At 45.3% G+C, this 72,089-nt stretch overlaps 1 protein-coding gene across 1 annotated transcript; it reads left to right on the forward strand.

The window, feature by feature from the left end:
* The first annotated feature begins 7,197 nt into the window (after window positions 1–7,197).
* LOC138247443 (hepcidin-like) lies at window positions 7,198–41,108 on the forward strand. The gene is made up of 4 exons (XM_069202069.1): window positions 7,198–7,413; window positions 13,370–13,438; window positions 16,837–16,899; window positions 40,717–41,108. Exons 1-4 carry the CDS (start codon window positions 7,345–7,347, stop codon window positions 40,822–40,824), a joined length of 309 nt encoding a protein of 102 aa, XP_069058170.1. The 5' UTR covers window positions 7,198–7,344; the 3' UTR covers window positions 40,825–41,108.
* The last annotated feature ends 30,981 nt before the right edge of the window (window positions 41,109–72,089 follow it).

Below are 72,089 nucleotides of genomic sequence, written 5' to 3' on the forward strand. Positions count from 1 at the left end.
CTCACTCTAGTCAGGGTAAGTCACACACAATCCAAGATTATCCTTTGCCCACCCTCTGGTAGCTTGGCACGAGCAGTCAGGCTTAACTTAGAAGGCAATGTGTAAAGTATTTGTGCAATAAATCATACAATACCACCATTTAGCACCACAAAAATACACCACACAGTGTTTAGAAAAATATATAATATTTATCTGGATAATTGTAGGTCAAAAAGAATAAAGTTTGCAATGGGAAATTGTAGGGATATCACTGAAAAGTGATATACAGTGTCTTAAGTCTTTAGAATATAAACAAAGTCTCTTTCAAGCACAAGTACCTGGTTTGGAGTGGAAAAATCTCCTCAAAGGGCCACAAAAGAAGAGGTGAGTGGAAAAAAAGGTGTGTGCGTCGATTTCTCACCAGCACACCCGGACTTGCGTCGTTATTTTCCACGCGGGGAAGTCGTGCGTCTTTTTACGGCGCGCGGACAGTCTCTTTTCGTGGATCGCGGGGATTACCAGATGTCCCGAGTCTATGCGTGGATTTTCCTGCTTGTTTTCCAGCTGCGCGTCGTTCTGCGGGGCTGCACGTCGAAATTACGATCTCACAGCAGGCGTCTCGTCGATTTCTCCTCTAGAGGTCGGGCGGCGTTGTCCTTGCGAAGCCGTGCGTCGGATTTTCGGTCGTCCCAAGAGCGTTGCGTCGATCAGCGTCGGTGTGCGGTGTTTTTCTCGCCGCGGAACAAGCTGTGCGTCGAAATTTTCGGCGCACGGAGCGTCAAAGTGAAAGAGAGAAGTCTTTTTGGTCCTGAGACTTCAGGGAACAGGAGGCAAGCTCTATCCAAGCCCTTGGAGAGCACTTTCACAGCCAGACAAGAGTTCAGCAAGGCAGCAGGCCAACAGCAAGGCAGCAGTCCTTTGTAGAAAGCAGACAGGTGAGTCCTTTGAGCAGCCAGGCAGTTCTTCTTGGCAGGATGTAGTTTCTGGTTCAGGTTTCTTCTCCAGCAAGTGTCTGATGAAGTAGGGCAGAGGCCCTGTTTTATACCCAAATGTGCCTTTGAAGTGGGGGAGACTTGAAAGAGTGGCTAAGAAGTGCACCAGGTCCCCTTTCAGTTCAATCCTGTCTGCCAGGGTCCCAGTAGGGGGTGTGGCAGTCCTTTGTGTGAGAGCAGGCCCTCCACCCTCCCATCCCAGGAAGACCCATTCAAAATGCAGATGTATGCAAGTGAGGCTGAGTACCCTGTGTTTGGGGTGTGTCTGAGTGAATGCACAAGGAGCTGTCAACAAAGCCCAGCCAGACGTGGATTGTAAGGCACAGAAGGATTTAAGTGCAAAGAAATGCTCACTTTCTAAAAGTGGCATTTCTAGAATAGTAATATTAAATCCGACTTCACCAGTCAGCAGGATTTTGTATTATCATTCTGGCCATACTAAATATGACCTTCCTGCTCCTTTCAGATCAGCAGCTGCCACTTCAACAGTGTATGAGGGCAGCCCCAATGTTAGCCTATGAAGGGAGCAGGCCTCACAGTAGTGTAAAAATGAATTTAGGAGTTTTACACTACCAGGACATATAACTACACAGGTACATGTCCTGCCTTTTACCTACACAGCACCCTGCACTAGGGGTTACCTAGGGCACACGTTAAGGGTGACTTATATGTAGAAAAAGGGGAGTTCTAGGCTTGGCAAGTACTTTTAAATGCCAAGTCGAGGTGGCAGTGAAACTGCACACACAGGCCTTGCAATGGCAGGCCTGAGACAATGAAAAGGGACTACTTAAGTGGGTGGCACAACCAGTGCTGCTGGCCCACTAGTAGCATTTAATTTACCAGCCCTATGCACATAAAGTGCACCTTACTAGGGACTTATAAGTAAATTAATAGTCCAATCAGGTATGATTCAAGGTTACCATGTTTTAAGGGAGAGAGCATATGCACTTTAGCACTGGTTAGCAGTGGTAAAGTGCGCAGAGTCTAAAAACCAGCAAAAACAGTGTCTACAAAGTAGAGGGAGGCAGGCAAAAAGTTAGGGGTGACTACCCTAAGGCTGTCCGGTCTAACACACAATATATGCAAATAATATTTTTCAACACTATTCCATGAACAGAGGAGATCACCAGAATCCTATAAGACATATGAGACAAGCATGCAGGAAATGGGCTTAGATATTTATGTACAATAATGTTTTACTTTGTACAATGTACGATTCTTTGGAGTGTTACATTGCGTATGTAAAGCATTTTATTTGTCATGTAATATTTAGAAAGCATTGTCATAATTATTTTGACAGATGAAAACTCAAGGGATGTGTCACTCATTTATTGATTATACTAAGAAAAAGGGAAATATGTACTGCTTTGGAAACAAATTAATGGAAAGGGGGAAGAAGAAAACTGTGCTACAGAGGATTTCATTCAATTGAGGCTCCAAGGCTTCCCAGACACCACACTGGCACCCCATAGGGGCGTCCTACACACTGCAGCATGTCTCATCCACAGACAGAAAAAATATGATCACATCACCCCCACTCAGATGGAGCTCCATTGGCTCCATTGCTGGCCCACATCATCCTCAAAATCAGCTGCATCATTTACATCACAATCAGCATCCCCGCTTATCTTTCAGGCAACCTTACCATCTTGGTGGTTTTCGGCACACCTGCAGCCAGGATACCATCAGGCTACAAACTAGGAAGTGTAAAAAATAAAAACACAAGGCAGCAGTTCTTCATCTATGCACCCAGGTTCAGGAACAACATCCCTCTAACCATCAGGACCACCCCAACACTGGTCCTGCATAGCAAAGATTTGAAGACTCACCTCGTCAAAGGACACTACCTCACAATGTAGTTACAACTCTGTAACCAGCAATCTCTCCTGTCGTTACCTTTGTACTTGTCTTTGACTCTGTACAGCGGTCTGCTGCCTTTTGGTGATGTTAGGGCTATTAAGACCTTTTTATTTGTCTAAGCTTATCTGTTGTGTTTTGTCTTCTTTTGCCCGCTTTTAGTGCTGTGTTGTGTTTACCTTCTCAAAGCGCCGGGACGCCCCTTTGCTGGGGCAGCTGTGCGCGGTACAAATAAAAATAACATAACATAACATAACATATAAACACATCAAATATACACAATTTTAGTCGATATGCACTTATCAAAAAACTTTTACATTTAGTAAATCTTCTTTATAAAAGCACATCATGATGCCATTTAAACCTACCAATGTAAATCAGCATTTTCACTTTATTGTGCACACAAATCAGTTCTAACATTGAATGATTGTCTACTCTGAAAAAAGTAAATGATATTGACATTTACTTTTATCACTAGTGGGGCAAACGAGGGTGATGTGTGACAAATGAGGAGAAGGTATGTGGAATGAGAACTAATCTATGAGGGTTGAGGGAAGAAAAGTCCTAAAATGGACATACTAGCATGTGATGGGAAAATGAAGATTTGTACATTTCGGAGGAGAGCTGATTAGTGAAGGAAGAGAAGTGAGGAATGAGGAGTGAGGAATGAGAATTGAGGATTGAGGATTGTGGAAAACAAATTGATTGATGAGGAGTGAAGCATGAGGAGAGAGGACTGAGACCTGAAGATTGAGGAATGATGAATAAGAAGTGGGAAACAGCCATATGAATTAATGAGGAGTGAGTATTGGGAGACGAGTATTGAAAGATTAGAAGCAAGGATCCCATTTCTCTAAGAAAGCACTGAGTCAGTTGTCCAAAAATAAAGGAAAGGCAGCTGCCTGGTTGTGTCTTGAATTCTGATCAGAAAAACTAAAGGAAAGATAAAGTTTTGTGTAGCAGTTCAAAAACACTCTTTTACAGCTCTGCTATTCTAATTTGGTGTCATCCCAAACAGCACTTCTCTCTGGTTTGTTCCTTCTCTGTGACATGTGGTCTCTGATGCCCTTTGCTAGCTCATCTTACCAGGAAATGCTGGCTGGCATAAGAGAACTGGCTGTGTTTCAATCATTGTAGAGTATGTACCATGCCATTGTCAGGCTGGGGAGTGTTTCTGAGTAAATATAGACCTATCTGAGACGATGTGGAGCTGGTCCCAGGAGTCAGGTTGTTGGGACATACCAACCTTGGAATAATATGGAAGTGATATCACACTCACTGTAGAGGGTTAACCATGAGGCTCCTAGGGCGGTAAGTTTAGTGGATAGACACAGGTTTAACCTAAAATAAACTAGAGTCTAGTTAAAGATGACTTGCCACCCAAGACATCCTTCCTTCTGAGGTCAGTAGTACTGTTAAACTGAGTACATGTGACATCAGTTACAGAAACACTCAGAACCGTGACACACTCACTATGGAGTATGGATTAGTTACAGACCTATCCCTATGTATGCATACCATTACCAGACATCATAGAGGGTATAACTTTCAACACTGGGTAGTAGACAGAAGGTGAAAAAATACATCGACATCAGGCTCATCTAAGGGAGCGTCACACCGGCAATGAAGAGGGTTATTTTGTGATGAAATTCTCTTTGTTGACAAATGTATGTATAAGGTTTGACTTACTGACACCATCAAACCCTAAACTCTGTATTTGCTTGCTTCTGATTGCTTCAATGACATTGAGCAGACATATATTTTTGTTCTGCAACTAGTCTGCTATTTATTCTATATATTAATTTTAAACTATATTAATGTATATTGTTAGAAATGGGGTCTTTGGTTGACAGTCAGGTTACCCCCTGTTCAAGCAAGGACCCTCACTCTAGTCAGGGTAAAAGAGAATCACCCTCAGCTAACCCCTGCTTACCCCCTTGGTAGCTTGGCAGAGCAGTAGGCTTAACTTCAGAGTGCTAGCTGTAAAGTATTTGTACCAACACACACAGTAACTTAATGAAAACACTACAAAATGACACAACATAGGTTTAGAAAAATAGGAAATATTTATCTAAACAAAACAAGACCAAATCGACAAAAATCCAGAATACACAAGTTATCAATTAAAAAGCAAAAAGAGTATGTAGTTTTAAACACACACTAACACTGTTAGTGTGAAAATGTACCTATGGTGCGTCAAAAATAACCCCACACGGGCGAGTGTGTATCAAAAAGGGCTTGTGATGCGTCACTTCCACTAGGCGGGACCTTGCGTTGTTTTTCCTTTCGTCTGGTTGGGCGCGTCGTTTCTTCTCTCTGCAGGAGAGCAATGCGTTGATCTGGTCAGCACTCTTGGGTCCGGGCAGGCCTTGCGTTGTTTTTACACGCCTAGCGGTACTTGCGTCAGAAATCCAGCCGCACAATGATCCAAAAACCACGCAGCTCGGGTTGTGATCTCACCAGCCTCCATCAGCGATGCTGCGCGTCATTTCTCCAGCTCCGTGCGTCGATTCTTCGGTCACTTTGCAGGCGAGTGTCGATTTTCAGCCGTGAAGCCGGTGGCGCATCGATTTTCCAGCCACAGATTGGAGTCACGTCGATCTTTTCCCCGGACGGCGTTCTGTGCGTGGATTTCTTCTTCTTAGGCTTTCAGCTTCTCTTTTCAGGGTCCCAGGAACTGGATGGGCACCAGAGGGCAGAGTAGGAGTCTCTCCAGAGACTCCAGGTGCTGGTAGAGAGAAGTCTTTGCTGTCCCTGAGACTTCAAACAACAGGAGGCAAGCTCTAAATCAAGCCCTTGGAGATCTTTACAAGATGGAAGGCACACAAAGTCCAGTCTTTGGCCTCTTACTCTGGCAGAAGAAGCAACTGCAGGATAGCTCCACAAAGCACAGGCAGGGCAGCTCTTTTTACTCAGCTCTTCAGCTCTTCTACAGGCAGAGGTTTCTCTTGGTTTCCAGAAGAGTTCTACAGTCTGTGGTTTTGGGTGCCTTTCATATTCCCATTTTCTCCTTTGAAGTAGGCCTACTTCAAAGCAAAGTCTCTCTTGAATGTGAAATCCTGCCTTGCCCAGGCCAGGCCCCAGACGCTCACCAGGGGGTTGGAGACTGCATTGTGTGAGGGCAGGCACAGCCCTTTCAGGTGTGAGTGACCACTCTTCCCCTCCCTCCTAGCACAGATGGCTCATCAGGAAATGCAGACTACACCTCAGCTCCCTTTGTGTCACTGTCTAGTGTGAGGTGCAACCAGCCCAACTGTCAAACTGACCCAGACAGGGAATCCACAAACAGGCAGAGTCACAGAAATGGTATAATCAAGAAAATGCTCACTTTCTAAAAGTGGCATTTTCAAGCACACAATCTTAAAAACAACTTAACTAAAAGATGTATTTTTAAATTGTGAGCTCAGAGACCCCCAAATCCACATGTCTATCCTCTCCCAAAGGGAATCTACCCTTTAATCATATTTAAAGGTAGCCCCCATGTTGACCTATGAGAGGGACAGGCCTTGCAACAGTGAAAAACAAATGTAACAATATTTCACTGTTAGGACATGTAAAACACATTACTATATGTCCTACCTTAACCATACACTGCACCCTGCCCTTGGGGCTACCTTGGGCCTACCTTAGGGGTGCCTTACATGTAAGAAAAGGGACGGTTTAGGCCTAGCAAATGAGTACACTTACCAAGTCGAATTTACAGTTAAAACTGCACACACAGACACTGCCGTGGCAGGTCTGAGACATGATTACAGAACTACTTATGTGGGTGGCACAACCAGTGCTGCAGGCTCACTAGTAGCATTTGATTTACAGGCCCTGGGCACCTCTAGTGCACTGTACTTGGGACTTACTAATAAATCAAATATGCCAATCATGGATAAACCAATTACATACGCATTTTGTAAAGGAGCACTTGCACTTTAGCACTGGTTAGCAGTGATAAAGTGCCCAGAGTAACAAAAACAGCAAAATCAGAGTCCAGCACACATCAACAACCTGGGAAACAGAGGCAAAAAGTTAAGGGAGGCCACGCCAAGGATGAAAAGTCTAACTCATATGTTTGGGAAGTCAGAAAAAACACCCTTAGTTCTCAAACCTTTTCTCAATTAGAAATAACGTAAAAAGGGGAACATTATTTTCGGGCAGCCCTTTGTATTTGCTGATTGAGCAGTCATGTGTCTTTCACTTCTGTACAAGCAGTTTACCAGCACTGATGCAACTGGTCAAGGGGTGCAACCCAGTACCAGCAGGTCATCTAGGTACCCAGTAGTCTAAGGCATGGGGGTGAAGAGGTAAAGGCTGCTGGATTTTCTTAAATGTAGCAAAAAGGGGATGTGGGGGAGGCGGAGAAGGAAGGGCTGTTCGGTAACTAAAGCCTGGGTAATCCCCACTCTCTCCTTTAAAAGAGAAGCTGCCCTGGGCCTGGCAGACAAGCCCTTGGAGGAAGCAGTGCCCTGTGGAGGAAGCAGTGTCCTGTGGTCTTACCTTCTCCAACTAAGTCTTCTCTCCTCCTATGGCTCTCAGGATGTACATGCTGGCCCTTCTGGCCATTGGGCTCTGCTTTGCTGAAGCTGGCCAAGAGGTAAGTGTCCAATATCATAGGCCAGTGGTCCTCAGCAGAGTGCATCTGTATCTTAGCTGGCTTAAATATTTGGGTGACAATCCCATACCAGTCCGCTAACGTCAACGTGACAATGGTAATTTACATGGAGTCTTGATGTATCAGTCAACAGGCCTTAGCATGTGGTGGGCTTGGAGTTTCATGTTTCCATTATAAGTCCCAGCATGCTTAGTGCTGCAGAGTGGTAAAGCTAAACTGGTACTGGGTGGAAGTTGCCTTCATGAAATCAGTTCAATTGATAACTCTAAAAGTCCTCCTCAAGTGGAAATATGGGTGCCCATGATGGTGCCAGATTACTCTATTTCATGCCTAGTTTTCATAAGCAAATCTGTGCATTCTGGGACTTGTAGTCTTTGGTAGACTGGGACCACTTGAACAGTCACACCCGATATCGGATCTGAAAAAGGATAGCCTTGGACATGAAACATATAGGTTGTATTTCCTGCTATTGCCAGTAGTAAACAGATCTGATGCTATTTGCTCCTGATTTTGCCTGTATTACTAATGGAGCAGACAGAGTCTATTACTGTTTATGCTCTGGACGTGTATACATTTTATTTAATAGGTCCATGCTTGAGTAGCTCGTCATCTCCAAGTATTTTCTTTAATTCTGGGACTTGTAGTCCTGATATTATCATTGACACAGGACCACTACAAATTCCAGAATGCAAATAGTGGACTGGAGACAATACTCGTGCATGGACCTGGGAAACTTGAGCGTTCTGTGCTAGTTCTGTGCCAGTGCAAGTTGAGGATGCCTTTCTCTGCCCTGTTTCCCTAGTGGTCCTTGTGCAGATGCAATGGAAAGCGTGTAGCAGCCACAATGCGGAACACATGAAGCCTAGGCTCCAATGCAAGGCTACTAAGACAATTGCTTTTTTTATTATTGTCTCACAACTATAGACCCATTGAGCTGCTGTGGCTCTAACCTGAGAAGTGAGTCTCAGGAGTTGCTGTCAGACCTTTCACGTTTTCCAGGTCAGTCAGGGTCTGCTGGGGTTTGGGCTCAGAGGCTTAGCATAGAGCACTCCCTCTTCCTGGTCTCATCCAGTTCAGGGTTTGCTTTGTATTTGGGACTTGAGGACCTGAATTCATAATGTGATGAACACGACCACATGCCCCCTCCCCAATTTATTTTTTTACAATATGATCTTGCCTTCTACCAAAACGTTTTTTTCACATGCAAAAACAAAAGCAAACTACGTTTACCTTCTTTGTGGGAGTTCACTTTTATTTGCATTATTTATTATAAACATTGGCGACAAAAAATAGTTCAGCTTTTGTAAAGTGAGACATACACACACAGGAGCAACATCACATAGAGCGCACTAGTGCAAGCTTCCCTCCCTCACAGAACAGGTGAACCTCCAGCAGCAGCATCCACAGCTTCTCACATCACAAACAAGTTATAACACTATCAGAAGCAGATCAGGCTTGTGTACACCACTGAACAGGTACAGCAGAGCGTCAGTTCAGGCTCCCTTCCCCTGAAGAGCAAGCACATGGATGCTGAAGCAGGCCCTTAAATACTGGGATGATGAGTGTATGTGGGATGAAAGAGTGATGCTGCTATTTCACTCTGGTATCATTCATTGACATCCCTAGTTTCTCGTGCAAGGTGAGACTTCAGTCATGTCCTACAAGTCCTGCTATGGTCACTCTGGGTTTTACTGCTATGATGAAATGGTAGCACAACAAAGAGACAGAGATACATGAAGAGTGACAGACAAATACTCTGACACTAGAATAGTACATAACAGGGCGTCTGCTTTTCACATTAGACAAATGGTCTTGGATTACGAAGCATGATGCAGTTCAAGCAGAGGGTTGGGATGTGAGCCCTTTAAGTGCCTCGATACTGGTGGGTTAAAGTGCAGGATGCAGCCCTCTCCCTGTGAATGCCGCAGGACTGAAATATCAGTGCATCTGCAGGTCAAGGTAGAAGTGCACAGGGTGAACTGTGGATGTCTCAGACATTGGGGAACAAGGCATGTTGCATTCTAGATCTGTGAATGGCTAAATGCGTGGCGGAAGTGACGATATAGGGTACAGAGGGAGCTGTATGTGGGTGCAGTGCATGGTGTTAGTCTGATCCACTATGGTATGACTTTGCCTCGGTTACCAGAGTTACATTTACAAGACAGTTGTGCAAAGGACCCTCAAGTCTGACATATAATTTCACCAACAGTACTGGGAACCAAATATAGGTCTGACAAATCAATGAACTCAAGCGTGACATGCTAATAGAGAAACCTCCCATCCTAGGTATTGTGAAAGGACCCGAGGGAAAGGCCAGTGTCCAGCCGGATCATCTCATTTCCCGCTTTTCTCAGCATCTACCTCTTGTTTCATCACCAGCTCACTTTCGCCCACTCTTCTTACCTTCCTCTCGAGCACTCTTCTCTCTTATTCACTCCCGTCTTCTTTCCTTCCTTTTCTCAGACTGCTCCATCTCTCACATAGTCCTCTTCTAAATTCTCTCTCTTACTTCTAGTCCCTCTCAACCTTCTAAGGCCTATTTGAGAATATTTGTCATCCTAACAGGCGCACATTTTGATGTACCATCCACCTATACTAAAGCGGTCACATTTGTTGCGTGTACGGGAAGCTCTATGAATCTGTCTGTTATTACCTGCCCCAGTAGTTACCTCTTCCCCCATCCAGCATCCTCTCTCTCACATTGTACAGTCTCCCTCATGAACTTGCATCTAACATTCATTCTTTCTCTTATTTCACACGTTCCCCAAAGGATCCCTTTTCACACTTTCATTCTCTTTCCCTCTTAAGCTCTCTGCATCACCTGAGGCCAGTCTGTCTCTCTTTCTACCTCTCATGTTTTATGTCACACACACTGCTCTCTTTTTTTCACTCACCTCTCACCATCTTCTAACACTTTCCTCTCTCACAACTTTCTACTCCACACCCCACAGCCTCACCTTCTTCTCATTCCTTTCCCTAGGATCATCTTCTCACTCCTGCACACACTTCACCAGCCGACAACCAGGCATAGTTCCACACACACCTTCTTAAACAGCGACAATCAGACACAGTCTCACACACACCTTCTTACACAGTGACAAGCAGGCACAGTCCCACACACACCTTCTTACACAGCAACAATCAGGTGCAGTCCCACACACACCTTCTTACACAGCGACAAGCAGGCACAGTCCCACACACACCTTCTTACACAGCGACAATCAGGCACAGTCCCACACACACCTTCTTACACAGCAACAATCAGGAGCAGTCCCACACACACCTTCTTACAGAGCGACAATCAGGTGCAGTCCCACACACACCTTCTTACACAGTGACAATCAGGCGCAGTCCCACACACACACCTCCTTACACAGCGACAATCAAGCACAGTCCCACACACACCTTCTTACACATCGACAACCAGGCACAGTCCCACACACACCTTCTTACAACCTCTGTTCTCACTTAAACACTTACAGGCATCCTCCCACCTCCTTTATATATCAGCAATCCCTCTATGTGCCCCCCTGACACTACCTAACCCTACTCACTGCCTGCCTTCTCTCTTTCTCCTCCCACCACATTACATTTCTCTCTGTCTTCCTTTTCTGTCTGCCAGGGTCATCTTTAGGATTTCGAGGAGCCCTGGCAAGATATCCTTTATGGGCCCCTGTTCAGAACAGCTTTGCAGTTTATTACCCAGTGCCTCCCAATTCAAGCCCTGTGAGACCAAACAATAGCAATTAATACATGAAAGGTGGAGGTGGAGAAATATACACATGTGAGATGGAAAGTTCACTTTCCCGTGGGGACCCTTTGAACAGGGAGACCCTGGGCAGTTGCCTATATTGCCCAAACCTTAAAACGCCTCTGCTGTCTGCCACTGACATAGACACCCCTAGGGTGGCTGAGCTTCCTATGCTACATTTGACTTGCACATTTTTCAGCCTTGCAGCGTTGACAACCAAGCTGAGCCCCACTATTAGAGAATGTCCACCTAGATACTGCAGATCATGCTGGAGAGGAAATCCAGTGCAGGGTGCAGGCTTAAAGCATTGGGGCTAAAACGGGAACAAGCGCAGCAATTCATGCTAAATAAGAAAAAAACTGTGATCATTCCCATAATGTGTTGACTACGTGGAGAGATCCGACAACCCAAGGTTGAGGTCCACATGATGATTGGCCCAACAAATGGGAAATATTTTCCCCACCCTGGAGTTACTGACACCGAGTGTAGTGGTAACATTATAGGTGGGGAAAACTACGAATTGGATTCTGAGGATCCACTAAGAAAAAAAGAACAACTAGGGAATGGAGGAATGGGTAATCCTGATGTATTCCTCAAGTAATTCCTCATTTGGGGCCAGATTTTCCCCGAGAATGTTCAGCTGCTTTGAGCATCCAAAACTCTATTTGAAAGTAAAAAAAAACTTGCAATTCTGGTACCACCTTTTTATATCAGCGTTGGAATTAAGAGCACACTTGTAATGAGGTCCTTATGAACTTTAATATATAGGAGCCCGGTTCACAAAGGTAAACTTAGACTTTTAGTCTAAGTTTATGACTTTTCGGTGTTCACAAAGGTAACTTATGAGTAGTATCATTACGTTCACACTCGGGGTGGAATCTCCAATCCGGGTGTGGAGAGTACACTCCGGGTGCGGCGTTTACACTCCGGGTGCGGAGTGGAATCTCCACACTCGGTGCAGAGATTCCACCCCGAGTGCGGACATAAAGATACTATTCTCAACTTACCTTTGTGAATACCAAAAAAAATCCTGATCTACATCCTGACAGCAGTGTGGCTTAGCCTTTCATGGTGGTAATCTCACAACCAAAGCAAGTTAAAAAACAATAATAAGTACATTGATAGAGTACTTACTAAGGATACCATGGCAGCCATTTTATAGTGTCTGTTTATTTATATGTAGGAATGTGTACCAAGTGTGAGGTTAATACATTGTTCAACACTTCCAAAACAAGCGAACCATCTGCTGTCTTTATGCCAGACTGTCAGTTACTGTGGGTCCAATGTGCACAAAACTGCAAAAAGATTTTCCATACAGTGTGTCTCTAAAGTTGAGTGGAATAATATGATTTTGCCTTTTAACTTTCTATCTGTACATCTGACATGTATCCTTGGACAGTGGAATTGAATGAGATAAACATGATAGGTGGTATTACAAATAATAAATATATTAATATGATATTGCTCATTTTAATGAAACACTAAGGGGCAAATTTACTATTTTTTAGTTCACACAGGGTATTACAGCAACCAAAGTTGCTGTGGTGTGTTGCATGAAAGGGGCGAGCAGGACAGGGCCATATCTGCAAAAGATGACACAGTTGCCCTCTTTCCAAAGCGCCATGCACACTGTTGCAACATTGTCCAAAGGTGTCAGCATGAGTCTAGCATGCAGACACCTTCCAGTACAAAATACTAGGTTTAGATTTACTTTGAAACTTTTCCTACTTTGCATGTTGTGCTATGCAGCACAGGACCCATGCAAAGTCAGAAAGGTTTGGAGAAAAGAAAGCTTTTCTCCTTCTTTGCACCTGGCTTCAGGAGGAATAATTAGCAGGTCAGGACTTGGCACCAGTTTGCGTAACTTTCGGTGAACTTACATTGGTGTAAACTGTTGATAAATGTAGCCCTTAATCGGAATATCAGGATAGAAGCAGGATAAAGTGGTTTGGAAGCTACGTTTCAGCTGGTGGGATATGAGTACTGATCTTGAGCACACTGTGTGATCTTCGGCTGATCTCTCATTTTCCTTGTTCCCCTGTTCCCTTATCTTCCAAAACAGAAGTGCTTGAGAATAAGCGATCTGCTAGGCGCTATATGAAATACTAGGCTTTCAGGAGCTGACAATTTTGCATAGAGTTGTCCTCTGATCCCTCATGCTGATTTTAGTTCACTATTTATTTGTAGGCGGAGCCTGAGACTGTCGTGACCATGGATGGAGAGCTGCCTGGGAAGATGGAGGTCGATGCTGTTCCTGTAAGTGTCAGCGCAGTGCTGAAAGGCTGGTTCCTTCATACCAGCAGATATGATTTCAATTCCCTTTCATTGCAGAAGCTATCAGGTGCACCACGGAGCGCTACAAGGGGCCTTCATTCTCGGCGCTGTGCTCGCTGGTGACATGCTCCAAGCTTAGCAATCTGTACGATTTCCCTTATTTACAAAATCAAATACTTTTGTCAACAGTACACAGTGATGATGTCCCCACAATTAGGTCAACCTGTCAGAAGTTTCTGTCCATAATAATAATATCGCGGCGATTCCCAAATGAACGCAAAATACGGATATTATGTGCACTGCCCTCTGTCAAGCACCTGCCCTCAAATATTCCAGCACCGTCAACACTCCTGTCATCAGAGTGGGAAAATTACAAAGAGAAACAAATGTATTAAACAATGCAATATAAACCATCTTCAACGGAAACACATTTGTAGAAATGGCTGCAGATCACAATGTGTGTCAATATTTATGTTGTATCCAAAAGAAGGGAAAAACAGAGAAGGAATATTCCTGAACACACCAACGTCCTCACAGCTCCAAGTACAGCAACTGATTCAGGAGCTGATGAAGTCATCAGAACTCCACGCACCCAGCATTCCATAAAGGTACACTGCCCACCCCAAACAACAAATTACAATTGCACATTTTAAAACACAACACATTCTCAGCCCTTTTTCTCCGCAAAGCTATTTAAAAGTGCACATTACATCTCTCCAGCTGCAAACACCCATGTGTGATGTTATAAGATGTCATGCACTGTTTAAATAAAGTGGCCTTTAAAGGATTCTCCTTACTAGGTCCTTTGAAGTATGGGCTGTGTATGGCCACTGACTCTCCATTCTTGGCTCATTGGTGCACTGACTATGTGGGTCCATCAACACTCTGAACTAATCCATTAGATGCATGCACTATGGAGAGTCAACCATGCTAGCTTTTAAGACTATTAATGCATAGGGCCACATTTACATAGCCCTAGCGCCTCCTTAGGCCACACCAGCGTCATTTATTTACGCTAATGTGGCTCAAGGAGGCAATTTTTACAGCACCACATCTACAAAGTGGAGCAATGTGTGCATTTCACCATTTTGCGACCCCTGGCACCACATTATGCCTGCATCAGGCATAAAGTATCTAAGGGGATTGGACATCCCGGCGTTAGGAGGCTCGCAAAAATGTCACATTGAAATCTACAAGAGTTCACTGCACCATTTTTTGCGTCACTTTTAACACCTGCTAAGAGCAGGCATTAAAATGATGCACCCATATTAACCTATGAGCCTCCTTGCGCTTTGCTACACTAGCGTCAAAATCATTTGACCCCAGTGGAAAAAAGAGCCCCAATAGCGTATAAAATTCTGACGCTATTGGCCTAACGTGCGCCATGGTGCGACGTATTATAAATAAGGCGCACACATGGTGTCGTTAGGTGTGGCAGGGGTGACGCACGGAAACTGGCACATCAGTACTAATGCGCTAGCTTCTTGTAAATCTGGCCCATAGTGTCTCTGGGGTTACTCATGCAAGATCCATGGCCAGTCTATGGGTGCTTTTTGTGGAGGGACAGGTGCCCATTGGGCTGGGCCCAATGAGGTGTGCACTGAGGGGTTGATTCACAAAGGGCCTCCAAAGTTGTGGTGGAGGCCCCGCAGTCGTGGCGGTGGTGGGGGGGCTGCACTTGTGACAGTGGGCCTATGTTTTTACGTGGGTCAATGCAGTACGGAGGTCCCACCATGAGTGAGGGACCCCTGTCACGACTGTGGGGTCTCCGTCATGAGTGTGGAGGCGTTTGTGAATCGGGCCTTGAGTGTGACCACTGTTACAGGGCCCATTTTGCATGACCTCTTGCATTACTGTGGGTAATTGAAGCATCATCCATTTCAGTGTTTCCAGCACATAACACACACTTAATATGGACAAAACGTATTGGTTTTGTCATTGCGTGGCTGTTGTGGTCAGAGGGAGGCTTTCCATGTTGCCTTCCATCCTTTAAGGGTTACTCTGTTCATACTCTGTGTTCAGATACTTTTACTAAAAAAGAATGTATTAGACATAACACATATTGCAACCAATTCCTCTCAATGCACAGTTGCATAAACAGAATAAGCAACTCAGGGAATAAACAAAATTACAAGTGTTATTGGGGATGTTTTAATATACACAATATAAGAGTCGTGAGGCTGATAGGAATTTTGTCTGAACCTAAATTGACATGCCCCAATAGCAGCTCATTTCAATTGTGTAGCCAAATACGTTAATATAAACTCTAATGTTTCAGATAGGTAATTTTTTTTTACTGTGGCCTTCTTCAGGACAGACTTTTAATCAATTTGAATTAAAGAAGGTGATTTCTTCCATTTGATGTTCGGAGACTTTAGATTTCTAGTGAATGGTCTACCAAATTAGTCTTTTCCACAGTATTAATGTTACACTGCACAGTAGAGCAATACATGTAAATATCAACTTACCAGATGCATGCATACTTTGTATTATCCGTGCCTCAACATACCTAGTTCAATTCATATTGTGCTCCTGGATGACAAGTGGAGCTGTAGCATCTGCAGCTTTTGTGAGGGAAGCTAACACTGTGCTTGCTGCATTTATGTTGTGTCTGGGGGATCCTGCATTGCCGTTGTCCATGCTGTACCTGCTCTGCTTGCAGCAAAAGATTGAAAGGATGCTGTCCTTGCTGTGCACTCACTCCGTCCATGCTATGTACTTGCTATGAGAGTAACTTGCACTGTATGTTTTATGCACCAGAGAAATGTACACAACACTGATGCAGACTGCACTGTACCTGAACGTGTGTGGGTGGGTCCAGGTCTTATTTCACTCTGTTAGTATGCCACTCTGGTGCCAGCAGTGCTTAATTTGTGCTTGTTGTTTCTGGTGCCGAGCACCGGCACTTAATTTTGAGGGCCGGAGCTTATTCTTCTTCCTCAAGCATTTGCTGCGAGCAAAATATACATATGGGAAAGACGGAGGAAGGGAAAAACGAAAAAGCGTCATAAAGGGAGAAAGTAGTAAGCTGCAAGAGTAAGCTGAAGGGGCAGGGGGTGGCTTTATATGGATTGAAGAGGCCCGAGATGGCTTCAGGATTTCGCCACCTCAGTATTCCATGTTCACACATTTAATTACAGCAGGCTCGGGTTTAAGAGAGCTTTGGGCACCGGCACCTTTTTATTTACAAATTAAGCGCTGGGTGGCAGTATTGTCTTTGTCCATTAGCATGATAAAGCAGCAGTTGCAGACGAGTCCCAGAGACCACAGCCAACTTTGAACTGAGACAGCAATTCATACACAGCAAAGGTAGAAACTGCTCACTTACTGATAGAAATGTATCTGTGCTGCTAAAATAAGAACTTGTTTCTATCTTGCAGGCATATGATGCTGAGCCAGATGTCAAGAGTGTGAAATTCGACCTGATGATTAACTCCTCATCTGTAAGTAGTTTGTGTTCACCCTGTTCTGCATCAGTGCTAAGAGGCCTGGGAGTGACAGCTGGGGCGTTGCTTTGCCTTAAGAGGCAGTGGAAAGAGAGAGAAATGTGGATTGCTAGGGGTAATTAAAACACAATCGTTTTCAAACTAATCATGTTTTAAGGCACAGACGAGAGAGCGCGAGAGAGAGAAGATTGTGTTTGTCAGTGTGGGCGTGTAAAAATCTAGAGTCAAATTCGACAAACAGCTCACACCACATCATACCCCACTGAAAGCACCTGTACCCAACCATTTACTACAGAATATTCTTTTCGGGGCGTAAAATCCCCCCCCCCCCCCCCCCCCCCCCCCCCCGAAGCTACACCCCAAGTGAGTGTAAAGAGTATAAGTTGCACTTAATGGATGTCTCAACAAAGAAAGACAAGGTCACATCATGGTGGGTCTTAACACTCCCATCACCTCCAGTCTTCATTCTCAACACTCCTATCTCAGGCATCATCATGCTACAAGCTCCAGAGAAAACATTCGCTCCTTTGGTTTCTGTACATCTTAGTTCATCAAAGGAGAAAAAGAAAACGAGAAAGATTTGTGCCCTGATTGTGTGATAGACAGGAATCACTGTGAACTCTAAACCCTCATCAACTACTAGAGCATGGCTACAAACTGTGTTCTCCTGAGGAAGCTCCTGAACATTAGACCAGGGTAGTTTACATGACCTCCTAGTTACCTGCATGAGTGGGCTGCCTACAACCTAGTACAATCTCTCACTGTCTCTCTGGGCTGCTAAAATGGGTGCTGTGCAATGCTGAATATGAATGTGTGCACTGAGGATGTAACAGTCAGAGCAACCACTTCGGGGGCTGGAGACCCGGGTTCGAGCTTTGGCACAATGTCCTGTGACAATCACTTCATCTTCCAGTGTCCATGGACAGGGCCTTGAGACCGTCATGGGTGATAAGTTGTGCTATATAAATCTACATTTCATTTACTGGACCTACTCAATTCCTAGTTCTTCATACTTTTCACCAAGCTACAATGTGCTCTGTTTAACATCACATGTAATGGCCCAGGGGGACCTTACTCTTTCTTTGGGACTCAAAAGCATTGGCCCAAAGCCTTCTCCACTCAACAAAATACAATGCTTGCTCCCCTCTGTTAATGTCGCTGCTGAAACAATGACCACAATTCATCCCAGTAAACCAGGGCCATAAGAAGTGTGTATGTGGTCCCTAAGGGAAACACACCTACGTTAAAAAATGTTTTGACATACATCAGCATATAACAGAAAACAGACATTCACACATTTTACATGTTTTCAGTTTTTTCTTTAAGAACATATAAAAACCAAAGTAAGACAACCTGCCTTGAACTGCTGCATTATTAGACTGGAAGAGAAGGTACATATCATATCTGAGGGTTTTCTCAGCTCTAGAAGAACTCACCCATTACTGAACACATATGAGGCTATGCAGACTCTTCACCTCAATTTGAACTGCATCAACCCCACCCTTAGTAGCTGAATAACATACTGATGTGCTTAACACACATGTATAAAGTTAGTGATCAGAAATATAGTTCTAGGTGGATACTCGTATACACAGCGCCATGTGCTTAAATGATCACATGCCCTTGGATTAATCAATCAGAACATTGATATTCATCCATCACAAATGTACAATAACTATGGAAAAGTTACAGACTCTCATGTTTGATAAAGGTGTATTTACAAATGAGAAATTATAGGATTGGAACTTTCTTTTTAGTATCATCAGAGATTATATTATGTCTACAAACTGTTGACTGATAACAGTGACAAAGCAAAATAAACAATGTATAAAAAAACTTGTATGAAAACTAGGTTCATGGTCAAATACCAGATTCGTGTTCGCTACATCTCCAGCTCGTCACATTTTCATCTTCTATTTGGTGCCCAGGTACAAATCAGAACATCACCGTATTGTCTATCAGGAGTGAATTTTGTATATTCACTTTATGTTCCATCATGCCACTTATGTTTATTCCTTGGTTCTTTAGAGACTCTAGACTTTAGAGTTGGGCAAGGCCTATACCGGGCTACAAAATCAATGTATTAATGAGGAATGAAACCAATATGAGCTGTATGTCAGTCCTACTGAATCCCACAACTTTCTCAGAATCTGTTAGAGAAGACCAGTCCATATTATCATTTATGCCAATTTCCTGCATGTTGCATCAGTATATCCAGCGCTATTGCCACTTATGCATTTCTACCTCTGAGCAGCCACAATTCCTCTCAGTGATGACCATCTACAGCCCTGTCTTGTTTTTCTTCAAAACAATGTGTCGGTACATTGGTAGGTAAAGACCACAGCTCTTGTCTTCTAGATTCCTTCTTTTGACTTTAGATGTGCTCATCCCAATATAGTTTAACTTTGTAAATACCTTTGCATTTTGTAAATACCTTTTGCCCCAGAGGGTTTGTAGTCTCACATCAAGTTCTTTACTCCAACATGTGTTATTACACACAGGGCAGTTCCCACATCAGCTTTATATTTTACTCTTGCCATAATGCGTATTAGACTGTCTGCCAGGTTCTTCTTTTCAGAACAAACAGAGGCTCTAGAATAGTGAGTTCACCACCATTCATCTGCCAATGTTTCTCAGTCCTCTTCTTCAATCTATTGGAGATTCAATGGTATGCGCTCACACATGTAATTCTATTGGTGTCATGTCTTAGGTGGCTTTCCAACATACTAGTCCGGTTCTTCATACCTGCTGATTTACAAACTCTGTGTAACACCTTGGCAGGATACCTGGCCCACTGACTCAAACTAAAGACTAAGGTAGACAGGCCATAGGAGACACCTCTTCAGAAGGAGTACCCGAGCCTGGTAGCAATGGGTTTCAAACATTTCATGCTGAAGCCCCTTCGCAGAAAATGTGATTGGGGCCCCCCAAAACAACAACATATTTCTGCATAATTATTATGAGAAGTGGAAATATTGCAACTATTAAATGCACAATATTGTAAGCAAACCAAAATATGCATGCTGGTTTGAAAAGGGGCAGCTAGATGGAAACATGAGGGAGTCAAATCACTCACACTCTGGGAGGTTAAGACATACATTGTCTAGGACATAGTGACAAATAATTGTGTTTAGTGTTAAATTGTATTAGATTACAATATTAAAAAACTATCTAACATAATAAGGATGACCAGTAATCCCAGTAATGACATTTGCCACATTTGTTAGCCAAATTCTGTTCACTTTCAGGGATACTCATGAAGGCCCCTAAATCATTCTTCTCGACACAGATTTACACACCTTCCAAAATCCCTTTTACCCGCCAGGCAGGCCTGCACCACAGTTTTAAGACCACAACTCTAATCATTGTGTCTAAATGTCCATAAGAGGTAAATGTGTCTGGGGGTTAGAAGGTAGAGTCCTAATATAACAAAGGATGCAAGGTTGTATTATGGTTGAAAGGAGGAGTAGAGAGAATAAGAGGTGTGCCCTGGAGAAGGAAGGGGCAGGAGGGAGGAAAGAGGAAAGCTAAGAGGGGAAGTAGGGAGGCAAAGAGTAGAAGTAGGGAGCAAGGAAGAGACAACAGAGAGGACAGGTGGAAGAACATGTGAGATGAAATGGGAAGCTGCAATTGAGAGGAACCACAGACAGTGGGTCAACAGAGAGAGGAAGATGTTTGTGTTTCTAGTTATAAAGGCCAAAGTCATTTAGCACTGTGCTCGTGCCAACTTCTGGCACAAACATACCTTTGTGTGTGCAAAAGGTGATCAAACTTCCCATTTCCACTGCTTTGCATCACATAATCACCAGGATTAGTCCTGCTTGCCTGCCAGTTGGATATCTAGATGCTCAATTAACACAAGATTAATTTCTACCTACCTGTGGTGACTGTAGCATCTTTTCAGTTCCCAGTCTGACTCTCTTGCCAGAACTCTTCCATAGTATATAATGGTTTATCCTGAGCTTGTCTAGCTATTATGAGATGATATCAGTTCACACAAAATGCTAACTGGGAAGCAGGCAGCAGGAACGAGCTTGTGCTCTGATCTGGAGAACAGATTTGAGATATTATTGGTGAATCTCTTCCCGAGTGCACCTTGAGAGTTTCCTTCGACAGCTATCTGTGATTCCCACCCCAATGCGGCATCCTGAAGGAGCTTCCTTAACCTGATCATTGTTCGCCTCAAAGTATTTTGCCATTCTTTTCCTGCATCCCTGAAATTCAGACAGTTGCATGCCCTCTGCACTGCCTTGCACTTTGCTTGCTCCACACACTTTTTTTCAACAGGTAATGTAATGGCATCTGGATACACTACAACCTTTATTGTACTGTGTTCTATTTTAGTGTTGTAGCGTCTATTTAGCGCTTTATCCCCGAAGGACATTTTCAGACCGCTAGCATGCAACTCCTCTGGTGGGATGCTTGGTTGGCTGGTTGTACTTGTTGTGATCCTGTGTGGGAGTATGTTGGTTTGTGCCTGACTTGACCAGAGGGGTGCTCTTATCTCATTTGGAAGACCAGCTGCTAGTGTTGAGATATGAGAGATAGACATTGAAATTGTGGTTATATTTCAGGCTAAAACATGTAAGAAAGAACATGGCATCTGCCTAGCCAAAGGAGCAGTGGGGTGCTGTGTGCGTCTACATGAAAACACACAATAGAGAATCCCTGTAATCCATATGGCAACATGTGCAATTCAGAGCTTCTGACAAATTAAAGTGATGCCAAACTGGCAAGAATGAGAGTTGGGGATGGAAGAAGTAGCCATGCATCTTTTTTAAAGGTAGGAATACTGTCTCCTACTGCATACAACACACCTCATGAGAGAGGAAAGAAATAGAGGCACAATCAAAGCTGGTAACCTGAACAGAACCAACAAAGTCTTTAAAAAGCCCAGATTCCATCTAACTGATGAGCACTAATCTTGGCTTAGGCTCGTGTCAGACTGGCACCCAGCACGTGCAAGGGTAAGAGATGAACAGCTGACTTGTGATGTTCCTAGGAGTTACCTACTAAATGCTTGGACTGTTGACAACATTGTGAGACAACTGTCATCCTAAGAATAGTCCTGACTGATTTGTTTTCACAGGGGTTTCTTTACATATGACTGTAAATATCTGTTGTGTCAACATAAGCACTTGTATCACCATTATATGTTGGAAATAGCCATGTGACAAGGCCACACTTACCTACAGTATTTTGCATCTCACCGTACCTATTAGCAAAAATAAATGTTGAGAGTATTTCTGCGGCTTAGGCTTGCTTATGATTAGGGCTAAATGAATACTGTTTACCTGAAGTACGTGAAGCAAATCATGGTGAATTTCAGATCTGCACCCACCTAGAGTCTGGCAAAAACAAAGTAAACTGCGGATAGTAATTCCACAAATCAATGTGGTTTGGGTGCATCAGCCATTTAGCTAGAAATATGCCTTTTTCTCTAGTTTACAGGCAGAGCAGATGTTAGCCAAATTCCACTCCATGGGGACACCAAAAGCAAATGCTGAGTTCACCAAATTCTCTTTTTAGATAATTGTTTTACCCAACACTATTTATGATTGGAATTATATGCTATGGAGATACAATATTACCACATCTATACGATACCCTTTTGAATAAGCGAAATGAATGATGGTAAATATTTACACATTGGGATCCCATATATGTTTTCGCATACTTACAGACAGGTTCCTCAAGTTAAATTAGATCACTTACAGCCAGATGTACTGAGTTTTTTTACAAGCCACAAACTCTCTGATTCCCTAAATCAGAGGGGTTTCAACTGGTGGAAGAGATTTTAGAAATGTGAGAGGATGATGCTACCCAGGGTTCTGGCAGATGTAGGATGGGGGGGAGTTTGGCTAGGTCCCCAGGAAACCATTCTGAGCTCAAGGAATAGGGTTGTTGATAAAAAGTAGGATCTCTGTTTTTTCACCGTTAAGATTGAGACAGTTTGGTGTTATCCATATAGCGCAGATGAAATGCAATTGTAGAATGTCCTGATGGGTTTAGAAATTAATAAAATGATCTGAGTATCATTTGTGTAGGCAAAGACCTCACAGCCAAAGGAGCATATTCATTCTGCCAGGGGAGAAACATAAACAAGAGGGAGGACCCTTTTTGGAACCCTTCATTAAGAATGGCGAGCCACTTGATGGCAGATAAGCAAACACTGAAATCCATAAGGAACCTCAGGGGAGTAAAGTGACAGATCATGTCAAAGCCCGCAGAGAGGTCTAAAAGGATCAGGCCAGCTGATCCACCTAGATTCATATAGCAGTAAAGGTTGCCAGTCTCTGCCAGTGGTGCGGTTTTGGTGCTGCGGCCGGTTCTCAAGCCAGACAGAGTAATTAAGAACATGATTCTCTTCCACATATTTGGATTGCTGAGTACTGACATGTTTCTCAAGGATTTTTGCCAGAAGAGGCAAAAAAAAGAATTAGGGTGGTAACTAGCAGGTGGTTTAGGGTCTAGACAAGGTTTTTTTCAAGAGCGCAATAACCATGGCATGCATCCGTAAAGACGATACCATGGTTTTGGAAAATGAAAGATGAACAAGAGCCACAAGTTGAGGGGAGATTATGGGGGATCTAGAGAGAAGAAGTAAGGTGGACATGGCTCCAGACAGGAGTCAGATTCGAGGGGAGAGACCAGGTGAATGACCTCATCTAGTGTAGTAGGAGAGAAATTAGAGTGGAGTTTACGGTACAATACGTTTTACTATTTAAAGTAGATTGGAGGAAGGTGAGTAAAATCCTCATATACGTTTCTGACTTCCTCGATGAAAAAAGTATGAAGTTTAGAAAGGTTCTTGGGAAGGAGTTATCTTAGTCCATGAGGCACTGGGATTAAGGCAGGAATTAACAGTTGAAAACATTTCTTTGGATGAGTTAATAGCCCTTTTCGATTTTAGTGGCCAGTATCAGGCAATTGTGGCCCAATAGAATATTGATATGTTTTTCAGGCTGCTTTATAAGCAGATTTATTGAGCAAATCATAGAATGATGCACTCTGAGGACTTGCAATGTTTCTAAAAATATTTCCAAATCATGAAATGCGTTTAGAAATTGTTACCGACTCAGTATTTGGAAGGGACATGTTTTGGGAATACTGTCTGAGTACTTAAATGCAACACTAAGGTTCAATGGTTTGTAAACCACAGAAAAAGTTACCAACTCCCAAGTTGTGACTGGTTTGCAAATGAGGAGAAGTCCCCTTTGACCCACTCCCCCTTTTTCGTTCCAGTGTAAGCATTCAACCTTGTGAATACTTTTAGTATACTTACTGTGGGCTTAAAGCAATTTCATTTGTTAGTTTAAGTGTCATTTAAAAATCCTTGTTAGGTCGAGTGTAAGCGATTGACCTTGTGGATACTTTTAGTATACTTACTGTGGGCTTAAAGCTATTTCATTTGTTAATTCAAGTGTCATTTAAAAATCCTTGCTTGCAAGTGGTCAGTTATCCCGTTCTGTCCCCCCTTCTCTGTGTGGGAACAGGGACCACCTACTGTAAAATTACACTTTGTCCTGATTATCCGGTCTGTAGGGTACTTCTTTTTTACTTTGTTTCCTGCCTGTATAAAGGGATCTGCTCTTTTCATTTGCAGAGCATTCTAGCTCTGAGTTTAGCTTAGCTGTAAACAAGGTTACAAGTCAGGCTGTTATCTTGGTCACATTTGGACTTTGTGGGCTCTCTGCGCCCTCTCTCAGCTGCCTGGCTCCCGCGTTCCTTGTCATGGATTTTCAAGCCACACTGAACGTGTACCAAGCACAAGCACTTCCCTCAAAGTGTGTTTTTGTGGTAGGATGACCGAAGTAGGCACTTTAACATTGCGCTTCAACTCATGCGTTAAGTTTTAGACAACATCAGCTGATGGTCGCTGGCTTAGCAAGACACACTGAACGTGCACCAAGCACCAAGCACTTCCCTCTAAGGCCCGTATTTATACTTTTTTTTAGCGCCGCATTTGCGTCGTTTTTTGACGCAAAAACGGCGCAAACTTGCAAAATACCATTGTATTTTGTAGGTTTGCGCCGTTAGCCGTCAAAAAGCGGCGCAAATGCGGCGCTAAAAAAAGTATAAATACGGGCCTAAGTGTATTTGTCTTTGGGACAGTGTGACTACGGTATGAGCTTTAACATTGCGCTTCACCGCATGGGTTATTAAGTTTTAAAACCGCACAGGCTGATGGTTGCTGGCTTAGCACAGAACTCTGAACGTGCACTGAGCATGCGTACTTCCCTTTAAGTGTGTTTGTTTTTGTGGGCGTATGACCACAGTAGCCGCTTTAACATCGTGCGTCGTCTCCTGGGTTGTTAAGTTTTAAACAGCACGGGCTGATGGTTGCTGGCTTAGCGCGGTATAGTTGTGAAATGTGTTCAAAGTAAAAGATGCGGACAGGCTCAAACAATGAAAATGCACACACTTTTTAAGGTACACAGAAACAAACAGGTGTGCCTTCATTGCTACTGCTGTATTCTTTGAGCCTTAGGAACCAGTCTTGGGAACCAGGAATGATGGTTCTTGTCTCCCTTGCTGATTTCACATCCTGTGTTTTTGAGTAATTTACTGTATGGCTTTGTGACAAACAAAATGCAGCTAGTAAAGGAGATGACAATGTTTACGGCCATGCTAATCTTTTGGCTCATCTGTTCCAGCTGGTTTATTTAAAAAAAAAAATCGGCAGATTCTCTACTTTTCTAGGCCATTTGTGACACCACCCTGACTGCGGTTTCAGAGAAAGAAGGGGAGAGAGACAGCGAAATTAATTAAAATTATAAAACATGCGTCCCACATCTTTAATTTCCTTAAAAGTTCAAAAGGACTACGGATTTAAAATGCATTTGCTAGAAAACTTTTTTTTTTTTTTGAAAGTAGGCAGTGTCAATCCTCTTTAGAAGTCGCAAAGAAATGTGCCCAGAAATAACTTTTAAAGTTTTGCGCATGACAACTTGCTGATATGCAGTTTTGGTAAAGTTTACGATATTTGTTAATTTGCACAATAAACAACAAAAACATATGGGCATGTGACTTTGTTGCTTGTGAAACTGAATTTGTTTCCCAGGGTTCAGTTTTGGACACAGTGGCTGCTTTAACATCCCAGGTTATATTTAGGCTTACTCTATTGTTTTAAGCATAATGCAAAAACAAGTATCGTGTTTATTTTGCACAACAACACAAATGATATTGCTTGAAAATCGACAGCAATGTGGGAAATGCACAGGCACTGGTTGGAGCACGTCCCTCAATTGCTCATGTTCTGCTTGACTTGATCAGCGGGGCACCCGCTGTACGGACGCTGCGCTTTAGCTGTCATCATTTCAACCAAGCTACAGGCTGCCTTGCAGCTGAAACCTTTAGGGGCAAATTTATAATACCCTAGCGCCACCTTGTGCCACATTAACGTATTTTTTTTTTAACGTTAATGTCCACGCGCCGTATTTATAGGTTGACGCAATGGATGCATTGCGCACTCTGTTACCCTTTGCGTTACATTATGGCCTGCGCAGGAGTAGTGACAATATTTTGGCGCTACTTCTGTAGAGTACATCAATAGCGTAGTGAGAAATGACGCTATTGTCCCCGACCCTGCATCATGGTGCACCGTATTTTAAATTGACACACACTGCACTGCATTGGGTGGTACTGTGTGCCTGCAGGTGTCTTGCTGGAAAATGACAGGGTGTTCATGGTTGTGACACGCGGAGTCATGCCTCCCTGTAAATACGGCGCCTGGACATTGCATGCATTGCGCCACCCTGTAAATACGGCGCGTGGCCGTAATTACAGGGTGGCGCAATGCATGCATTGCGCCACTCGGTTACCCTTTGCATTACATGTCCACGCGCCGTATTTACAGGGTGGTGCAGTGCATGCATTGTGCCACTCTGTTACCCTTTGCGTTACATTATGCGTGCGCAGGAGTAGTGACAATATTTTGGCGATACTGCTGTAGAGTACATCAATTGCATCATGAGAAATTACGCTATTGTCCCCGACCCTGCATGACCCTGCATCATGGGGCACCATGTTTTAAATATGACACACACATGTTAGCGGTAGGGGGGTGCTAAGGGGTGCAGGAAAAGTGGCGCTGGACTCACTTTCCATAAATCTGCCCCTTAGTTTTTAATATAACGAAAAAAAGTCAAACTCCTCTTTCCACGATGTTTCAATTCCAAGGGACTGCGGATTGAAATGCAATTACTAGAAACCGTTCTCTTTTTCTCTTCTGAGCGCCATGTTTAACATTTCTATTTTCTTAAATAAACTGCAAAAAAAATGCTACCTTTCAACAGTTTAAAAACTGAGGTACAGTCTTTAACCGCTTCTGTGCCTTGGACGAGATGATCTCGTCCAAGGCTACAGTTCCCCTGTGTCTTGGACGAGATCGTCTCGTCCATGGCACAGGGGAACTTGGGGGCGCGCTAGCGCGCCCCCGTGCACCCCCCCTCCCCCCCCAAGTCGGGGATGGAAGGGGAAGACCTTCCCCTTCCACCCCCGACCACCCCCACCCCCCCCACCTGTGACGTCAGCGCACGCGCGCGCGCTGATGTGTCACAGGGGCCTCCCTAGTCGCGCTGGAAGCTCTGCTTCCAGCGCGATTGAAAAAGAAACGCAAAAGCATTTCTTTTTCAATCACTGGGAGGCCCGGAGGGGCTTCAAAGGGAAGGAAAAGTATTTCCTTCCCTTTGAAGTCCCTCCGAGGGTTTCAAAAGCCGGATTGCTTGCAATCCGGCTTTTGAAACCCCACTAGACACCAGGGATTTTTTTTTTTTCATTGAAACTGACAAAAGGGAGCGACCCCTTGGACAAGGGTCGCTCCCAGGGGGGGCATTTTTTTGACAAGGCCTTTTTTGCCCCCCCTGGGGGCAGAACCTCTAGGCACCAGGGACCATTTTTTTTTATTTTGTTTTTTATATGTTTCATTTTTTTTTTTTTGGTGGGGAGCGACCCCTTAGGCAAGGGTCGCTCCCCTTGGGGGGAAATTATATTTTGGCCATTTCTGCCCCCCTTGGGGGCAGATTGGCCTATTTTGATGAGGCCAATCTGCCCCCAAGGGGGGTAGAAACCACTAGACACCAGGGATTTTTTTATTTTTTTATTGTTATTGGCAAAAGGGAGCGACCCCTTGGGCAAGGGTCGCTCCCAGGGGGGGCATATTTTCGGGAAGGCCTTTTTTGCCCCCCCTGGGGGCAGATCGGCCTTATTAGGCCGATCTGCCCCCAGGGGGGGCAGAAACCTCTAGGCACCAGGGACCATTTTTTCTTTTTTTTCTTTTTTTTATGTTTCCATTTTTTTTTTTTGGTGGGGAGCGACCCCTTAGGCAAGGGTCGCTCCCCTTGGGGGAAAATTATATTTTGGCCATTTCTGCCCCCCTTGGGGGCAGATTGGCCTATTTTGATGAGGCCAATCTGCCCCCAAGGGGGGTAGAAACCACTAGACACCAGGGAGTTTTTTCTTTGCGTGAATTTCACGCAAAGGGAGCGACCCCTTAGGCAAGGGTCGCTCCCTGGGGGGGAGGGCAATTTATTTTAGACCATTTCTGCCCCCCCTGGGGGCAGAAACCTCTAGGCGCCAGGGCAATTTTTTTTTTTGTGTTTTTTTTTTTTGTTGTTTCTTTTTTTTAGAGATGGGGAGCGACCCATCAGGCAAGGGTCGCTCCCCTGGGGGGCAAATTGTATTTAGACCATTTCTGCCCCCCTGGGGGCAGATTGGCCGATTTTAGGTCAATCTGCCCCCAAGGGGGCAGAAACCACTAGGCACCGGGGATTTGTTTTTTGGTGCCAATGTCACGCAGGGGGAGCGACCCCGTAGGCAAGGGTCGCTCCCGGGGGGGGGGGGGGGGGTTGGGGGGGCAAATTTATTTTAGGCCCTTTCTGCCCCCCGGGGGACAGATCGGCCTATTATTAGGCCGAACTGCCCCCAGGGGGGGGGCAGAACCCTCTAGACGCCAGGGCAATTTTTTTGTGTGTTTTTTTTTTTTTTGATGTTTCTTTTTTTAGAGATGGGGAGCGACCCATCAGGCAAGGGTCGCTCCCCTGGGGGGCAAATTGTATTTAGACCATTTCTGCCCCCAAGGGGGCAGAAACCACTAGGCACCGGGGATTTGTTTTTTGGCGCCAGTGTCACGTAGGGGAAGCGACCCCGTAGGCAAGGGTCGCTCCCGGGGGGGGGGTGGGGGTTGGGGGGGCAAATTTATTTTAGGCCATTTCTGCCCCCCTGGGGGACAGATCGGCCTATTATTAGGCCGAACTGCCCCCAGGGGGGGGCAGAACCCTCTAGGCGCCAGGGCAATTTTTTTTTTTTTTTTTTCTTTTTTTAGAGATGGGGAGCGACCCATCAGGCAAGGGTCGCTCCCCTGGGGGGGCAAATTGTATTTAGACCATTTCTGCCCCCCTGGGGGCAGATTGGCCAATTTTAGGTCATCTGCCCCCAAGGGGGCAGAAACCACTAGGCACCGGGGATTTGTTTTTTGGCGCCAATGTCACGCAGGGGGAGTGACCCCGTAGGCAAGGGTCGCTCCCGGGGGGAGGGGTGGGGGTTCGGGGGCAAATTTATTTTAGGCCATTTCTGCCCCCCTTGGGGGCAGATCGGCCTATTGTTAGGCCGATCTGCCCCCGGGGGGGGCAGAAACCTCTAGGCGCCAGGGGAAATTTTGTTTTTTTTTTGTTTTTTTTCTTTGTTTGTTTTTTTAGAGATGGGGAGCGACCCATCAGGCAAGGGTCGCTCCCCTGGGGGGCAAATTGTATTTAGGCCATTTCCGCCCCCCTTGGGGGCAGATTGGCCGATTTTAGGTCAATCTGCCCCCAAGGGGGCAGAAACCGCTAGGCACCGGGGATTTGTTTTTTGGCAACAATGTCACGCAGGGGGAGCGATCCCGTAGGCAAGGGTCGCTCCCGGGGGGGGGGTGGGGGTTGGGGGGGCAAATTTATTTTAGGCCATTTCTGCCCCCCTGGGGGACAGATCGGCCTATTATTAGGCCGAACTGCCCCCAGGGGGGGGCAGAACCCTCTAGGCGCCAGGGCAATTATTTTTTTTGTGTTTTTTTTTTTGTTGTTTCTTTTTTTAGAGATGGGGAGCGACCCATCAGGCAAGGGTTGCTCCCCTGGGGGGGCAAATTGTATTTAGACCATTTCTGCCCCCCTGGGGGCAGATTGGCCAATTTTAGGTCAATCTGCCCCCAAGGGGGCAGAAACCACTAGGCACCGGGGATTTGTTTTTTGGCGCCAATGTCACGCAGGGGGAGCGACCCCGTATAGGCAAGGGTCGCTCCGGGGGGAGGGGTGGGGGTTGGGGGGCAAATTGTATTTAGACCATTTCTGCCCCCCTGGGGGCAGATTGGCAGAGTTTAGGTCAATCTGCCCCAAGGGGGCAGAAACCACTAGGCACCGGGGATTTGTTTTTTGGCGCCAATGTCACGCAGGGGGAGCGACCCCGTATAGGCAAGGGTCGCTCCCGGGGGGAGGGGTGGGGGTTGGGGGGCAAATTGTATTTAGACCATTTCTGCCCCCCTGGGGGCAGATTGGCAGAGTTTAGGTCAATCTGCCCCAAGGGGGCAGAAACCACTAGGCACCGGGGATTTGTTTTTTGGCGCCAATGTCACGCAGGGGGAGCGACCCCGTAGGCAAGGGTCGCTCCCGGGGGGGGGGGGGTGGAGGTTGGGGGGAGAGAAATTTATTTTAGGCCATTTCTGCCCCCCCTGGGGGCAGATCGGCCTATTATTAGGGCGATCTGCCCCCGGGGGGGGGGGCAGAAACCTCTAGGCGCCAGGGCAATTTTTTTTTTGTGTTTTCTTTTTTTTGTTTGTTTGTTTTTTTAGAGATGGGGAGTGACCCATCAGGCAAGGGTCGCTCCCCAGAAGGGCAAATTGTATTTAGACCATTTCTGCCCCCCTGGGGGCAGATTGGCAGAGTTTAGGTCAATCTTCCCCAAGGGGGCAGAAACCACTAGGCACCGGGGATTTGTTTTTTGGCGCCAATGTCACGCAGGGGGAGCGACCCCGTAGGCAAGGGTCGCTCCCGGCGGGGGAGGGTGGGGGTTGGGGGGGCAAATTTATTTTAGGGCATTTCTGCCCCCCCCCTGGGGCCGGCTGAGCTACAGGCCAAACACCACAGGTAGGCACCTTGCAAAAAACACCTCTGTTTTCAGTGAAAAAATATGTTGTGTCCACGTTGTGTTTTGGGCCATTTCCTTTTGTGGGCGCTAGGCCTACCCACAGAAGTGAGGTACCATTTTTATCGAGAGACTTAGGGGAACGCTGGGTGGAAGGAAATTTGTGGCTCCTCTCAGATTCCAGAACTTTCTGTCACCGAAATGAGAGGAAAAAGTGTTTTTTGGGCCAAATTTTGATGTTTGCAAAGGATTCTGGGTAACATAACCTGGTCAGAGCCCCGCAAGTCACCCGATCTTGGATTCCACTAGGTCTCTAGTTTTCAAAAATGCACTGGTTTGCTAGGTTTCCTCAGGTGCCGGCTGAGCTACAGGCCAAAATCCACAGGTAGGCACTGCTTTTTATAAAAAAATGTGATGTGTCCACGTTGTGTTTTGGGCCCTTTCCTTTCGTGGGCGCTAGTCCTACCCACACAAGTGAGGTATCATTTTTATCGGGAGACTTGGGGAAACGCTGGGTGGAAGGAAATTTGTGGCTCCTCTCATATTCCAGAACTTTCTGCCACAGAAATGTGAGTAACGTGTTTTTTTAGCTAAATTTTGAGGTTTGCAAAGGATTCTGGGTAACAGAACCTGGTCCGAGCCCCGCAAGTCACCCCATCTTGGATTCCCCTAGGTCTCTAGTTTTCAGAAATGCACAGGTTTGGTAGGTTTCCCTAGGTGCCGGCTGAGCTAGAGGCCAAAATCTACAGGTAAGCACTTCGCAAAAAACACCTCTGTTTTCTTCCAAAAATTTGGATGTGTCCACGTTGCGCTTTGGGGCGTTTCCTGTCGCGGGCGCTAGGCCTACCCACGCAAGTGAGGTATCATTTTTATCGGGAGACTTGGGGGAACGCTGGGTGGAAGAAAATTTGTAGCTCCTCTCAGATTCCAGAACTTTTTGCCACAAAAATGAGAGGAGCATGTGTTTTTTTAGCCACATTTTGAGGTTTGCAAAGGATTCTGGGTAACAGAACCTGGTCCGAGCCCCGCAAGTCACCCCTCCTTGGATTCCCCTAGGTCTCTAGTTTTCAGAAATGCACAGGTTTGGTAGGTTTCCCTAGGTGCCGGCTGAGCTAGAGGCCAAAATCTACAGGTAGGCACTTCGCAAAAAACACCTCTGTTTTCTCCCAAAATTTTGGATGTGTCCACGTTGCGCTTTGGGGTGTTTCCTGTCGCCGGCGCTAGGCCTACCCACGCAAGTGAGGTATCATTTTTATCGGGAGACTTGGGGGAACGCTAGGTGGAAGGAAATTTATAGCTCCTCTCAGATTCCAGAACTTTCTGCCACAGAAATGTGAGGGACATGTGTTTTTGTAGCCAAATTTTGAGGTTTGCAAAGGATTCTGGGTAACAGAACCTGGTCCGAGCCCCGCAAGTCACCCCTCCTTGGATTCCCCTAGGTCTCTAGTTTTCAGAAATGCACAGGTTTGGTAGGTTTCCCTAGGTGCCGGCTGAGCTAGAGGCCAAAACCTACAGGTAGGCACTTCGCAAAAAACACCTCTGTTTTTTTCCAAAATTTAGGATGTGTCCACGTTGCGCTTTGGGGTGTTTCCTGTCGCCGGCGCTAGGCCTACCCCCGCAAGTGAGGTATCATTTTTATCGGTAGACTTGGGGGAACGCTGGGTGGAAGGAAATTTGTAGCTCCTCTCAGATTCCAGAACTTTCTGCCACAAAAATATGAGGAACATGTGTTTTTTTAGCCAAATTTTGAGGTTTGCAAAGGATTCTGGGTAACAGAACCTGGTCCGAGCCCTGCAAGTCACCCCTCCTTGGATTCCCCTAGGTCTCTAGTTTTCAGAAATGCACAGGTTTGGTAGGTTTCTCTAGGTGCCGGCTGAGTTAGAGGCCAAAATCTACAGGTAGGCACTTCGCAAAAAACACCTCTGTTTTTTTCCAAAATTTAGGATGTGTCCACGTTGCGCTTTGGGGTGTTTCCTGTCGCCGGCGCTAGGCCTACCCACGCAAGTGAGGTATCATTTTTATCGGGAGACTTGGGGGAACGCTGGGTGGAAGGAAATTTGAAGCTCCTTTCAGATTCCAGAACTTTCTGCCACAGAAATGTGAGGAACATGTGTTTTTTTAGCCAAATTTTGAGGTTTGCAAAAGATTCTGGGTAACAGAACCTGGTCCGAGCCCCGCAAGTCACCCCTCCTTGGAGTCCCCTAGGTCTCTAGTTTTCAGAAATGCACAGGTTTGGTAGGTTTCCCTAGGTGCCGGCTGAGCTAGAGGCCAAAATCTACAGGTAGGCACTTCGCAAAAAACACCTCTGTTTTTTTCCAAAATTTAGGATGTGTCCACGTTGCGCTTTGGGGTGTTTCCTGTCGCCGGCGCTAGGCCTACCCACGCAAGTGAGGTATCATTTTTATCGGGAGACTTGGGGGAACGCTGGGTGGAAGGAAATTTGTAGCTCCTCTCAGATTCCAGAACTTTCTGCCACAAAAATGTGAGGAACATGTGTTTTTTTAGCCAAATCTTGAGGTTTGCAAAGGATTCTGGGTAACAGAACCTGGTCCGAGCCCCGCAAGTCACCCCTCCTTGGATTCCCCTAGGTCTCTAGTTTTCAGAAATGCACAGGTTTGGTAGGTTTCCCTAGGTGCCGGCTGAGCTAGAGGCCAAAATCTACAAGTAGGCACTTCGCAAATAACACCTCTGTTTTTTTCCAAAATTTAGGATGTGTCCACGTTGCGCTTTGGGGTGTTTCCTGTCGCCGGCGCTAGGCCTACCCACGCAAGTGAGGTATCATTTATATGGGGAGACTTGGGGGAACGCTGGGTGGAAGGAACTTTGTAGCTCCTCTCAGATTCCAGAACTTTCTGCCACAAAAATGTGAGGAACATGTGTTTTTTTAGCCAAATCTTGAGGTTTGCAAAGGATTCTGGGTAACAGAACCTGGTCTGAGCCCCGCAAGTCACCCCTCCTTGGATTCCCCTAGGTCTCTAGTTTTCAGAAATGCACAGGTTTGGTAGGTTTCCCTAGGTGCCGGCTGAGCTAGAGGCCAAAATCTACAGGTAGGCACTTCGCAAAAAACACCTCTGTTTTTTTCCTAAATTTAGGATGTGTCCACGTTGCGCTTTGGGGTGTTTCCTGTCGCCGGCGCTAGGCCTACCCACGCAAGTGAGGTATCATTTTTATCGGGAGACTTGGGGGAACGCTGGGTGGAAGGAAATTTGTAGCTCCTCTCAGATTCCAGAACTTTCTGCCACAAAAATGTGAGGGACATGTGTTTTTTTAGCCAAATTTTGAGGTTTGCAAAGGATTCTGGGTAACAGAACCTGGTCCGAGCCCCGCAAGTCACCCCTCCTTGGATTCCCCTAGGTCTCTAGTTTTCAGAAATGCACAGGTTTGGTAGGTTTCCCTAGGTGCCGGCTGAGCTAGAGGCCAAAATCTACGGGTAGGCACTTCGCAAAAAACACCTCTGTTTTTTTCCAAAATTTAGGATGTGTCCACGTTGCGCTTTGGGGTGTTTCCTGTCGCCGGCGCTAGGCCTACCCACGCAAGTGAGGTATAATTTTTATCGGGAGACTTGGGGGAACGCTGGGTGGAAGGAAATTTGTAGCTCCTCTCAGATTCCAGAACTTTCTGCCACAGAAATGTGAGGAACATGTGTTTTTTTAGCCAAATTTTGAGGTTTGCAAAGGATTCTGGGTAACAGAACCTGGTCCGAGCCCCGCAAGTCACCCCTCCTTGGATTCCCCTAGGTCTCTAGTTTTTAGAAATGCACAGGTTTGGTAGGTTTCCCTAGGTGCCGGCTGAGCTAGAGGCCAAAATCTACAGGTAGGCACTTCGCAAAAAACACCTCTGTTTTTTTCCAAAATTTAGGATGTGTCCACGTTGCGCTTTGGGGTGTTTCCTGTCGCCGGCGCTAGGCCTACCCACGCAAGTGAGGTATCATTTTTATCGGGAGACTTGGGGAAACGCTGGGTGGAAGGAAATTTGTAGCTCCTCTCAGATTCCAGAACTTTCTGCCACAGAAATGTGAGGAACATGTGTTTTTTTAGCCAAATTTTGAGGTTTGCAAAGGATTCTGGGTAACAGAACCTGGTCCGAGCCCCGCAAGTCACCCCTCCTTGGATTCCCCTAGGTCTCTAGTTTTCGGAAATGCACAGGTTTGGTAGGTTTCCATAGGTGCCGGCTGAGCTAGAGGCCAAAATCTACAGGTAGGCACTTCGCAAAAAACACCTCTGTTTTCTTCCAAAAATTTGGATGTGTCCACGTTGCGCTTTGGGGCGTTTTCTGTCGCGGGCGCTAGGCCTACCCACACAAGTGAGGTATCTTTTTTATCGGGAGACTTGGGGGAACATAGATTAGCAAAACAAGTGTTATTGCCCCTTGTCTTTTCTCTACATTTTTTCCTTCCAAATATAGGAGAGTGTGTAAAAAAGACTTCTATTTGAGAAATGCCCTGTAATTCACATGCTAGTTTGGTCACCCCGGAATTCAGATATGTGCAAATAACCTCTGCTCCTCAACACCTTATCTTGTGCCCTTTTTGGAAATACAAAGGTTTTCTTGATAGCAATTTTTTACTCTTTATATTTCAGCAAATGAATTGCTTTATACCCGGTATAGGATGAAAATGCACGTCAGGGTGCAGCTCATTTATTGGCTCTGGGTTCCTTGGGTTCTTGATGAACCTACAAGCCCTATATATCCCCGCAACCAGAGGAGTCCAGCAGACGTAACAGTATATTGCTTTCGATAATCTGACATTGCAGGGAAAAGTTACAGAGTAAAACGTAGAGAAACATTTATGTTTTTTTTCACCTCAATTTCAATATTTTTCTTTTTCAGTTGTTATTTTCTGTAGGAAACCCTTGTAGGATCTACACAAATGACCCCTTGCTGAATTCAGAATTTTGTCTACTTTTCAGAAATGTTTAGGTTTCTGGGATCCAGCATTGGTTTCATGCCCATTTCTGTCACTGACTGGAAGGAGGCTGAAAGCACAAAAAACTGCAAAAATGGGGTATGTCCCAGTAAAATGCCAAAATTGTGTTGAAAACCTGGGTTTTCTGATTCAAGTCTGCCTGTTCCTGAAAGCTGGGAAGCTGCTGAGTTTAGCACCGCAAACCCTTTGTTGATGCCATTTTCAGGGGAAAAACCACAAGCCTTTTTCTGCAGCCACTTTTTCCAATTTTTTTTAAAAAAACGAAATTTTCACTGTATTTTGGCCAATTTCTTGGCCTCCTTCAAGGGAACCCACAAAGTCTGGGTACCTCTAGAATCCCTAGGATGTTGGAAAAAAAGGACGCAACTTTGGCTTGGTTAGCTTATGTGGACAAAAAGTTATGAGGGCCTAAGCGCGAACTGCCCCAAATAGGCAAAAAAAGGCCTGGCACAGGAGGGGGAAAAGGCCTGGCAGCGAAGGGGTTAAATAGACATACACTAACTCTATGCTGTTAATTTAAAAAGTTGCATCACTGTGCTTTTCACGCACATAAATACATTTGGGGTAAAAGCAGACAAGTGCTTTCACTTACAAACAAAACACCTGGTACGACCCTTGATGTAATGTATGCAGCCGTACCTTCTATTTTTGTGATATGGAAAAGCTATTGTGTAATGAAATCACAGGAACATCAATTAAGTCTTTTCCAAAGAAGACTTCTGGAGGCAGGACTCAGCGTGTCACAAGTTTCACAGTAACAGCACAAACCACTCCATGGACACCCTGTCATTTTCCAGCAAGACACCTGCGGGCACACAGTACCACACAATGCCTCTCAACATCATCTCACAGCATCAACACAACATGAAACCCATCAAACCATACATCAAAGGCTTCACACCATCCCACCACACAACGGGAAGCAGCCCCTCGATGATTTAATGCAGCAGTTCAGTATGTTTTCAAGCCAACTCAATACTGTGTCATCCATCATCACACTCCTGCGGCATCACACCATGCTACATCATGACAATGACTTAAAACATATCTCCCAACAGCACACCTCAACTTGCCCCAACACATCAGAATACGTAAAAAAATACCACCCATAACACTCCTTCCTCATGTCATTACACCTTATTTCCATCCACCCAAACACCACAGCAACAATGCACTCGTGGCGTCTGCTAACAGCCCCACACTGCTAATTGACTTTACAATATCAGTTTCTTCTGCATCTAACATCGGATCGCAGCAGACTACCCAAAACCACACTTTCCAACACAATAACCACCATGCTGCACAGTTTACTGCAGCTCTTGTACATGTCAACACAATACTGAACAGTATGTCACAGCATCATCTTTACACACTGTAGGAACGTATGTCACAGCACCATCGCCATTCACTGCCAAAACACATCATGCAATCACATTATACAGTAAGGCCAGGGCACAAGCGAGGGGAACCCAGACAACACACCAACCCACACGTACTGTGCCACATCTGACCGTCCGGGAGGTATCAAAGAATGACTTAGGGACCTACAACTAACCACTCCCTGCCAGGTGAAGAGAATGGCATGGATCCAACTCAAAAGCAGAGATCAGAGAGACTACTACGTGGGGACCAAAAACAATGACTCCAACACCACACACACTATCAATAAGATAATAACCAAACTTACATTCCCATCTCTACAAAATTTCATGGGTGAGAAAATGGTCACAAGGCCAGAACCCCTCCTAGAGCCTACCTGGCGATTACCCACAACAAGAAGTTAGAAGTAAAGGGGCATAAACAAGCCAAGAGCAGAAATGCACAACCGCTCAAGAAGACTGATACAACAGTTACAACAAACACAGCCTGGAATAGCTAAGACAAACTCCCTCAAGTTCAGGCATACTAATTCAAATAAGGGTGTAGCACACTTGAAACAAAGGATCCTAAAGGCACCAGATTAATTTCCTACCTTCCTAAGTATAGGTTGTAATATGTGTTCAACCCAAAGACATTTCACAAATATGGTACTGCTGCGGAGGACACTGAAAACATTTGAATTTTTCTTTTTATTGAATTTAATTTGTGGTGGGTGCAACAAATACATTATTAAAAAGTCAATAAAAGTCTATAAAAAGGAGATGCACTTTTCTGTTACAGGATCCCAATTACTATAATGGATATTGCATAAATACAATTCATACCTATAAATATGCTTTTATCAAATGCCAGAACAGCACTTTTCAAGTAAATTTATAATTAATTTACAAAAAATACATCTACAAAGAAGTATATCAATGATATTTCATCATATTCCCTCTACTTCTAATTAAATAATTACCATTTAAATATTTGCTACCAATACGCCCTGCAAGAAGCAAGTGTGGGGTATATCAGCGCCACCCTTGCCACCACAGGGGCACTGGGAGCTGGAGCTGACGTTTGACTTCTCAGGGACAGAATGTCCTCGCTTCTGGTGGCCCAGGGTGCAGAAAAGATGTGGGAGGTGCATAAACAATTGATGATGCATCATCGCCTTCTAGTCCAGACAGAGCCAGAGAGGGAGAGATACTTTGCTCCTTGGAAACCTCAACCATGTAATTTTAAAATCTAAGGGGGAATGAAGAGAACTTCCCTGGGAAAAGTAAGTGTAGGTCTAAGGTCTGGTGGGAAAACCCAGGGATATGTGTATGTTTGTTTGCATATTTATGCAGCTTAAGTCCAACTACAAGCAATGGGGTGTAGTATGATAAAAGAGGGGTGCAAAAAGATGTCCAGTAAGACTTGCTTTAAAAAGGGAGAGTTCCCTATGCTGGTGCCCATGTGATGGAAGCAATCAAAGTAATTATTTCTGCACAAGGTGCTCCTTGCTGATGCTAAGGAGGGAAGGTGATGGGCTGCAGCTCCAGAACCATGGTGCATTGCAGGAGAAAGCCTGCCACCAGGTTATCTGGTCCTTTCCTTCTTGCGGGTGTGTTCTGAACTATTCACAACAAATATGACGCCCTTCCTCTTTCTGGCTGTTTTAACCTAGGTGTGATATTTAACAATGCCTCCAAGAGAAGGTGTGGGGTAACTGTGGAAATGACTTTAGCTAATATATGGATCCTATACGGCCACTGTAGCTTGAATAAACGCACAATATTTTAAGATTCAAAAGTCAAACAAATGAAATGGATAGTTCAAATTTGGTTACAGATTTGAGTTTACCAGACTAAATCAAACTTTGGATGCACATTTGCTGTGGATTGCATTTTACAAATCTGAGGTCCAAAGTAATTATAGAGTAACATTTGTACTCCGGAAGAGACATGGCTGTCAGTGCAGATGAGGGAGAAGCTAGTTGCATAAAATATGTGCCTTCAACCTTCACAAATGGCTCAGAAGAAGCAGGCTTGACAGAAAGGGTAAGGGCAGACCCAAAACTGAGGAGCTACTGTAAAAAACAAATAACGGATGCCATTTTTTTACAAGGTCATTTAAGCTGGATCCTGTTTAATAGACCTCAGGCCACAGCTGAAGTGAAGAAATAGAGGTCAAAATAGGGAAAAAAAACAGGGAAACCCCAAAGAATAGATGGACATTATCATATATTGAGTTGTGATAACTGGGCTTCTGCTGCAGTCACAGATAAATGGTTATTCTACATGAAAAAATATATTTTTGCTAATAGCTTTAGTGCCATTTGATGGCCCTGATCTGCATATTTAGAGGTTGTGACCAGGATGTTGTGGGAGATGGGGTCTTGCCAAAGGATAGGTCTGGTACCCGTCACTGGCATGATCAATGGAGATGTGAAAAAGGCTCTTGGTGGCAAAGGAGTAGTCGCTGACCACGGACAATCCCCAAAGGCCAATATCTGCATCAAGAATCTGCTGGAAGTTCATCTCCTAAAAGATGACTCGTTTTGAGCTCAAAATCAGTGACTAGGGAGGGCTCTGGTGTCATCCATAGGACATTGTGGCATTGCTTTGGTTAGAGGCTTCCTGTTAAAGTCGTCAAGTTTTCAAATTGTTTTAAAGATTTTATCATCGCACGATTGCAGATTTTGTTTTTATTAACATTGTGTTTGTCATTATAGATCTCAAGGAGCCTTACATCAGGCTGGTATTTAATTGTTACCCTCTGAAAACAAAAAAATACATGTATTTCTGGACAGAAGTGGTGTTTCTGTTCCTAATATCTCGTTCCCCAAGAGTTCAATTGTAGAAACTTTAGACATGGGGGGAGGGAGGGAGAATAGATCCACAATCACCCAGCCTTTATAGGTTCACCATGATCATCACATTCTAGACTCCACCCTCTTCTGACCCACAGCCCCAAAGCCCCACAGTTCATTATTACACCTTAGTCATTTCATCACACCTTAAACACCACACTCTACTAGGCCACAGCCCGACTTCATTATTCCACCATAGTAGTTTCAGATCACACTCTGGACACCAAACTATATTGGTCACAGGCCTACACTTCATTACTACACCTTAGACACTGCTCACCACACTCCAGTAACCCAAAGCTACACGTCATTAGTCCATACACCACACACCACTGGCCTACAGGCCCATTCTTCATTAAACCTCCCTAATCATGCCTTTCCAGATACCATATTTACAATGTGGATTGTATTTATCAAATGCAAATTTTCATTTTAAAAATATAAGAATGGTAATGTTGACCTGTTCTCCCTAAAGGACTGTCGTTTCTGTAGAATTAGTGAATATGGCTGTTGGCAGTCCACGCACTAAACGTTTTGTCCCATTCTCTTACAGACGTCGGGTTTGCTACGTAAGAAACGCTCACCGGCGATGTTGGATTGCCGCTTCTGCTGTTGGTGTTGCCCACATATGGATGGTTGTGGGATATGCTGCTGGTTCTGATCTCCAGAACATAATGTTCATCGCTGAGTCTGGGGACCAGCTGCAAAGTGCCATATATGGATATGCTTCTAAATATCTTGCTTCACTCAATCTCTACAGGTCCCATGCAGGCTACCTACAAGGGTGTGTGTACTTCTCTCTATCCCTCATTTTATTTCTTTTTTTTAAATTGATTTGAACTAAGAACCCATAACAACAAATCTTTGAAACACAATAAAATGCGGAGTTTTATTGTAGAAATATGGGATTCTGTACAAAAAAGCAATGTTAAAATATCAATAAAATTCAAGTAAATAATATGTTCCAAATCCATATTCCATCAATATTAATTTATTCATATTACCAGGTCATGTACTAATCAATTCTTTTGTTTAAAGAAAGTAAAGTGTTAAATGTTTTGGGACCCCGGGCAAGACATTTTTTGGGGCATCCAGTTCATACTTTCACTGCCCATTTTCCGCTAATTGAAGCCCACATGATGGCATTGGCAAGCAAACTTTCACAAAATATGGTTCACACAAAAACAGTTTAAATGTCTTTCCAGGCTTATAGTAATGTCCAATGAATGTTCAAAGATCCAGTTCCGCAGAAATTGATATTGGGCTTATTCCAGAGAGAGGTTTATTCAATACAAGAGGCTCCACCCCTCCGCCTACACAAAAGTCAGTGACACTATAACTGTCCAAGAGAGTATCTTCAAGCAGAACACAGAAACACATTCCTGGTGTGAGATAAAAAGAGGACTAGACTGCTACCCCAAGATACCACATAAACACCTCCTCAAAGAACAGAAAAAGACAAATTCAACGCAAGGTTAAAATACTACTCTATTCTATCCTGTAGAGTGCATGGCTACCCAGACTGGGCCTCCCAGCTCTGATCACAACAACACCAGTCTGAATACCTGAGTGTACTTTAGATTAGGGGGGGCTTCAGAATAGATGAGTTTTGAGAAGTTTTCTGAAACTGGCTTCTGATTGTTGAAATCTGAGGGCAATGAGGAGGGTATTCCACAGTTTTGGGGTAATGTATGCAAGTGAGCGGCCATCCTCTTCTCGCTTTGCTGACTTTAGGTACCACAAGAAACCCTTGCTTCAGGGAGTGAAGAAATCTCTTTGGAAACAAGGGGTGATTAATTTCCACATGATAGGAGGGCCTTTCCCTGCATAATCTGATGTGTGATTCAGAGGGCCTTAACGCAAATTATTTTTTCGACCAGCAGGTAATGCAGGGCTGCTAAGGCTGGACTAACTTATTGGCATTTGGGAATTTTATACAGAGTAATGACTGCAGCATTCTGTAACTCTTGAAGTTTTTTATAACATATTTTGGGCTCCCTGTATTGAGCGAGTTTCCATAATCAAGGTGTGATACGATCAGTCCCTGTACAATCACTCTCCTGGTAGATGGTGGCAGCAGGAGTCTACATTTCCTGAGAGTTCTCAGAATACTAATACATGACCCTGGCAGTTTCTGGGCCTGTGTGCCCATCGTAAGTTTGTGATCCATCCAGACGACCAGGCTTTTTACTGCCAAGATATCTTTCCTAGATATTCCAGCCATGACAGGTCTGACCAACTTGAGGGATTGTTCCCTTTCTCAAGAACCTTCATTTTTTTCACAGTTGAGTTTCAGACTGCTTGCGGCCATCCAGTCTGTGACCTCCTTTAAACAGTGATTCAGTTGAATGGAGGGTCTATTGGCTTCAGGTGTAAGGGCCATGATGATTTGTGTGTAATCTGTTTATGACACAAAGGTTAAGCCGTGTGCATGAACGATTTCTGCCAAGGGGAGCAGATATAGATTAAACAGTGTGGGGCTCAACGAAGAGCCCTGTGGGACTCCACGCTTCAGTGGTTGGACAGCAGAGGCAACAGCATTTTGCGGACCTGGATGCTTCTGTTTTCAAGAAAAGCTTCTAACCACTTTATAGCATCCCCACTGATTCCTACTTCCTTCATCCTCTGAATGAGGGTAGGATGTGAGACAGTGTTGAAAGCCACACTTAGATCCAGCATTATCATGGCGGCCGAGCCATCTTGATCAAGGATGGCTCAGAGTTCCTCTGTGGCTACAAGCAAGGCGGTTTCAGTGTTGCTGCCTGATCTAAAGTCTGTTTGGGTAGGGTGGAGAATGTCATAAACTTTTAAGAAGCCAAATAGATGTCTGTCAACATGCTTTTCCAGTATTTTACTAGCAACTGGCAGAATGGGATGGGACTAGTTTTCTGCCAGTGTGAGATTGGTTGCATGTTTTTTCAGTAATGGTTTTGCTATTGCGCATGTCCATGCTGGGGGAATAGTGCCACTTACCAGTGAATGACTGAGATTACCCATGGATATAATAATGCAATGGAACAAAATAATAAAGACATGAACAACATCATTACATCTAATCATAAAAAGCACAACTAACAAATGTGAATTAATAAATGAGAATTAAATGGACAGCAAATATGTAGAACAGTGTTCTGATGAGAACATTACGGGCAGAATAAGAAACAACACAAATCAGAGCAAAGACAACTCATATCTTGAAAACAGTGATGTGATTGTGATTCCCAATGCACTCGTCTTCTACCTTTATGACACTTTTGAACTATTTGATCACCATGATTGGTTTGCTATATTTGAAATGTCTCTTGCAGTTCTTTTGGGAGACTTCACTACCACAACATCACCCACTTCCATTCTGACATCTTTCACAGCATTATGTTTGCCATGCCAATCCTTTCTCTTTCTTTGTGAAACAGTCTCCTTCTCCAAACTCTCTATGAAAACACTCCTGGCTAACTGTATGCATTCTTAGAAACGGCTGTTGAATCTTTTCACCATTCCGTTTGTTTAGGGATACTACAGTGCACATCCACTATGCATAATTCCTCTCCTGTTAAGTAAGGACCCCTGTACCATAAAGGTCAACAGTACCTTGTTTTCAGTACGGATATCCTTAGGTCTGCCTTCATGGCTGAACACTTCTCCAAGATCCAAATATACACAGGGATGGCATTTTTAGATACATGCACTGTTGGACTTGGCCCTTTTTGCAGGGCCATGCCCAATCTTTTTGCCTCCTTCCTACTATTTTTTTCTGACCTGTTTTTGGTGGCTTTAGGACTCTGGGCACTTTACCACTGCTAACCAGTGCTAAAGTGCATATGCTCTCTGTGTAAATTGTATTGTTGATTGATTTATCCATGATTGGCATATTTGATTTACTAGTAAGTCCCTAGTAAAGTGCACTGAAGGTGCCCAGCACCTGTAAATCAAATGCTAATAGTGGACCTGCAGCACTGGTTGTGCCACCCACATTAGTAGCCCTGTGAACACGGTTCAGACCTGCCAATGCAGTGTCTGTGTGCGCAGTTTTTGAACTGACAATTCTACTTGGCAAGTGTATCTTCCCTTTTTATACATGTAAGGAACCCCTAAGGTAGGCCCTAGGTAGCTCCATGGGAAAGGTGTAGTGTATTTTAAAGGTGGGGCATGTACTTATGTGTTTTACATATCCTGACAGTGAAATACTGCCAAATTCGTTTATCACTGTTGGAAGGCCTAGCTCTCTCATAGGTTAACATGGGAGCTGCCTTTAAATATTATTAAAGTGCAGATTCCCTTTGGGAGCAGATAGAAATAGACTCACAATTTAAAAATACATGTTTTGGTGAAGTTGTTTTTTAAATTGTAAGCTTGAAAATGCCACTTTTAGAAAGTGGGCATTTTCTAGTTTACTCATTCGGTGCCTCTGCCTGTCTGTGTATTACACATCTGGGTCAGGATGACAGTTGGTCTGTTTGTGAATTCACTCTGGACAGTCGCACAAAGGGAGCTGAGGTGTGCTCTGCATATCCTGATGGGTCTTTCTGAGCTGGAGTGGTGGAAGAAGCTGACCTGCACCTGAATAGAGCTGTCCCTGTCCTCACACAAAGCAGTCTCCAACCCCCTGGAGTGTGCCTGGGGCCAGGGCAGGGAAAGTTAGGGTCTTGTGCACTACAAAGACTTTTCTTTGACATTTGTCTACTTGAAAAGCAGAAATGGGTATAAGTACTGGACCTCTAATCCCACAAAGTTAGAATCCTTATGGACTGAGGAGATTCTGCCAGGAAGAAGACCTGGATGCTTTAGGAGGGGCTGCCACTCTGATACCTGTTGCTTTGTTGTGCCTGCCTGCTGCTTCTATCCTGGGAATGAAAGAACTGGACTTTGTTTTCTACATCCTGCTTCCAAAGGCTCTCCAAGGGTCTGGACTGAACTTGCCTCCTGTTAAGAAGTCTCAGGGCCATCAAAGACTTCATCTGCCAGCACCTGGGTTCTGTTGCTGAGAGTCCTGACATGTCAAGTGGTGCCAAACCCAGTTCCTGGGCCCTTGGGAATGAGTTCTGGTGCAATCAAGAAGAAACCAAGCACATCGACTCCAGATTGACTTCGGAACCGGTGCCACTGTCCGACTCCGTACTGCTGCCTGCACCGGAGCCATGGTATCCAATGAGTGCAATGACTGCGAACAATGTCGCAGGCCCGACGCTGCTGCAGTGCCTCTGAAGTCCTGCCACAGTGTGAGTCCCGAGTTCAGTGTCACAGACATCCATGACACCTGACTCCGAAGCAGCACCTGTGGCCTTGTGGCCTTGTGGTGTGATCGCGACACCACAAAGTCAAAGTCGAGCGTCTTAAAATGCTAAATTCATCGACCGCACCGTGTCGTAAGGAACCGACACTGTGCCACTGACACCGCATCACCTCTCTTGTAACTGTAAGTAACTGATGCCTCACCTCCCCTGCCCAGCAATAAGGAACCAATGTCTCACCTCCCTGGTAGCAGTAAAGAACCAACACCACACCGGTTCCAGCAACTCCTCCCCTCTCTGACTCTGTGCAACATCTTTGTTTCCTTAGTTTCCAAGGTACTGTATCTGGGGTCCATGAGACTCAATGACTGGCTGGAACTCCCTCGTGCGTGCTGTTGGATTATTGGGAATGACTCCATCAAGACGTTGTGATAACCCCAGTTGGAGCTATGTGCTATACTAAGGTGGTCATTAGGACCTCGGCGGTCTTTTTGAAAGACCGCCGAGGGGCCGCCGTGTGTAAGACCGCCAGTAGTGGCGGTTTGCCGCTCGGCGTATTATGACTGTTGGCTGCTCTCCACCCTTTTTCGGACAGAGAGCCACCAACAGCTATACTGGCGGGTGGTGGGGAAGTGGAGGTAGCTCCTCCTCCACCGCCACGCCAACAGAACACCGCCCACCGAATCCCTTTCCTGTGATTCGGCGTGGCGGTGTTCTGTTGGCGGTGTGGTGCCGGCGGAGCAGCCCCCATGGCTCCCGTCCCCTTCTGGAGGATCGACGGACCAGGTAAGTCGATCGTCCGTTAGGGGAGGGGGGCGGGGGGCTGTTGTGTGTTGTATGTGTGCATGGGGGTGTGCGTCTGTGTATGTAGAGGGGGTGTGTGAGTGTGTGTATGCTTGCGGGGTGATGCATGTTTGGGAATGAGTGTGTGTATGTCTGTGGGTATGTCTGTATTGATGTGTGCGTGTATGTTTGAATGTGGGTGTGGGTGTCTGACTGTGTGTGGATGTTGGCATGTATGTCGGTGTGTGTGCGTGTGTGTGTTGGTGGTGCCTGCATGCGTGTCGGGTGTATGTGAGTTATGTGATGTTGGGGGTTGGGGTGGGGAGGGGGGCCCTGCCACCTTTGGGGGGTGGCAGGGGCGGTAGGGGGTGTAGGGGAGGGAGTTGGGGTGGGGGAGACCCCTATCAGTGCCAGGGAAGGAATTCCCTGGCACTGACAGTGCTTACCGCCATGGATTTCATGGCGGTTTCAAACCGCATGAAATCCATGGCGGTCAGCCGAGTCAAAATACTGCTGGCGGTATAGTGACGGCCACCGGGCTGGAGACCCAGGTCTCCAGCCCGGCGGTTGTCTCCGCCCTGGCGGGCGGAACGGAGAACCAGCGGATGGCCATGGCGGTAACCGCCATCGCCATAATACAAAAAAAAGACCGCCAGCCTGTTGGCGGTCTTACCGCCGCTTCTCCGCCTTCCGCCAGGGTCATAATGACCCCCAAGACTTAATCTTTGAAAAAAAAATTCGTTTTGGTTTTACTCAAATAAATATTGGCTATTTTTCTAAACTGGTGTGGAGTACTGTGGTGTTTTCACTGTCTTATTGTGTATCTGTACAAATACTTTAAACATTGCCTCTGAGATAAGCCTGACTGTTCGTGCCAAGCTACCAAGGGAATGAGAAGGGGTTATCTTAGCTGTGTGACTCCTTTACCCTGACTAACGTGAGGGTCCCTACTCGGAGAGTGTGCAAACCACTGCCAACTAGAAACCCGATTGCTAACAAATAAAAAGGGGGCCAAGAAGATCCCTGAGGTACCCCATAGTTGAAATGACAGGAATCAGAAGATAACATCTGGGGATGTATTTAATGTATTGGTTGGCTTAGAAATTTGTTATCCAAGATAATTAACGCAGTCCTTATGAGTCTCCTCATAATCCGTTATAATTCTTATGATATCCTCATAATTGAACAACAATATTAGCCTGAAGTTACCTGGGGGGATTGAGAGCCTATTTTTTCATGATTGGCAAAAACTGACCTCCTTTCCAAGAAACCAGAATTGTCGCACCCTGCTAAGGGGTCCACTGGGCAGCCAGGGGCTACCAGGCCTAAACAATGATGGCTGAGATTGCTTGCTGCTGGTCCCATGGAGACAGTCCTACGATGGCTCTTCAAACTGGACCAAGTACACACTTTTTCACACTTTACTGCAACGTAGGGGTGGTGAACACTCAAAGGATTCACGGAAAGGTAGCTGGTGGGGTACAATCTCAACAGTCAACCATCAAACACAATAACTTGAATGTCCAGCCCAGTGCTTGTATTTTTAGAAAAAATAACTTACCTTTAACTATGCTGCAATACTCAATGCTACACAATTCAATCAAGTATAAACAAGATGATAACCCTGATTACGATTCCATTTTAGGGCGCTACCCCCATCTACTTGTTTTATCTCACCCAGGTGGCCCTAGTTGTAAGTACGAATAAAACACGTGCGCTGGACTTTTTCCCCATAAGTCAAACGCACAATCAGTTCAATATTCTCTCAGGTTCTAGGTCCCTGCTTCATAGGTTCTAGGAATCAGTCTTTAGTCTTTTTCTGCTTCTTGCAATGCGATCTCAGCTGCTGCAGTCCTCCCACAGGCAGAGACCAGGAGTGGAGGCAGGCAGCTTTATCTACAGCCACTGATTTTTCTGTCTCAGTTATGGGGCCCTGAGTTTGAAGGATGGCTGACTAATTATGTGCAATTAGAGTAGGATAATCTACACCTAAGAAACCTCTCACACACTCAAAAAATGATATCTAAACTACAACACCAGGCAAAAAAAGCACGTCGAACTGAGTTCTCACCAAACTCTTATGCACCTGTCAGAATGTTGGCAGCACACTTGTTGCACTAAGTTGAAAGACGCATTGCTAACACCAATTCGAGGACCAGGCTCAAGGCAAGCTAGCAAATAAAACCAAGAAAGAAGAACATGGCGTGTATTCCGGTTTAAGAAGGGGAGAAGTGATCAAAGTCCTTAATAGCAAAATGAAGATCATATCAGCTAGACTGAGGGGAAGATTTACAAAGAAGACACACAACGTAGCAAGACAACTTCCTGTGCTGAACTGTTCTCAGCTGTGTGACAGGGAGAGAGCAGGAATACATCGTATCTACTAAGATATGACACATTCCTGCTCACTCCCTGCACTGGTGCATTGAGTGCTGCCTAGTGCCAACGCAGGCACTCTTGCGCCATGCTGCCAGGATGCATGAGTTACAGGCAGGATTTGTTTTATGCAGAATGCAGCACACGTAGAAAGAGGAAATGACGAGGAGAAATAAAGGTATTTCTCCTCCGTATACCTCTTTCGGGGAGGTGCATCATTTTGACGCATTCCTCGTTTACAGGCATTTGTAAGTCTGGGAATGTACCAGAATCCATGGGCGGATGCATGGAAATGTCCATGCTCCACCCATGGAATGCCTTTCCAATGCTGAGTGATGCAAGGCAGCAATTTGCAGTACCTTGTGTTACTCTGGATTTTCTAAGCCACAAAGAACCATACAAGGTAGTTTTGCATAGCTTATGAAAATCTGACTTAAGGCATTGCGTTGCCTTGCATGGCGCAAGGGCAAAGCAAGGGTTCAGGAAATCTGGCTCTAAGATTTTTTGGGTTTTCACTGGCATGCTGACCTGCAAGGCAGGGGAGTGTGGTGACACCTAGTGTGTGATGTGAGAGGAATGGTGTGGGTGGGTTCTAGGTGGTTGGATAGTTGTGAAACAGTTCTGCAAGACTCAGGGTTGGCCCTGAAAAGTGATTCTGCAAATATGTGTTTGAACCACTGAAAAGGACTTTAACAAATCCATCTGCTTCTTTCGGTTGTTTGTCAGAATATGGTATATAGAAATAAGATTTGACATAAATATTGTGCCCATGTTATTGTTCCCAAAAATATCATACTACTGCTGTAAAGTTTCTATTGTGAACTCCAGCAGGTCAATATTTTTTAGTGGGATCTTACCATATGATACCTATGTAACACAGTATTCGGATTAGTACCACTGCTTCTACCTCACCATGAAACTTAGCCCGATTTGTGCTAGAAACTCTAGTTGATCTGTTCCTAATGGTGTGTACAAGATCTCTATGGGTTTTGGACATTCAACTGTATTTGTCCAGCAGCAAAAGAAGTTCTACTGTATAAAGCAGAAATACATAGATTCCATCAGATAATAGCAGCTTGTTCAGGTCCCAGTAACAAGCATAAGATGCACCTGTAATATATTGGAAATGCCTTCTCAGCATTCCATTAGATGTACAAACCCTAAAGTCAGCAACTGTATCCAGTAGCAAATATGAACTGAACTTTCTATCAAGATAAAATAAAATGTTTGCCTGAATTGCGCGACACATTGTTTGGGTGAAAGGTCTGAATAAAACTGTTGGTGATTCTCTGATTGGATGTGCCAGAGCATCCATCAGACACATCCCCAGCACACTGTGGTGTAACAAAGTTACCTAAGGATGTGTGTATTCTCATCGCTTCCTGCAGTGTTAACTAATGTGCTCACATCCACGCTCCAGTGCATGGCATCTGTTTCATCTTACAAAATCACCATCCAGACAGATCTAGATACACAAAATAATACATATATCACGAGCTACTGTCCCTCCATCCCATAGTAAAACTCCATCCCTTACTTACTACTGTATATCCTACTCGTTGACACTTAGGCCCATATTTATACTTGTTTTGCGCTGAATTAGCGTAATTTGTTTTACGCTAATTCAGCGCAAACTTAACTCCATATTTATGTTTTGACTTTAGACCCGTCTAGTGTCAAAATATTGGAGTTAACTTCATTTTTTGGATGGGTGAAACCACCTTGCATCAATGAGATGCAAAGTAGGCATTCCCGTCTAAAAAATTACTCTAAGCCCCTAGCGCCATATTTATCCACCCATGCAAAAATGACGCACGGGTGGGAGGCGGACCTAAAAAATGACGCTAACTCCGATTTGCATCAAATTTTAACACCTGGGTCAGACCAGGTGTTAAAATGAGGCTCACACACTACTACTTAAGGAAAACAAACAGAAGCAACATTAAAAACCCACAGGACAAGATGGGAGTGCTACTGCTCCAGCTTAGGAGACTAAGCAGAGGACAGCAACAAGAACAGCAACCACCACCACCACCACCACCACCACTGCAGCAACCACAACCACCACAATGGGGCCCACAAAGGCAACGCAAAAGGCAGGAGAGGATATTCAGAAACAGGACAACCCTCCTTGGCCTCAGGGAACAAGACATTATTAGGACATACAGACTCAACCGCCAAGCCATACTACACCTGCTGCACCACACTGAGCCACAGATCACAGCCAGCCCTCAGACCCCACATAATATAATACCTGTGACAAAGCTGCTAGCCGTCCTGCACATGCTGGCAAGTGGCTCATTTCAGACAACAGGTTCCCTTGTTGCTGTTGTGTCACAGCTGTCTTTCTCGATCTTCCTGCCGAAGGTGTTAGACGCAATTATCTCTCTGACTCCCCGCCACATCAGCTTCCCCAAAACCCAGCAAATGCAGCAGGAGATAAAACAGGGGTTCTACCACTTTTCTGGCTTTCCGCATGTGCTCTGTGCAATTGACTCTATCTGCAGCAACAGAATATTTATACAAGAATCGCAAACACACGCATGCCATAAATGTGCAGGCCATAGTGGACCACCGGTGACTATTTACAAACATTTTGGCCAAGTATCCTGGGAGCGTCCATGATGCCTACATATTCAGGCATAGCAGGATCATCGAACACTTCCAGCATGGCCAATATGGAAATGACTTCCTTGTGGGTAAGTCAACAAAGCTAGCAATATACACACAACACCAACCCTGTAGGACACACAAGACATACACCACTCCAAAAACACATGGCCAGGGTAACACAGAAGTGCAGGTAATAATACATATGCACCATGCTGCGTACACCACAATCAGTGCACCGCACAAACAGATACACCCACATTTACATAACACATCCACAACTTGACAGGCAAACCTCGTGAAGGACAGGTGGAGATATGTACCCTTTGCTAACAGAAGATGTACACAAACCACTGCAAGTGCCCACAGGTTGCCTACTACATATACTTCACACACACAGTACACCAAACAAATAATAGTACAGCAATGTCAATGGCATACACCATGCTTATGTAACGTAAGTCACACATAGGCACAGATTCTTAAATCATGCCGTGCAAGTCTATGTCAGAACAAACATCAAATGCCAGACAACTGGCGCCAATACCAACTATATCTCATCAACACATACCTGACTTACCTGTAGTGTGCATATACATCTGCCTGATGCATTGGGTCACACACATAGGAATGCAACATTAACGGTCATTATATACCATGTGCCAGATTTGTGAGAAGTGGCACCACACCTACTGTAGTGCCACCTCACATGTACCACTTACTGACCCACAGCACCATCACGTCTGTACCGTAAACAATAAATGGCCCACCATGGGTCAGAGTCACTGTTAGACAGTGCGTATCATGGATGCCATACTGGGACCCAGTAGGAGTATAGAGGACATTACTGACCTTACATGCACTGTGCTAAGGGACACATTTGCTAAGTAGCTGGACTCCATCCTGTAGCCTGCACTGTGCATGTATTGACAGTATAAATGCTGATGTATATATGGGAAGATAGGAGAGACACTGGTAGTAATGTTGATCATCCTGGAACAATGGGGTACACACCCTTGGACACCTGATGGCTGGCTCAAACATCAGCTGCCACTCAAGATCACTAAGGGACCTATGTAACAGCCCCCAGTGCCATTGTCATTGCCTGCACTGTATGTAAAAGTTGGCAGATGACCACTCTTTCGTGACTTGAAGCCACATTGTAAATCGGGCAACCTCCCACACAGCACTTAGCATGGAAAGGGCGTGCAATGTGTGTTGCTGTAGGTCTGTCACCACATGATACATAGCACCATGACGCTGACTCAGCTAGGTGTCACCTAAAACCTGAGGCAGTGCCAACATCAAACACCACCCCAGGGGTGCTGTTTGCAGGTTGCAATAAGGAAAGAGACTGTGATTTGACCTCATGAATGTGCCACCTATGCATGCTGCATACTACTTCACACACAGAAAGGGCCATTTGTCCATCAAAACAGTATATGTATAGGAAAGTGTCCCTTCCTGCACAGATACATCCACCAACACAGGGCAGCTAGCTAAGCACCCTGGAGCAAGGTTGGCAGTATTGGTGCACAGCTGCATATTAGGCTCCGGCTCAGGGGACAACAAAGGGTTGCCTAGTAACATGTCACACATGGTGCATTCCTGCATTGTGAAAATGATGCAGCACAGCACTGCCAATGTGGGAGCTGTGTTGTGCATTGTCTCTTACTCATTAAAATGGGCCTAAGTGTTACACTTCATCTGTAATGACACATTTCAAAATGGCTGGGATGCCCATGCTCTGTACGGCTACCACGTTGTCACCACATCTGACCCCATTGTGATGTGAGGATGTGTCATGTCTCCTCTAGTGATAGCACACTGATACAAAGGTGCACTGCACAACACATGGTGAGCATCAGTTAGGATTCCAAATTATATTTCCCAGGTCCTTGAGCCAATACCCAAGATTGTCATGTTCAACAACACAGTATTAATAAAACTTAGCACAAGGCCAGGAACTCACACCATACCACAAACACATATGAGTCACACATATGAGTCACATCCAACTCCAAATCACAACTGCCATGCTACATAACAGACCTGTTGCAAGCCTTAACAACAGCTTACACCTTTTATCTTTTGCAGGGGACCTTGGTTATGGCATACAGCTGTGAATGATGACCCTATTTGCAAACCCAAGCACAGCAGCAGAGCATGCATACAATGAGGGACACCGTAAGACAGGCAATATCGTTGAAAAGACATTTGGCATACTGAAATCCATATTTAGGTGCCTGGACTTGACAAGAGGCAGCCTCCTATATGCCCCACACATTGTGTGCAAAATCATCCTGACGTGTGATATCCTGCACAACATATGTGTGTGGATGAATGTTCCTATGTATGACCAGGTTGATGACCTGCCTGAGGAGGAGGAAGAGGGAGAGGATGGTGTTGATGATATGGAGGGGGCACAGCACAACACAGCTGCTGAGGTACGCCGGAGACAGCACATAGGTGACAACTTTTACTCTTACGAACCACTGAATTCACCTTATTAATTTTGTAAATAAACACTTCACATATTCAACCAATCCTTCTTTGGTCTCTTCAATCTCCACTACATATACCATAGGAATGTGAGTCTAACCTCAGGGAGCATATTACAAATACAAATCTGACAAGTACTGTTGCAACATCATATGTGATGTGTAAGATTGGACTGGCACCATCACACACATCACTAACAGCCTCATTACTGGTATGTGACAACTGAAGGACAGAATCCATGTACCACAACATATTTTGTACATCCACGGTGCCAACTTGTTAATCAATAGCTCATCACACACAACTGCATCATGTCCAAATAGCCTATATGCAAGGGGCTCACACATGAGGTGGTGGATGTCAAAAAATAGAAAGTAAGTAATGTTGGAACTGAACACTATCGCAACTTAGTGTGAGAGTTGCAATGGCTGCATGGAACATGTGTGACAAGGGGGGACATCATTGGTAACTATGGTCATCATGATTTGCACAGGTATAACAACCAAAGGAAGAAGTTGGGCCTGTGCAGTCTATCCATGTGATCAAAACATATTCTGGGTGGAATGTAGGCAGAGTGTGTCATACACACTATGTACCAAACATGTACACATGTCAGACAAATATGCAGGCGTCACACAGGTCTCCATAAACTCCAAATCTAAATACAGAGGCAGATGTCGGGTCATATTTCCTAGGTAGCAATGCATGGCTGACCTGTGTATGTTACTTTAAATATAATGCTTGTATGACAACATCACACATCACATACGAAAACACAATACAATCAATCAATCAATCAATCATCAGACTTGTAGAGCGGGACTAGTCACCCACTAGGGTCTCAAGGAGCTGGGGGGGCAGCAAGTGAACAGTCATCGATGATCAGTGGGGATCAGTCGAAGAGCCAGGTTTTGAGGTCTTGTCTGAATTGCGATAGAGTGGGAGATCTGAGGTGGATGGGAAGGGAGTTCCAGGTCTTGGTGGCATGGTGTGAGAAGGATCTTCCTCCGGCTATGGTCTTCCAGACGTGTGGGATGGCAGCGAGGGTGAGGTCGGCGGAGCTGTCTGGTGGGCGTGTGGAAGTGGAGTCTGCGGGTTGAGGTATTCTGGTCCGCGGTTGTGAAGGGCTTTGTAGGCGTGCGTGAGAAGCTTGAATGTTATTCTATTGTTTATTTGGGGGCCAGTGCAGGTCTCTCAGTAGGGCGGAGGTGTGGCTGTGTCTGGGGGCGTCCTTGATGAGACGGACGGAGGAGTTCTGGTGTGTTGCAGTCTTTTCCGTACCTTGGTGGTGGTTCCGGCGTAGAGTGCGTTGCTGTAGTCTGGTGACGAAGGCCTTGGTGACTGTTCTTCTGGATTCAGTTGGGATCCATTTGAAGATCTTCTGTGGCATGTGCATGGTGTTGAAGCAGGCAGAGGCGACTGCGCTGACTTGACAGTTCATTGAGAGTGCTGAGTCCAGGATGAAGCCGAGGTTGGGGCATGGTCGGTGGGCGTCAGGAGTGCTTCTAAGGGCTGTGGGCCACCATGAGTTGTCCCAGGGGGAGGGGTTGTTGACGATGACGAGGTCTTCTGTTTTGTCAGGATTTAGCTGCATCTCTCCTTCATCCAGGCGGGGACTGCCTTCATTCCGTTGGGAAGGTTGGCTTTGGCTGTGTGTGGGTCGTTGGTGAGGGAGATGATTAGCTGGGTGTCGTCAGCGTATGAGACAATGTTGCGCGCATGGTGTCTGGTGATGGTTGCTAGCGGGGCAATGTAGAGGTTGAAGAGAGTGGGGCTCAGAGAGGAACTTTGCGGGATGCCGGATATGATCTTGGTGGCCACTGTGTAGAAGGGGGGAAGTTGGACCTTTTGGGTCCTGTCGTGAGGAAGGAGGTGATCCATTCTAGTGCCTTGTCGTGGATGCCGGTGTCCGTAGAGTGTGGTGGGAGATGGTGTAGAAGGCGGATGACAGGTCAAGGAGGATGAGAGCCGTGGTCTCATCCCTGTCTAGGAGGATGCGAATGTCATATGTGACGGTGAGGAGGGCGGTCTCAGTGCTGTGGTTGCTCCGGAAGCCTGACTGTGAAGGGTCTAGGATGTTGTTGTTTTTTTATGTGTTTGGTGAGTTGTCTGTTGACAGCTTTTTCAATGACTTTCGCTGGGAAGGGGAGCAGAGAGACGGGCCGGAAGTTCTTGAGGTCATCTGAGTCTGCGGCGGGTTTCTTCAGTAAGGGCTTGATTTCGGTGTGTTTCCAGATTTCTGGGAAGGTGGCGGTTTCGAAGGAGCAGTTGATGATGTGCCAGAGTTTGGGTGCGATGGTGCTACCTGCTTTGTTGAAGATGTGGTGGGGGCAGGGTTCGGTGGGTGAGCCAGAGAGGATGGAGTTCATGATGTTGAGGGTTTCTTCGTCAGAGATGTTGGCCCAACAGAGTAGGTGGTGAGGGTTTGGAGGAGCTTTGGTGGTGGGTATGACGGTGGTGGGTGTGGGGTGGTCCTGAGCCGGGAAGCTGTCGTAGATGTCTCTTATCTTGAAGTGGAAGTAGGTGAAGAGGTTGTTGCAGAGTTCTTGGGGGGGAGGATGTCTGTGGAGTTGGCTCTGGGGTTGGCCAGTTCGCTGATGATCGCGAAGAGCTCTTTGCTGTTGTGTGTGTTCTTGATGCGTTCCTGGAAGGCATTCCTCTTGGTGGTCCTGATGAGTTGATGGTGTGTTTATGGCTTTTTTTAAGGCTTTGCGGTTGGTAGGGGTCTTTTCGGTACGCCATTTTTGGGGCGCCATTTTCTTTCAAATACACAATCACAAATTAGAACTATTGCATTGTACTGAATGCCAAACATATGTGGACACACTGTTGTCACACATGCATCTCTATAAGCATGACGTGCAAACATGTGCATGCTGTTGATTGCGTAACACACACATTGGTGGAACTGACCAATCACATCTTTTCCACATTGCTGCATGGACTACCACATGTGCCCATACCCCATATGCCACACTGTAGCGCAGCCCATGTCATATGTATGGTGAATCAGGGTGCATCTAAGCACAATGCAAAAAAACACGAAATCAGGAGATGAGTCAAAAAGTATGATGAAAATGTGTCTAAAACATCTGCAAACGCAAGAAAATGACACATGGGCCCTCAGCGTGAATTCTACGTTCACGTTCCACTTAATGCAGCCTTCTGTGAAATGCGTCAATATAAATGACACATTTACGTTATGCATCTAAAAAAACTACGCAAATGTAAAATGTGTTGAATAAAAACATGTATAACTGAAAACCGTGAAGCATGGGGACAGGAAGTGATGTAAAAGGAAATCCTGTCTACATGCATGGGACAGTGGTTGTAGTTTCACTTTCTCTTTACAGTCTGTGCCTTTGTAACGGTGTGGTTGTGTTTTGGAGCTGGTGGTAGAGTCTTGGTTGTGTCTTGAAGTTTGTGGTCTCCCTTGTGTTGTGTTCTGTTGTGGTTTGTGTGCATTTTGTCCTAGTAGTTGTGGTTTTGTGTTGTTTTTGTCCAGAGTAAAATTTGTACTGTGGTTGTTTGTCATTTGGGATAAGTTAGTGGGGTCAAGTTTCCTTTCATTTTTCCTTCTTATTATCTGGGGTCAACTCTGACCATCATACGACATGTCTGGAAGGGGAAGGTTGACAAGAATGTCTGAAGAAGAGCTTGGTGGATCTGTATGGCTGGTATCCTACTACCTGCCTATGATGCTTGAGATGGGTGGCCGGGTCAACCAGGGATACCGGACCGCGACCAGGCATCCAGGTGCTCCACCATCTGAAACGTGTGTACAAGACCAGCAGGAATGAGCACCAGCCTAAGCATTGCTGGGCAGATCTGGTGGCCAGGGAGTAAGATCTGCTCGATCACCTTGGTATCGAGATCAGCAGAACTGTTGATGAGTTTCTCATTGGCATACTATTGACTATTCGCTGCGCTTGTATGACAGTAGCAGATGAGTTTGAGTGATGCATGCAATACATGTGGACAGGTTGTATGCAAACAGTATAAAGAGTATCTGCGTCAGTCTAGGCCTGAGGTTCACATGTCCAACAATGATACTAATGCAGGTCAGATGTCTGATGAGTCCTGCACAACCACCACGAAGGCACACATTTCAGATCCTATAGCATCACCTGTTCCATAGCACAGTGTCATGTATGAAACGCCAAGATACTGCCAGTCTACCATATTTTCGCTGGATTGTCAACAAAGTGGCGCAATGCATGCATAGCGCAACTTTGTCAACATTTAATGCACATGACACCTGCCCCAGATATTATGTTACCAAAGGGGGCAATGTATAGGGGGCATTTGATACCATTAGACAACTTTGCCACATCAGTCATAAATTAATCAACGCATGATCATTGCAGACTAACAATTGAGCTGCATGTCTATCACAAAGCGCCTCTGGGTGCCTTGGAGGACAAGCTTGAGTACCTGAGTTATAGGTCTTGCAAAGCGCCAGGGTAGTGTCATGTTTTTTACACAACTCCTCCTTATACGATGTTGTGCCATCTTCTATAGATGGCCCACACATGGTGTTGTGAGGGGTGTGCTAAGGGGCACACATCATGTGGGATAGCACTAGGGGCCGGAATAATTAGAGGTTAGTGCTGCCCGTGCATCATTGTGTTACGCATTAGCAGCACAAATTAAACCTCAAACACATAAATAGTAAATTAGCATTGCATATGCGTTGGTAAATGACGCAAAGGCGGCACTCACTTGTCCCCATTCAAGTCTCAGGTGCTGCCCCACTGTTGTCCTATTGGGCCCTTTGTGTCATTGGGCATGGCCATGTAAGGAAATTGAACATGATTTGGGAAGAGACTACTGGCAGTTCCATGTTCCAGTTCATGTTCTGTCACAGACTGCCTCTACCGCCTCCATACCACACACATGTGCAGAGTCTGTTCCACTAGCCTACAGCTCCTCACGGATAGTATGAGGCTGCACTGCATCACCTCCATCTCGGCCACATCAGTCACTAACCTGCAGCTCCAGATGCATCCTCTGACCACAGAGCAAGTGTGTCTGTGTGGAACACTATGGCCCTCATTCTGACCTTGGCGGGCGGCGGAGGCCGCCCGCCAAAGTCCTGCCGTCAGGTTACCGTTCCGCGGTCGAAAGACCGCGGCGGTAATTCTGACTTTCCCGCTGGGCTGGCGGGCGGTCGCCTTCCGACCGCCAGCCAGCCCAGCGGGAAAGAGGCTTCCACGATGAAGCCGGCTCGGAATCGAGCCGGCGGAGTGGAAGCTGTGCGACTGGTGCAGTTGCACCCGTCGCGTATTTCACTGTCTGCGCAGCAGACAGTGAAATACATGTAGGGGCCCTCTTACGGGGGCCCCTGCAATGCCCATGCCAGTGGCATGGGCACTGCAGGGGCCCCCAGGGGCCCCGCGACCCCCCCTACCGCCATCCGGATCGCGGCGGTCCGACCGCCGGGATCTGGATGGCGGTAGGGGGGGTCGGAATCCCCGCGGCGGTGCAGCAAGCTGCGCCGCCGCGGAGGATTCAATGGGGCGGCGGTACACTGGCGGGACCCCGCCAGTGGTGCCGGTCCGACCGCGGCTTTACCGCCGCGGTCGGAATCCCCATTTGAGCACCGCCGGCCTGTCGGCGGTGCTCCCGCGGTCCTCCGCCCTGGCGGTCTAAGACCGCCAGGGTCAGAATGACCACCTATGTCTATGCCCATGTGCTTCTCCCTCACTGGATTGACAATAGTGTACAATGGTAACAGTGGCAGGCCAACCAGTATTTGCAATACATACATGTCACAATGCAGTCAATGTGCAGGTAGACAAAGCAATTGCACATGAGTCCACAGCAATGGCAATTCCTTACGTGTGTCTGCCTTGTGATGGCACACACATTTAACTCCATTCATTGCAGGGTGTGTAATGCAAATCTCCAACAGCTTGCAATACCTACACATTCCCAAGGTAGTAGCATGTCTGTGAGCTATGATGTTTATAGTTGTTACCTACATCTGTGGTATGCAGAAATGCCATGGGTGTGACAATGGTCCTGCCACTACTACAACCATAGCATGGCCCTCCAATGGAAAATACATGATCAAACAGTCCCATTTGGCAGTGGAGGTGTCTTGCCCACAGACAGCTGCATGACAATGCCACATATGGATGTTGCAGGGTGTAGCACTACAGGAGTCTCTGGCCCAGTGCTAGTGTTGTGATGTGTGGCTCTAACTCACCTGAGTGTCTGTCATTGTGTGATTGTAGTGGTGTGTGTGTTGCACTGTTTTCCACTAGGATGACTAGCTCACTCCTCTCAACCAGTTCACACTGAAATTTGTTGTCAAATCGCAGTGACTATGACTTGACACTAAGCATGGTTTACCATTCATGTCTTACAGGTGGACCAGCCCCTACACGATTGGTGAAGTGACATGATTTGAGGACCCAGATACATCCAGTAAGTGTGAGAATGTGTGTCCTGTGAAGTAGTCCAGGATTTGCTGGTGACAAGCCACATGTATGGCCATATGTGACTAAGAATAACAAAGTACAACGCTGTGAGAAAATTGGCAATGGCGCACTCCATCATTCTCACAACACAGGGATGCACCATATTGAACACAATTTGGTGCACCCCTGTATTGTAATGAAGATGGAGGGCTGGGCTGGCAATTGTCCCCCAGCATGGTGCTCTGTCTTTTGCACTACATGTATGTTACACTTTTGTGTAATGAAATTGGCTTGCATGCAGGTAAAGGCCAAATGTGTGCTGGCATGGAAATGGGTGTGAAAAGAATAGTAGTGGCAGATCTGGTATTGATGGGTGTCTACACCTGGACACATTAATGTAGCTGTGATAGACATATGGATACCAGCTTCCTAGTTGGCAGCCCTCCTAACATATGGTCCACTCCTTGACTCCATGTATGAGTGGGCAGGACTTGGTGGATGACCATGACAGTTGAGATGATGGATTGCATGGCCACCCCCACCTAGGCTCAGCGGGAGAGGTTTACCAAATTTGTAGGTAGATGTGATGTTCACAGTGTAGGTGACAGCCACATTGATCAGACTTGCATGTGTACCTATCAACTCTGACCCCTTATGGTTACCAACAGCATCCCATACTCCCAATGACATGTCCAAGTTACTGGTGATGTATGGTTGGAAATAGACACAGTTGATGAGGAAGTTTGGGCCTGATCTATGTAAAGTTGGCACTGCCTTTGCATCATTTTTTTTTTTTTTACGTATAAGCGGTGCACACTTTCAAAAGTTTGGTTCATATTCTAAGTTTGCGTCGCTTTAGCTTCATAAATATGATGCCAAGGCAGCATTGACATTACATTTATCAGGGCTATTGTCTTTTCTGGAATGAGAGTTGGAGTGCATGTGTAAGCTGCTAATCTGCACCGACTCCTCACAATGCTGACACTGATGGTTGCCTGTCTCCATTTTACAGCTGCTAACATGACCAATGAGGAGCAGTGGGCTTTTCAGAAGAGGGTAGTGAGGTACCGCCATATCCTGCCAGTGGAGTCTGGGTTCCAACGAATGGCTTGCTACCGTGCAGAGAAAGGAACAGGGGAATGGCGGGCATTCCCACAAGGGGTCTCCACACTGCCTGAGAAGGCTCAGCACACACCTAGCACATCAGCAGTGCAGGGGGGCACAGCTGGCACCACACCCACAATATCGGTTACAACAGCATCCACATCAGCGCAACAGCCCACACCACCTGCTTCCATGGACAGACAATTGCTGCTGGATCTGCAGAGGGACGTATTCCTCGTACTAAAACGTTTGGACAGCTTGGAGGAAGAGGTAGCTGCAAACACAAAAAGATTGAAGTTCTTAAAAAAAAAACTGAAGAAGGCCAAACTTTAACTTTGCAATGATCTGTCACCTCCAAGTTCTATCCCCTCCCATCGGATACTCATTGGATACTCATACATTTTTTATTGTAGTTTTGAGGGGGTTAGTGTTAGGTTAGTGTAGGTATGTAGATTAGTTAGGATAAGTGGTTTTGGGTGCTGGTTATTTTTTTACTTATTATGTGTTGTTAGACTTTTCATCCTTGGCGTGGTCTCCCTTAACATTTTGCCTCTGTTCCCCAGGTTGTTGATGTGTGCTGGACTCTGATTTTACTGTTGTTGTTACTCTGGGCAGTTTACCACTGCTAACCAGTGCTAAAGTGCAAGTGCTCCTTTACAAAATGTGTATGTGTTTGGTTTATCCATGATTGGCATATTTGATTTATTAGTAAGTCCCTAGTACAGTGCACTAAAGGTGCCCAGGGCCTGTAAATCAAATGCTACTAGTGGGCCTGCAGCACTGGTTGTGCCACCCACATAAGTAGCTCTGTAATCATGTCTCAGACCTGCCACTGCAGTGTCTATGTGTGCAGTTTTATCTGTAAATTCGACTTGGCAAGTGTACCCAATTGCCAGGCCTAAACCTTCCCTTTTCTTACATGTAAGAAACCGCTAAGGTAGGCCCGAGGTAGCCCCAAGGGCAGGGTGCAGTGTATGGTTAAGGTAAGACATATAGTAATGTGTTTTATATGTCCTGACAGTGAAATATTGCTAAATTCGTTTTTCACTGTTGCAAGGCCTGTCCCTCTCATAGGTTAACATGGGGGCTACCTTTAAATCTGATTAAAGTGTAGATTCCCTTTGGGAGCGGATGGACATGTGGAGTTTGGGGTCTCTGAGCTCACAATTTAAAAATACATCTTTTAGTAAAGTTGATTTTGAGATTGTGTGTTTGAAAGTGCCACTTTTAGAAAGTGAGCATTTTCTTGCTTATACCATTTCTGTGACTCTGCCTGTTTGTGGGTTCCCTGTCTGGGTCAGTTTGACAGTTGGGCTGGTTGCACCTCACCCTAGACAGTGACACAAAGGGAGCTGGGGTGTATCCTGCATATCCTGATGAGCCATCTGTGCTAGGAGGGAGGGGAGGAGTGGTCACTCACACCTGAAAGGGCTGTGCCTGCCTTCACACAATGCAGTCTCCAACCCCCTGGTGAGTGTCTGGGGCCTGGCCTGGGCAAGGCAGGAGTTCATATTCCAAAGAGACTTTACTTTGAAGTAGGCCTACTTCAAAGGAGAAACTGGGTATAAGAAGGGCACCCAAAACCACAGACTTTAGAAATACTTCTGGAACCAAGAGGAACCTCTGCCTGGAGAAGAGCTGAATAGCTGGGGAAGAAGTGCTGCCCTGCCTGTGACTGTGCTTTGTGGAGCTTTCCTGCAGTGCTGCTTCTGCCAGAGTAAGAGGGCAAAGACTGGACTTTGTGTGCCTTCCATCTTGTGAAGGAATCTCCAAGGGCTTGGTTTAGAGCTTGCCTCCTGTTGTTTGAAGTCTCAGGGACAGCAAAGACTTCTCTCCGCCAGCACCTGGAGTTTCCGGAGAGACTTCTGCTCTGACAGGTGGTGCCCTATCCAGTCCTTGGGCCCTTGAAAGGAAAGCTGGTGGAAATCCAAGGAAATCGACTTCGGACGACTTCGGACCAACGCCGCTGCTGAATCCGGTGACGCCGCCTGCACCCGACGCCGTGACCTTCGCTGGAACGCGATGCTCTTCGTAGGCCCGACGCTGCGGCAGCCCCGCTGAAGTCCGCGACTCCGTGAAAGTCACTGCACCACGTCGTGACCGACGCCGCTCAAAGTGCACGGATTCAATGTTTCGCACAGACGCCGCAATCCCCGACTTCGCGCATCGGCTTGTTTTCACTCTTCACCAAAGGTACTGTACTTGGGGGTCTACAAAACTCCGGGACCGCTGGTGTCGGCTTGTTGGGAACGACTCCGTCACGACGCCGTGTTGACATCTCATCGAAGCATTTTTGTTTCTAAGCGCTATTTTTTAGTTTAATCTTTAAAAATTCATAACTTGACTACTTGTGTATGTTGGATGTTTGTTGTTTTGGTCTTGTTTTGTTTAGATAAATATTTCCTATTTTTCTAAACTGGTGTGTCATTTTGTAGTGTTTTCATTAAGTTACTGTGTGTGTTGATACAAATACTTTACACCTATCACTCTGAAGTTAAGCCTACTGCTCTGCCAAGCTACCAAGGGGGTAAGCAGGGTTTAGCTGGGGGTGATTCCCTCATATCCTGACTAGAGTGAGGGTCCTTGCTTGAACAGGGGGTAACCTGACTGTCAACCAAAGACCCCATTTCTAACATTTGTTAATTAGTGGGTGGGTGGGGGTCATGTTGGGTATCTATGTGTGTTCTTTAATAAAAAAATAAATTAAAAAACATTAAATACAATTAAAAAAATTATAATATATATATATATATTTGTTTAGGATTAGTTAGTATATGTGTACTATTAGTATATGTTGACCTGCATGTGTCTGGTAAATTAAGGGGGGCGGGGGCCAATGTTAAGAGTGTGGTGTTAAATGTGTTAGTTAGGTTTAGTATAGGGTAAATAGGTTTAGTTGTTGGATTAGTATAGTTAGATTAGGTTAAATTAGGATGGGGTATTTTTTTTTTTTAGGTTAGTTGAAATTTTAATAAACACTTTCGCGTACTCCTATACATTTTGTGTTATATGCTTGTGTCTTAGGGTCTTCCCATGAGTGCACAGTGCAAATTGTGTTTTGGCCTAGGGATTCCGTCCTGCCTCCGAATACCTCTCTTGGCATGTGCATCACTTATTGACAACTGAGCTGTCATATTGGCAGCAACAACACATGTACTTGTCCATGCATCTGCCATCCAGTGTACCCACCACTCAAGATAACTATGCTTACTTTGTATTGGACAGGTAGGTGTAGTACTACATCTGTCAGTGTTGGGGTCCTGTGTAGGTATGTGGGGAACTGTGGCACATCTGACAACAGTCTAAATTGGAACTCTGTCCTTCAAAACTGACTGGTGGCAATCACTTATGATGTTAGGTACCTCTGTATGACACCAATGTGTTCTACTGGTACTCCCAGCTGACGATAATGCTGTTGACTTGCTTTACAGCCATTCCTACCATTTATAATGAGGGAAGCAGACATGTGTTCTTTATTTATGACATACTCAGTGAATGGCTTGTAGAGGATGAGACTAGCATAAACATGTGTCATGTTATTGACCTTGTGTGTAGCTTTGTGCCCCCACAGTCCTGCGCCCTTGTACTGATATTCTGTGACCAATGACATGGATACACACACCACAATTACTTAGTGTAGTAGATGTATCACACTATACAGATATGCTGATTGTATATTAGGTGTTTAATCACAAGTGTTGTAGTGCGATATTTACAATGTCCAGGTCATGACCCCATTAGTGAAATCCATACAATTGTGACACAACACAAGTACAGGGTTGAAGGACATGTCACAGGACATCCTTGGGAGAAGTGTTGTTAAGTGAGGAGGAACAACAATTGCCAATTGATGTGTGAGAGCCAATGACAGTCCATTGCAGACAGGTCAACAGTGTGTGGGTGAAGAGTGCACATATCCAGCTGTTTTAACACTGGCATGATCTCAAGCACAGGACAATGGAGATCACTGCCCATGTGGCATAGGCTGGTGCTACCGGGAACTCTTCCGAGTAAAGGTGATCTGTTTCACATCTTCATCCTACGATGTGTGTGGTGTCTCCTCTGCCCTTGATGGTGGTGGTGGGAAGGTAGAGGGGGCCACACACACTTTAGTGGTTGAAGATGTGGAACCCCAATTCCCGGCAGCTGCCATTTGAAGAATAACATATGGCATCACTGCAGCATGAGGAGCTGCTGATTTTTCAGGATAGCAGCAACATCCCGGTGGTAGGCAGCCATGTCTGCCCTGAGGGAGGCCAGTTCCCACTGCATGGAGTCTATCTTGTTCTCAAGCACGCTGCTGCCAGTTTGGGAGGGCAGCTGTTGTGGCCTCTCCCTCATGGCAGCAGCTATGTCCCTCAGACACTGCTGGATTCCATGTAGTGGGGAGTGTGTGCCTCGTTTGGCTGCTGTATGTTCATTGGCCGTCATAAGGCACGTGCGCATTCCCTCTAGGCTGGCTGCCACAGTCTCCATCCCGACCCGCACCTGCTAGGTGAGCTCCTCCTGGACTCCTACCACTGTCCTCTCAAATGTGATCACTGTGTCCTCGGAGTCCTGAGCTGTGTGAGTGCTGGCAGGTTGTACTATTGGAGTGTTGGGTGGGGCATCTAGGAAGACTGCTACATTCTTTATCCTCCTTGCAACTGGAGGTGGTGCCTGGAGGGATACCAGGACTTCTTGGAGGGTCTCTTGGCTGATGGTTGTCAGCTGGTCATCCAGGTCATCGGGGAACTCAAGGACAGGCAGATCAGCGGGAGAGCCATCATACTCTGCAATGAGATGTTGTAAAATCAATCTTTCAATGTTGTGGCAGTTGGCATGTCACACCACTGACTTGCTATTGGAGGTGTGTTCCTGCTTTTCTACCAGCCTCTGCATGGTAGTGAAACCCCCATGAAAAGGCTGGTGGTGATGTGGTGTGGTGTGCCCCTGGGTGCCCCTGCACAGCCCATGCACCTGGCATTGGCAGTGCATGGGGCCCCAAACCCAACCCCTTTGCCCTTTCCACTGCCTGATTTGCAGAGCTAAGAGCAGCATGTCCTCTCACACCCAATACACCCCAAGACTGGCACTGACTCATTTTGGTTTTTCAACAATGTTGTGGTAACTGCCCCACAGAGCTACCATGAGGATACAGATTTCCACCCGCCATCCCAGCGTGTTACTCATACTGCCAACTGCAAAGAGTACATTGCACTAGCAGTCTTACCAACACCAGACTGGCCCATGCACCCCCCGTCAATGTGATTTTATACACCATTATGTTCACAGACGTACAGCATGTGTTGTATTTGTGTTGTTATTTCTCCATTCCTGTGTCTCGCATGGTTGTGTCAGAGTAGTTGTGGGGTCAGCCTGTATTTGTTGTGACTTACAGATTGCATAGTTTCTCTAGTGGCACAGTTCTGATCAATGTCAAAATGTGTGGCTCCACAATACACCAGTTTAGTTACACTGGGTAGTGGCATGTTTCCTGTGATACAGGACCACCCTTCTATTTCCCCAGCGCCTGACCAGATTAATTTTCCCTGCAGCCAGAATGGCATCCTTACTGCATGATGGAGTGGTGGCTGCCTTAAGGGGATGTGTTGTTTTTGTGAGGGGTGTTGGTGCTTCCGGCACATGTCTGGGTACTGTTGGGAAAGGTTTCAATGTATTGTGTGCTGTAAGATGCAGACACATGTGTTTTGGCAATGAGACAAGGCCGTTGCAAGGTGTTTCTGCCATCCATGTCGTAACCCCAGGAATGGTATTGACTGACCTCCTAGTCTCTGATATCTTGGTCGTGTTGGTAGGGTTTGTTTGACTATATGCAAGGGATGTTGTGATAACACAACCAGGGGCACAGTCATTTCACATGCCTTCCATCCTAGGTGCTGCATATGTACATGTAGGTGTTTATCCCTTGTGGTTAACATATGTCCAGGTTGTGTATGTTTTGTGGTGCATGACACTACCAAGGCGCATGTACTTATGTTGCTTACATTTGAATGGTGCAACTTGGTTCATGTGCAATGTGTCCTTCTGAGCTCCGTTGACATGCATTGAGTGTGTCCTATGTGCCTCCCCCTTCTTGCACTTGATAATTTTGTATTGTATTCCCCCATACAACTTACACTGCATTTGTGGTGTTTCCTGGCAGTCTCCGCTGTCCTGTCCTGCGATACCAGTGACCAGTTCCTCCGCAATGATTGCTGCATCCATGTCCTCCATCTCGTCCAGGTCCTGTTGTGGTGCTGGACTTCCACCTCTAGTTTGCAGTGCTGCCTTCCTGTTCCTTGCCATTTTCTCCTTTGTCCTTCCGTAGCAATCATGCCAGCGTTTTTTGCACTCAGTTACAGTTTTTCTCACCTCTGCCACACTGTTGATCTTGTCAACTATCTGCTGCCAGGTAGCCTCTCTTCTGCCAATTGGCAATTTGGAGGTGACAAATAGTTGTTGCTTGTGCTCCGTCACCTCTCTCGCAAGTATTTCATGCTCCTCCGCACTAAAATGACACTTGCACTTTTTCTTCACCCTCCCCTGGGACTTGTGTGTGTCCTCCTGGCTGGTTCCTGGTTGTCTGGGTCACCCTGACTTTCTGGGACCTTTTTGCCGCTCCTTTGCACTGTTTTCTGCATCTGAATTTGACGCTAATGCGGGTAAAAATGGTGCATATCCGTTTTGCGACATGTTTACGTGTCGTTAAACAGGTTAGAGTCATTTTTCCGGTGTTAACGTCATTTTGCCTTACGACTAGGCGCAATGGTTAATGTCAACATTTTTTACTCTTACCAGTTTTTAATGCTACCAGCGTCATAGTATAAGTATGATGCCCGGGTGGCGGTAAAAAATGGTGCCAGGCAGCGCTAAACTTTTTGACACAAAAATGCGTTTGTGCAGTTTTGCATCAAAAAGTATAAATATGAGCCTTAATACACTCCCGGTATTGCCATCAAACATATTTAGAGTGCTACAGAATTAACTCAGGCATCCATGATCATCAACTCTCCAAAATTCTAGGGATAATGAAAGCGAAATTTCGCGTACACTGTAATCCTGTCACCTTTGACCTGCTGTCATTGACTGCTTGACATTAGCACCTCAGCAGAGCTTGTTTGTTGATGAGCAGCTAAGGGAAGGACAAGGAAGGAAGCCTATGGGGAGCTCAGAGAGCACCTGAAGTTCTTCCCTGTTCAATTTCTGACAGTTCTTTCGTGATCTCTAAAAAGACTGGTAATAATAGCAGTGCCAGGTGAGCAAAATGCAACAGGGACAATAGGTGGTACCTCGGTCTATCCCTAATTTCATTTTGTTTGCTTGCCTCTTCCAGCAGGATACTTCACTGTATTTTAACGAAGGTATTTAAAAAGTGAAGCCAAGGTCCAAGCCCAGCAGAGCACTTTACATTTGATCTTGCTAGGGGCATCGTGAACGTAGGAATGCTGATCAGAGAGAGGTGGATGTGAATTTGGTTGAGACAAGACTACAGCATGATATGTGGCCAGAGGGGCGGCACAGAATGTTCCGATTCATGGAGATGCCCTGGTAGTCTGTCACCAGAGGGCTGCTTTCAGGGCAGGATGGGCCGAGAGATCCTCAGCTAATCCACTCCCAACAGCAGTCATGAGGAAGCACTTTTTTAAACACACATACATGACATATGGTGTGCTACTGCACAGATATATGAATTCTAGGAACTGGCCAGGGCCTATTGACCTATTTCATGAGGATTGATTTTGGACAGTCTCTCAAACTTATTAGCAAATGTATTTCAAGAAGTGGTCGGGAATGAGAGCTGTTTGATCCCATTTAACATTTACATGAGGTCAAGAAGTTGAGGCTCAAAAGCTGGATCTGGGCAGTGCAATATGGTGGCTGCAGTAGCACTATCTGGAGAATCTGCATTGATTGAACATTAATTACATATCAGCAAAGTGGCTGACCTCAGAATGCTCAGCCGAGGACTTAAAACAGACCCATCCCCACATTGAAGGGATGACAGCTTGGTTCTTTTGATAACTCATTCTCTCAACATCATCATCCTCTGAAGCAGCAGCTTGAAAAAGGGTCAGAAGATTGAACTATTGCACCGCACAGTTGAAAGGTTGAACAGAAGCCAGTTCCAAAGTCTGTAAAGAGTTAAAGTCCTTCTTGACTGAGTTGAGCTGTCCCCATCATGAACCTCGTGTATACACATGCCTCCACCTCAGCAAGGCACAAGGCATCACATTGAGACACGGGCTGATGAGATCAACACATACTAGTGTCAGTCATGTAGGTGGAGCCACTGGGGGCGGGGACCAGTGAAGCTGGAGGAAGTCCTGTCACACCCACAGATCAGGTGGTGGGAACCAAGTGCTAAGAAGCTGGAGCCCAGAGGTAATGATTGAGTATTGGTATCCAAGAATGACATTTGGGCACAACACGTAGGGTGATGTTACAACAGCTTTGGTGAAAGAGACAAGATAGGTATGAGTTTAGTTTTCATATTGTTACAGGACACTAGTGTCACCTGTATTCGATTGAAACTGGCAAACAAGACCACAATGAACACAACACTGATGAAGAGAAAGGTTTGACTTGGACGTCTGGACTTCAGGTGGTCCTCTATCTGTGGACCACAGACAGCTTGTTCCGGAGACCAGTGGCCCGAACAGAAAAGGACTCTCCAACAGCTCTCTGCTTTCTCAACTTAGGGTCCAAGAGCAGGGCACAGTAGTAGATCAGATGCTATTTAAGCATGCATTTACATTAAAGAATGGTGGATAATGCACTATTAATCACTTTATGCACCATTGAAAGAGATATGAACTGTGGGCATGGTTTAAATGCAGCACAGCCAGTAATAGAGAGTGTGATATGTTCTGTGGCCAAACTCAAGGATGGGGCAAATGGCATGAGTAGTAGCAAATATTCTGATAGGTCCAAAGAGGTGATGCTTCTTACTCAATACACAACAAAACCCCAGCAAGAATAAACTATACTCTGCACAGAAATTAGACTCTTGGCTTCATAAGGGGATATATGAGGGTGCATTTACAAGAACGTCCTCTGAGGGAACTGGTACCAGTGTCCTTTCTTTATCCAGAATATGCCGACTCCATCCCAAGGGGCAGCTGTTTAAAAGTTTTTTTGGCATAGTGCTGAATACACCATTTGGCAGGCATCTTAGAGCTGCTTGTGTATCAATTTGTTTTAGGGTGGTTTGCCTTAAAGAAATTTCCTTCGATATTGGGTGCTCTTCCAACCTTCTACTAAACCAAAGTGTACATGTCCTTGTGGAATAGAAACAGGATCGGTATTTCTTTTAAGTAAAAACAAACTTCATTGATTCACAGATTATTTCTCAAAATCCTTTGTGAGACAGCGAGTACAGAATCAGAATAATCACAACGGAGATATCTATACTTTCCTGAGAACAACGTACCCTGGTCTTTTAATGGTCTTTTAATGGGTCACTGTCATAATATCCATGTATACAATACTGAAACACAACTTTATCAGAAATTACATAGCAATAAAAAAATGACTTCTTATACTTAAATAGTAAAACCACAACTATCGAGAACACAAATATCATTTTAACAATATCCAAAACAAAAATGTCAGATAGAAAAATATCGATACCTTTAAATAAAAATATGTGTCAAAAATATTGATTCGTATAATATCCATTATAATTCTATCACCAAAATAATTAAATAGTCATTAGTAAATAGATAAAACACTTTTTTTTACATAAAACTTAAATTAAACTCAAAACATTTTGTACATGTACTTAAATAAATTAATTATATTGCAGCTACACATTACGACCCTGGTAGTCAGACCGCCAGGGGACCACCAGGATGTCTGGATTAACATTCCTGATGGGCTGATGGCAGGCGGACTCATGGTCAGCCACGGCGGCGCTGACCTCAGCGTCACTGTGCTGATCACGATGCCTGATTCTGCCAGTCTTTCCATGGCAGGGACCCCACCATGGAAAGGCTTGCGGAAACACAGTGAAGTGGGCTACGGGGGGAGGGGCCTGCACTGCCTATGAACATGGCATAGGCAGTTCACAGTCCTCCCAGCTGAGCACCCTCAGAATGCACACTGTCGGCTTTGCAGGCAGTGCTCATTCCGAGGGTGCTGGTGTTCTATAGTATTGGCCTTGGCTCTGTTCCCACGGTCTGACCAGTCGGAACGTCATAATACGATGTTCGAAAACATCGTAATACGACCGAGAGGCTTATGCAGCTGGTATGATGGCTACCTCCTCCCCGCAGCTTTGGCAGTACCCCCAAGGTAGTAATGAGGCCCTAAATGTTTACTATTCACTTGAAAAAATGATATAACCAAAATGATAACAATACAAACCCAAAAATATGTGCATTAACTGAAACATTTAAGCTGCAACCTAAATATTAATAATTATTTATAAAAATAAACTTATATTCAAAAGTATCAAACTATATATCATACATAAAAATGATACCTAAATTAGCATTTACCATAAAAGGACTGAACTAATAAAAAGAATTCAAACTAAAACTATACCAAACAATAAAACGAAACTATAAACAACTTTAAACAATAAAATTAAACATACAATTAAATCAACCAGCATAAAAGGCACACTAATTTAAACAACTAACTACTTCACAAACGACAAACACTGCAAGACTAGCTAACTCTGCCGGAATTTCACACCAGATTCTTAAAGAAGAAATATATCAATTTCAACAATAAGCAAGTAAGTAAAACCTATATTTAAACTAAAACATAATTGTTGATAAAATTAAAAATGTAAAATAGCAAATAATTAATAAATTGGCAAATATTAAATAAACTACTCTCTATCCGTATCTATTTACATACACTTCCTAAAAGAAAAATCTTTGACTCGAAAAACAATAAACTACCAGAAA

The sequence above is a fragment of the Pleurodeles waltl genome, chromosome 7 (genome assembly GCF_031143425.1).
Source record: "Pleurodeles waltl isolate 20211129_DDA chromosome 7, aPleWal1.hap1.20221129, whole genome shotgun sequence".
Taxonomy (NCBI): domain Eukaryota; kingdom Metazoa; phylum Chordata; class Amphibia; order Caudata; family Salamandridae; genus Pleurodeles; species Pleurodeles waltl.

Coding starts and splice junctions, on each gene's coding strand:
- LOC138247443 (XM_069202069.1), top strand. CDS start 7,345: ATGGCTCTCAGGATGTACATGCTGGCCCTTCTGGCCATTGGGCTCTGC. Junction 13,439..16,836: donor TGGAGGTCGATGCTGTTCCT/GTAAGTGTCAGC, acceptor TCTATCTTGCAG/GCATATGATGCTGAGCCAGA. Junction 16,900..40,716: donor TGATGATTAACTCCTCATCT/GTAAGTAGTTTG, acceptor ATTCTCTTACAG/ACGTCGGGTTTGCTACGTAA.